This window comes from Podarcis gaigeae, assembly GCF_964106915.1.
Source record: "Podarcis gaigeae genome assembly, chromosome: 7".
NCBI classification, from domain to species: Eukaryota; Metazoa; Chordata; class Lepidosauria; order Squamata; family Lacertidae; genus Podarcis; species Podarcis gaigeae.
Genome location: NC_139683.1, coordinates 39,517,603 through 39,589,691, shown reverse-complemented (window position 1 = coordinate 39,589,691; position 72,089 = coordinate 39,517,603). Strand labels below are relative to the sequence as shown.

At 41.3% G+C, this 72,089-nt stretch overlaps 1 protein-coding gene across 3 annotated transcripts; it reads right to left on the bottom strand.

The window, feature by feature from the left end:
• Positions 1 to 24,827: 24,827 nt before the first annotated feature.
• Positions 24,828 to 58,500, bottom strand: ALKAL1 (ALK and LTK ligand 1). Of its 3 annotated transcripts, none has more exons than XM_083748057.1 (7): positions 58,184 to 58,500; positions 56,834 to 56,944; positions 55,598 to 56,014; positions 28,309 to 28,359; positions 27,254 to 27,334; positions 26,497 to 26,573; positions 24,828 to 25,508 (listed from the first exon to the last, which is right to left on the bottom strand). In XM_083748057.1, the coding sequence occupies exons 1-6, from the start codon at positions 58,293 to 58,295 to the stop codon at positions 26,509 to 26,511; spliced, it is 837 nt and encodes a 278-aa protein (XP_083604183.1). In that variant the 5' UTR covers positions 58,296 to 58,500; the 3' UTR covers positions 24,828 to 25,508; positions 26,497 to 26,508. The 3 variants fall into 3 exon arrangements, with proteins under 3 accessions (XP_083604183.1, XP_083604182.1, XP_083604184.1); XM_083748056.1 differs by having other exon boundaries at positions 28,309 to 28,362; positions 58,184 to 58,484; XM_083748058.1 differs by lacking the exon at positions 56,834 to 56,944 and having other exon boundaries at positions 28,309 to 28,362; positions 58,184 to 58,473.
• Between the last annotated feature and the right edge of the window lie 13,589 nt (positions 58,501 to 72,089).

Here is a 72,089-nt window from a genome sequence, read left to right as displayed (position 1 = left end):
TCCCGATGGAGCGGTACCTATTTATCTACTTGCACTTTGATGTGCTATCAAACTGCTAGGTTGGCAGGAGCAAGGACCGAGCAACGGGAGCTCACCCTGTCGTGGGGATTCGAACCTACCCCTATATTAATCACCTATTGCACAGGAGCAGAGATTTTCATGTGCAGTTTGCAAAAGGCTCTTTTGATTGTGGTGTAATCCAACACTAGAAGAAGACATCTTCCTGAAGTTAGACACAATGACATTTCCATTAGAACAAAAACACCTGGAAGGGCACCAGGTTAGTGAAGGCTGGACTAAGGAATCTAGAGGAACGGTGGCCCATTTTCATCTTTAGGGACATTACAAAATCAATAATATCCATATCTAATTGTAAGAGATGTTGTGCACCTGAGTTCTCTGAGCTCACACACCCAAATGCTCTGGTACAAAATCATCTAGAGGAGAATTTTTATTGTTTCCAGTGAGCTTCCTTTGCGTAAGCATGCATGGGATTGCAACCTTAAGCAGAGGTGGATTTAGGGACGAGTGACCAGTTCCCCTGTACTGGATGCCAAGTGTGCACATGCAGAATGGAAGGCAAGAGGGACACCGAATTTGGGGCTTGCCCAGGGCACCGCTGCAATTGGAAAGACCAAAGTCCCTGCCTTAAGCACCTTTCGGAATTCATTTGCATTCATTTGTATTCTGTCATTACACTGTCCCTCAAAATGCAGTCAGGAACACACAGCATATCAGAAACCTATAGCCAACCTGCATGATAGGCAGAATCACATGGTTTGTGGATCTTGTTGAAAAACTAACAAGAGGGAAAGCTATCTTCTCTAACCATGTCATTGTCCTATAGCAGATGAAGTGGGATTAACATCCCCTTTAAAGGCATCCTTGATTTGAGCACAAATACTTAAACTTCAAAGCATTCTTGCTGAGGAAGGCTCATGTTTTAAAAATGTGTAAAGTAATCAATGCTCGCAAAGCTGTCTCCTTATATTTGGAATCATCACAAAGTATAAGCCCCTGGACTGGAAAGTTTGTTAAAGGGAAAGGAATTTTTGTTTCTCCTAAAATAGTAAGCCACTAGTGTCTGTGTCAGGACCATTCCTAACATGTAAAATGAATGTAGGGAGCAAATGGGTGCTCGTGACATCTTCATTTATGCAATAAGACCATTAGCACTTTATTAGAAACTGACATCCATCACGTAATGGAATCAAGGTTTAGGATGTTATGTATGCCCCCACTGCGGTTATTCTAGTGCTTTCTGGTTCCCTGAAAGTTGAAGGCATATTGTACTGGGAGGAACAGAGGAACGATATGAAATCAAGCAAACTTGGATTAATTTTGATATGAGTAGCCTGCATCTAATGAGTGAGAAGCCTCTCTGTCATTACCCAAAGGCAGGCCAAATATATCCCATGCATTGTTCATGACTAAAAGTCTTCACCTCTCTAGTATGTCTTTGTTTTTTTCAAACCTAATCTCTGACATCCTGTGCCCCATAGCTGCCAAACTGAGCAATCATGCCTTAAAGCTCCTCTTGAAGTAACTCTTAAGTATTACTTCAGTTGGATGTTTTGTTTTGGTTTGTTTTGGTTTTTTTAAAAACCCTCTTTGTTGTACCAGGAAGAGGCCTCCTTGCTGGGGGTTTTAAGGTGTGTTACTCTCAGATTCACACCTCTCTTAAGCCATTTATCCCATCAGTGTCATACCAGCCAGGAAGGCAAGATTTTTAGTATTTGTTAATGAACTTCAGAGCATACAAGGTGATGCTTTTCACAGTAGCTACTGGGACTTCCCTGCACAGTTACCCTCCCATGGACCTCTGTCCAGAGGCGGAGCTAGCTGCTCTGGCACCCGGAGCGGCACACATGCTGTGCACCTGGGGGTAGAGCTAGCCACCTATGGCGAGCGGCCCAGGGGGTGGGGTGGCAATGTCACCCACCCTCAGGGATGACACCCGGGGTGGACCGCACCCACTGCACCCCCTTCCTCCACCAGCACCTCTGTCCACTCTTCTTCTTTCATTATTTATCCCTTTCTGTTACTGAAAAGATGCTGACACCTCCAGTGCAATGAATCCAGCCTCGCAGTTATAAGGTCAGGTACTACTGCTAACCTACCACCACCCCTTCCTCCTGGGTATGGTCATTGGCTGTCCAAACGCCACCATAAGACTTTGTGTCTTCTTTTCTGCTGTGGTATAATGTGCTCCAAATAGCTTTGTTGTCCTCAAGTTTCCACAGTCTTGATTTGCCATGTGAACCATGGACACACTGATATGTTGACACATTGATATGTCTGCAGGGCTGAAAAGCAAATTTGTTCCGGCCAATGGGGAATCTGCAGAAGAACATCTTCTGTTAGATTGGCTTCTAATATGCTAACCAGATATGACTATCATCTCTTAACTGGGTCAAAGGCCTATATTTCTTACACTTAAAGGTTTCAAGCTATTTTAAAAATTAAGCCTTTTAGTTTGTCCACTGAACCTTCTCAAATTCCAGCAGTGTATTTTTAATGCATTTCTTTGGATGATTCCTTACGATTCCATTTTTGAATCTCCAGTGGGGTAATGTGCAGATCAAACATTCTGCATATGACTGCTGGCTGACCTGACCCAAATTATATTTCTCAGCCCTTAAGCCACATCTGTTCCCCTAAAACAGAGAGATAAAATAGATAGTATTCATCCTTTTATAGCAATTAATACTGGTAGATGTACCAAACGGAACTCTAAAGACAAGAAGACATTAGCTTGTGGTACAAAGATGTCTCTCTTAATGTATCTTGTGTCATTTATTCTGCGATAATCCAAAAAACTGTAGGGCAATGCCTTTATTCGGCCAACAAAAGATCACTCAATAGTGTGCAGTCTCTTGAGTTCTCCTCTCTTTTGTCGTCACAAATTGTGTCTGTAATGGTGGCAGGACTGAGAGATGCCCCCCCCCCGAAATTCTCAAAGCCCAGGCAGGCTCATATAGGTAATACGGTACTTCAGGAAGTCTGAACCCAAGCCATATAGGGTTTCTGAGGTTAAAACCAGCACTTTGAATTATACCCAGAAACAGACTGGTAGCCAGTGGAGCTGTTGTAACAAGGAGTTTCTATTCTCCTTATAGATAGCTACCTCTGCTCAGCAATCTGCTGCAACATCTTGTTCCATTGAAGTTCTTGAACACTTGCCAAAGACAGTCCCATTTAGAGTATGTTACAGGAATCCAAACAGGATATAACTAAGGCATGTATCGCTGTGGCCAGATCAGACTTCTCCAGGAATGGGTGCAGCTGGCACATTACTTTTAAATGTGCAAGAACACTCCTGGCCACTGCCAGAATATCTGCATCTAGGCTGAGGGTTAAATTCAGGAATACACCCAACCTGATTTTTCAAGAGGAGTGTTCTTTTTACCTCAGAAGGCTGAGTTCTTCTTACCAGATCCACCTTTAACTGCCCAGGATCACACCTGTCTTTTCTGAATTAGATTTACTCACCTTCACCTTGTCCAAAACTGACACAAGACAGATTTGGCCCCAAACCAGCTTCCTCAAATTTAGACAGAAAAGATAGATCTGAAGAGTTTATTTCAAGCACCTTGGCATGGAATGCTAAACGTACGGTTTATATTTGAGATGCTTTATGACAAAGCAGCTCATGGTAACAGCCATACAACAGACTTGTGTGAACATCTAATACACCTTGTCTACATCTTGATCCAACTCGAAATACCTTTTTGTTTGTTTGTTATTTGGATTTTATAAACAAGAATGATGTTATACAAACAAGTATACCAGGTTTTCTCGTGTCATTTGTATATCACAAAAATAGCATATTAAAAATGAAAAAATATCTGCAACGATGTATGTTTCATTACTAGTGGTCGATGTATAAGATCTTGTAAAAAGCTCACCTGGATCAACAACATTTGCATTGTAATTTGGACTGCACATTAGGCTGATGCACACCTGTAATATTTACTGAGAACTTTCATGGGTACCATAGGAGGCCCTGCATCTCAGGGCTCTGTGTCGGTGATCCACAGCGTAGGGTGAGGAATTTTTTCATGTCATGGTATGCATCATTTCTAATCCATCCTCCAAGACACTGTTGGGGGGTTGAGTAAATCAGTTTTGTCCCTGCACCTCAGCTTGACACTCTTGACATTCTGTCGCTCCTGTAGGCCGCTGAGCATGCTTAGTCTTTATCAAACTATTTGGGGTGGAGTATTTTAATTTATATTCAGATACTTTGGGTAGACCTGAGTACACAGAACCAGAAACAAATGTCTTATCGTTAATAATGGGTCTACTTCTCTGCCAAACTGATAGGCACTAGACCACACAGGTTTGATATAGAAGGGATGGTGATTGTGATAATTAAATTGACCTAAGCACTGGGTATGTTTGCAAGCATGCCATTCACCTTGCTTTAAACAAAAAAGTGTGTCTGTGATAATTTCTGTCATGTTATGACACAGAAAGAAAGAAAAAATAGCTCATGCTCTAAGTATACATTGTTTGCCTCAATTTAACCCTGAATGTATCAAAGAAAAGCAGACCTTGGGTTCTGAATGAATTTCACTCCTGAATAACCCTACCCCCTCCTGAAACCTGCTACCCCAAACATTCCTCTCGCTTTTGGTATTTCTCTTGTATGTGGTACATAATGGTACCCACTGGGGGAGGGGATGATTCCATGTGGATTTCAACATTTATAAAGCTCACGCTTCAGCAATGATGCCCTTTTGAAGCACGGCTAAACAAACTGATTAAAATAGCTTGAAGAAATACGATTTATTTTGAAGGATTCTATTTTTAGGATCACCCAATCCTTTTTCCAGGTTTAGCTGCCAGAGCAGCAAAATGCTCCATTTTGCTGCATTTGCCTGCAAATATGAATGGAAATAAGTAAGAAATCGCAATGCCTCTTCCCACTAGTGAAAAGTTCAAGTACTACCGGAGCAATCCTGAAGGTGCTTACAGAGGCACCTAGAAACAGACGTCACTGTGCTCTGGAAACACCCTCCCTGTCTTATGGTTCTTGCCTTTCCTGACTCACCAAAGCAGTCAGGGAAGGTCTGTTTGGATGTGTAACAAGAGTAGTAAATGCCACCTTAAGGGAAGGTATGGTACCGGTAAGATCACTCTCTTTTTTTTTAATCAAAGTTGGCACACCCAATTTTACACTTCAGTCAGGGCCTTCTCCATTGCAGCAGTCAAGTTGTGAAACACCTTTTCCCGTGAGATTTGGTTGACCCCCTCTTGTACTTTTTTCTACTGGCTAGTGAAGGACTTTCTAATCTAGATGAATTTTGTCTTATCAAGTAGATAGTTTTTATTCAAAGGTTATTTTTTGTTTCTCATGACTGCCTCTATTGTATTTTATTGAAGTTGTAGTTTCATGGTAAGATTGTAATTTTAATTATAGGTGCCTGGAGTGGTGTATAGGGCATCAGAACGATTGGGTACAACAATTCTCTTACGAAATATTAAATGGTCAGATGTCCCTATCCCTTTCCATTGCCCCAAACAGGGAAAACAAGTTCTGTAGTTTGGCAGCAAAAACCAGGTGTGCATAGTGCTGATTGGCTAGTGACCAAAATCCTACCCTTCTCCCTGAAGCAATTCTGCAACATTAAAACAACAATAACAAAAACAGATTGAGTGTACTCCTAATAATATAAATGCACTTAATAGTTTTTTAAAAGACTGATAGAAAAGTAAACCTGACAACAAACTGAGCATTCAAAGTTGAGGCAAGCACAACTGTCAATTTCAATGCAAAGCTGCTGGTAGTGGAGTTCTCCCTACCAGAGGAAAAACAAAGAATCACTTCTTCTTTGTAAGTACATCTGTACAAATCTGGATTCTTCTATAGATAAGTGTAGTAGCTGATAGTAGTGAGATCAGTTTCCCCCAACCTGGACCTTTTTTTTCCTTTTTGCCTTTTGAAAAAGTGTAAGATACAGTAAACATTTGGCGTATTTTATGGGAGCTGCAGCTGACTTAACTGAGCTGTGACTAAACTGAACAAATGAAGCAGCTAGTTTGAACAGCTATTGTGGTTTCCCTTGTGATGAATAGCTTCTGTTTATATCAGAGGTTCAGATCTCCATGTGATACACTTTCTCTATGTTCTGGAACTTGTTTTTTTCCAGCAGCTGCTGGATTTTAGTGCTTTGAGCTGCCTAAAGCGCTCCACAGACTTGAAAGGAAAGATCGGGTGCAAAAAAAGGATCTTCTGATAAAGAGAAAGAACATCAAGTCCATGGAGATTTTCCCTCAAGTTCAAATTTTACTAAGCATACATACTGGGGTTTAAAATAAATCCCCATCACTAAGAGACTGACAAAAAGTGCTCTCCTATCTCTGCCTGAGTTCTCATGTTTGGGACTGGGATGTGTATAACTCTTTTACTAGGAAAAATAGCACTGGCTTAAAACAAACAAAAGTACATAAAAGCAAAAAAAGCAAAAAATTAGGGGATTTGGTCACATAAAGTAGGGTTGAATTTTAGGGATCAGGTAAAATCTGGACAAAAATATGTATTTTACTAAACACTGGAAGCAATTGATGTTTGCAAGTGACTGCGTTGCACCATAATATTAACCCAGATAAAATAAATCATCCTGCAAGTTATGTGCAGAAAATGATTGGGGGTCAAGCAGTGAAAGCATTGGAGGAAGTATAGCAGGTAGAGAGGACAAAGAAGAGTGTTTTAGAATGGAAAGTTAAAAGAAACATCAATGAGGAGGACTGGCTGGCAGCCACCTGGAAGCAGAATTCATATATGACAGGTTGGAATTATTCACTAAAAAGAGCAACTTTCAGTTAAGTAGCTTTCACTAAAATCCACTTCATTTCCAAGTGACTGGAAGGTGGCTAGAATAACAGTAATTACACTCATGGAAGGTGAACAAAAGTAGACTGTGAGCAGGTGGATGGGCTGGCTGGCAACCTGGCCAGTGTCCAAGAAGCAAGTCATTCATACCCTCCAACGTTTCTCCAATGAAAATAGGGGCATCCCATTCCATAATGATAATTTTATCATTTATACACCCCACATCTTATTGGGTTGCCCCTGCACTCGGCCAGCTTCCAACATATATAAAAACATAATAAAACATTAAATGTTTTTTAAAAAACCATTCCCTATATAGGATTACCTTCAGACAGCTCAGGGGTTGGATAACTCCATACCCTCCAACATTTCTCCAATGAAAATAGGGACATCCTTGATGGCAGAAAGTGAGGAGGAATTAAAGAACCTTTTAATGAGGGTGAAAGAGGAGAGCACAAAATATGGTCTGAAGCTCAACATCAAAAAAAACAAAGATTGTGGCCACTGGGCCCATCACCTCCTGGCAAATAGAAGGGAAAGAAATGGAGGCAGTGAGAGATTTTACTTTCTTGGGCTCCATGATCACTGCAGATGGTGACAGCAGTCACGAAATTAAAAGATGCCTGCTCCTTGGGAGAAAGGCGATGGCAAACCTAGACAGCATCTTAAAAAGCAGAGACATCCCTTGCCAACAAAGTTCTGTATAGTTATAGCTATGGTTTTCCCAGTAGTGATGCATGGAAGTGAGAGCTGGACCATAAAGAAGGCTGATCGCCAAAGAATTGATGCTTTTGAATTATGGTGCTGGAGGAAACTCTTGAGAGTCCCATGGACTGCAAGAAGATCAAATGCATCCATTCTTAAGGAAATTAACACTGAGTGCTCACTGGAAGAACAGATCGTGAAGCTGAGGCTCCAATACTTTCGCCACCTCATGAGAAGAGAAGACTCCCTGGAAAAGACCCTGATGTTGGGAAAGATGGAGGGCACAAGGAAAAGGGGACGACAGAGGACGAGATGGTTGGACAGTGTTCTCGAAGCTACAAACATGAGTCTGACCAAACTGCGGGAGACAGTGGAAGACAGAAGTGCCTGGCGTGCTCTGGTCCATGGGGTCATGAAGAGTCGGACACAACTAAACAACAACAACAAAGGGAAAGTGGGACATAGAATCATAGAATCATAGAGTTGGAAGAGACCACAAGGGCCATCGAGTCCAACCCCCTGCCAAGCAGGAAACATTCTGGGATCAAATCAGAAACTGGGATGGCTTTTCTAAATCAGGGACGTCCTTGGAAAATAGGGACACTTAGAAGGTCTGAGTCATTTAGTCTGGCAGCATTTTGGTTTTCTATCTAGAGATAAGTTGTGCAGACAGAGAAACCAGGCCAGGTTGTGAGGATTTAAACCCATTGGCCTGTGTATCACCTGACAACCACTTTGATAACCAGTTAAAGTACCTCCTTCAGGTCAGCTGCCCAGCCATTGCCAAGCGCAAAAACTCCTCCTTTTGGTGAACTGCTGTGGTGACCACAGATTGAGAAAGAAGCTGAATTCAAACCAAACTTTGACAGTATGAAATAAGAAAATTGGGCAAATTAAGACTGAGAAATAAATATGTGTTTCATTTCATTAATTTACTATGCTGTGTTTTCCAGTTTTGAAATGTGGTAAGCTGAACATACAGAATTCCAAGCTTCTGGAGTATAAACATTTTGGATCTAAGGATTAAGGTTTCTTGTAACTTTGCTGCTCAATTACTCTTTCTTCAAACAAAATGCAAATATTTTGGATCCAAGGGTTAAGGTTTCTTGTAACTTTGCTGCTAAATCACTCTTTCTTCAAACAAAATCTCTTTCAAACAAAAACAAAAAAGCTCAAGATGAATCATTTTTTCAGCTCAATGGGTGGTTCTGAACTATTGCCTTCTGTGATTTGAGGTCTCTTGTGATCACTTGTATATTACCCCAGCCTCAGATTACTACAATGCATTAAAGATCATCCAAAGTTCTTCTTCTGTTTTCTCTTGAAAGCATTTGGGTTCAGAAAAGAAAAAGCAATGTCTTGCATTTTTAAAAGAGCTGAAACGAAGTATAGCCTGGATAGGATCACATATCTGGGAAGAATATTTCAAGAATCAACTTGTAGGGTTAAAGCCAAATTAATTTGCCTGTTACACCATAAATATATATTGGGGAGCATTCCATGTTGTCTGTGGTTGATCTCTTTATAAAGCCATAAATTGTGAATAATGCCTCTTTATTTTAAAAGCCTCATGAAATTAATTGTTCACTCTATCACAAAGCTGATTATTGAAAGCATATGATAGGCAAGGCATCAAGAGAATGCATGAAACTTTCTGCTTTCATAGAAATAGCATTTTTCACGTTAGAGTAAATGAGGTTACAGGCCAAAGATTCCTGCAGCGGATATCTGCAAGAAAAATGAGCAGTTACAAATAACCTAACCTTATTCTTTTTCTTCAGAGAAATTGATTGAAGCCACAAGATTGTTTTCGCCAGTGTGTGGATTGTGGACTCCCACTCTTATGTGTTTTTGGTTGATAGTTTATGATTTAAATATTTCAGACACCTTAATGACGACATTGTAGGATTAGCCTGTCAAATTATTTCATAAAGCCCATATGAAATTGAAGACATGAGCTTGGCAAGGTCTCAGACTGATGATAACCTGATGCAGAGTATCTAAACATAATTGAGGTGGGAGACAAAAATACCTACAAGCCAGACATAAGCAGAATTCTTTCATAGAAAGAATTCATAGAAAGAATTACTTGGAGCACTTGTAATAATAATAGGCACATGGACTTTATTGATGTTGTTTTTTTCAAACCAATCAAAACGTTTGTTCCCACTGCACTAATACTCATGCATCATACCCTTTTGTTGAAAAAGAACCCAGTTATTCCATCCAATAGCTAGTAATAATGGTGACAATATCAGTATGTCATCAAGGACAATTAACCTTTCTCCATTGTACTGTTATGACAATCAGACTTGATAGCTTTGAAAATCAACAAAACACATTTTTTTAAAAAAAAACCTATCCAGCTTGATTTATTCAGAAATGTGGTGTTAATGCTGAGGTTCATTTGCACAAAATAGCCCTCATCGAGCAATCCAATCTCCATCCCCAATCCACCATACCAGAGGTGCTTTGAATATGGTGGGGTCTCTGCCACTCTGTTCAGCCCTGCCACTCCCAGACTGGAGTAGGATTGCTCCCGTATTTATTCACCGGTTGTCAAGCCTACCACATATCTGCCTCGTCCTTTGAAGAGGCAATTCAGAATGTAAATGCACCTGCAATTCCCTGTGCCAGCTTTGTTGCATCTGCACTTGACAAGAGATGTAAAGCTGCAGACAGGGAAATGGAAGCAGATTTGTGGTTGTTTATGTAAGCAGTTTGACCCATTCATATTATATTATATGTAATATGAAAAGCCTCAATAAATGTTTTGACAGATATGATATAGTGGCAGAGAGCAATGATTGTAGGGTTTTAAGCCAGCCATTCTCTCAGTTCACACTGGCAGGCAATCAACTCTTGTCCACCCCCTTCCTGTCTGGCATAGCTTATTAAACAAAATGGCTTGGTGGAACAGATCCCAAACAATAAGAATCCTGGGCACAGTTCAGAGAAATCTAGATAGGATGCATCCTTATTGTACAAAATCCAGTGCTTCTGATACCTGGTTACATTCCCAGTAATTTTTGCACAGTGGTTCCCTTTTAAGTGCTGTTCTCTAACTTTTGAGTTGAAATAAATAGCTGTAAAATAGTTGTATTAATCTTCATGTTCCCTTTTCAAGTACTGTTAAAAAGTGGACACATGCTGACGGGCTGTTGGAAGTTGTAGTCCAAAACATCTGGATTTGTGGAAGGCTGCAGCATTTGATACATTGTTGATGTTTGTACTGTGGAATTGCTTCAATGTATTTTATGGGAAGCAATTCATAACTGAAATCAAATAAACGAATACAGATTCTATTTTTTGCCGAATTTCATTTTGCACATCCTCCATGCTTTACTTTATGTTTCCCATTCATTTGAGTTCAGAGAGAGAGAGAGAGAGAGAGAGAGAGAGAGAGAGAGAGAGAGTTAGTTCACTGGAAGCTTTTAGGAACTGGCTTGGACTGACTAATTCTGCATCTGCCTAAATATTCGGCTGTGAAATGTGCAAGACTGATTTCTTTCTAGCCCTTCTGCAACTTGATTTCACAAGCTGTGTGGTGTAGCAAATCACTTTAAGAGCCGGACAAACAATATGAAGCCAGTAAATGTCAGAAAAACCAGTTTGCAACAGAGGGGCTGGATCAAGTTGGAAATTGCCTAGGAGGAAGATTTTACTATTTTGTTAAATTAAAACTGAAGGAGAATTCAAAACACACACACACAACCAAAAGCAAACCAGTTTAAAGCACTGCCCCTCCCCCTCAATTAAGCAGTTCTTTGGAAGGGATACTGTATATGTTTTTGCAGGTTTAGTACAGCTGTAGAATCAACATGATGATAATTGGAGAACCATAGCACTGGAAATGTTCATTCCCCAAATAGATCAACTGAAAACCAAAGCACAAAAACACCAGCTTTTTTTTTTTTAACAGCTGCTTACCTTTTTAATTAATGTCCTTTTGGTTTCAGCTCCTAGCTACCCAGTTACTGAAACCTTTTTTCAATTATGGATCTTCTGTCACACATTGGCTCACCAAAAGGCTGGACAAAAGAACTGGCCAGATTTGTTGCAGAAACATGCATAGGAGAACACAGAAGACAGTGGAAAGGATCTGAAGAAATGGCATGCACAGGTTTGGGTTGGAGAAGACTTCATGCAGACTTCACAACTGGACTTTCTTCTGAGTAGTCATGCATAGAACTGTGCTATTTGAGTTTAGGGGGGAAAGATGTGGCGTAACTAACAATTCACAGCATCAAGTTAGCTGGGAGAGTATCTATGCTGAGTGAGAGTCATTAAGTACCCCATGCAACTCAAATAATATCTTGGAGACCTTGTTAACCCTTCATTTTCAGCAGGTGATAATGAAAGCTGATGTGAACTGGGCACACAAAGGAAGTACTCAGAAACCACACACATGCCAGTCTCATCCCAGATTCACTCAATTCACATGCTCCACATACTGATCTGGCACTGTGAGTTTTTCACCTCAACGAGGGACAATATGCCACTGAGTGTCAGGGACTGGGCAAAGATGGAAGTGTTCCCTTTTTAAAAGTTTTAGCTCAAGAACAAATTGTGCATTAAGTAAAGCCAAAATTCACACAGCTGGAATGACATACTGATAACTAACCAAGACAAGATTCTTGATTTGATGGCCTTTGGCCTGTGACAGCATGGTGGCTCTTTTTATCTTCCACTTTCCCTGTGGTGCAGTAAAAGAAAGAGGACTCGTAGAGAGGACCTCTCTACACAATCAGTCAAAGCATGCCTGGCCACATTTTAACCTTTGCGCAATATGCCCATAAATTCCTTTTCAATGACAATGGCATGAGATCCCAGACATAAATAACCAGCAAGAGGAATAGCCTTACTGGGGAAGATAAAACCTCACAATATAGACAAGCTGCCCTTCCTCCATTCTAAAAGGAAAAACAAGTATCTAGCCAAACTAGTACCTGAGCTTGTTATTTTCTTTCTCCCTCCACTTTTCTTTTTCTTTTCACGCTTTTTAGCTTGCAAGTCTGTGGGCAGAGGCCATCTTGTTGAACACAGGAAGCCTCTGAAGAAGCCTTTTTTTAATGGAAGAATGGAGTAAAGACACTTTAAGAAAAATATAAGTGAATGTGTATTTAGCAGCATCACTTGCCACAGCAGTGCCAGACTCCTGACATCCACTTGCAGAGAGATGCAAGGGGACAAACCACATATTGGCAGCACAGGTAGAACAGCCAAAATCACGTATTATGGGTGCTGATGGGTAAGGTTCTTTTTGTATGACTTGTAAAACTATTCTTACTTGTTTTTATGATAGGTTTGCAAATCAACATGACAAACATGGAAAAGGCGATTCATAAATCCCAAAATCACCACCATCCTTGCCATCATCTCCTGTTCCTCCTTGTCACCACCACTGTTGTCGAGGGCAAAGCAAGAAGCAAGTGAGCCAGCCAAGCAGGAGGTGATGGTGAAGAGGAGGACTGGATCTCCTTGATGACTCCCCTGTGGTGGTGGGGCCCCTCAGAAGAGGACCAACCATGCTGGCCCAGGATGCTAACCCACTGGCAGTCAATTGTTTGAAAAAGGGACAGTACTTCAGAGGGCTGAGCATTCCTTAGCTAGACTTAGCCAGAAACTAGGGTGCAACTGTTGGGAAAACTGTCCCGCTCACATCCATTTTAAACACATGGTTTCCCCCAAAGAATCCTAGGAGCTGCAGTTCACTCCTCACACAACTACAGTTCCCAACACCTTTAACAAACTACCATTTCTAGGATTCTTTTGGGGAAGCCATGTGTGTTAAATGTGCTTTAAAAATGTAGTGCAAATGTGAGCTTCTGGGGATCTGCCACCTGCTCAAGGAGGTTCTGTGTCTTTCAGAATGAATTCTTGTAAACACATCAAATATTGCAAGGATGCTCTATGTCCACAATATTCACTCATCCAAAGGAAACTAATCTTGCTGGTGCTGGCCCTGGATTTTCAAGAGGGTTGTCCCAGCTCTTCCCAGCTCTTCTCTGTACCATCTGTCTGCATTTTGCAAACATTCTAAATGTTATTATTACAGCCCCTCTTCTCCTGGGCTCAGTCTTATCCATGTTATCCCTGATTATATTCCTGATGTTCCATCGCCCGCCCACCGTCTGCTGAACAATCTGATTGCCAGTATTACTGTCTCAGTGAACATTGAGAATTGGCCCTGGAAAGTCTAATTAAAAGATCCTAAGAGCTTCTAGTGACAATCTGTCAAGTGACATAAATCCGGCCAAAAGTTCTCAAGTCACTGATGAAGGTCTGACTTTCTGAACAACTGTGGAGCAACCAGCAATAGCTAAAATGCAAACCAATTAAAGGTTGCATTCTATAATAAACTGTTATCCTTCTATTTTTAGAGGAACTGGAGCCCCATTCATTTTTCGTAATGATTGCACCACTGATCATATCTGTTAGGATAATCCCTCTCTCACCCAGAGACATGCTAACCAAACAGTGAATTAAAACAGGTGTCGCCAACAACTCAACCCCAAGAAGACCTTTTCCAAATGATTTTTGCTGATTTAATATGTGTTCATTCATGCTGATGTGTGTCGATAGTGATATATCGTGCTTCCAGTGTTTATTTTTGTAAGGTGCCTGGGGGGATGGTTGTTATGGCTGAGGACGATGGAAGTTGTAGTCTAAAACACCAGGTTGGTGAAGACTGCTTTAAGATAACAGTTGCAGCTTAATGCATGTACCTTTAGATGGTTTATTGGGTTGGATCCAGATTAAGGGCTCTTCTACACTTCTACTTGTGCTGTGCCTAAGAAAGCATGGGTCTGGGGGGAGTTTCATTTTACCTGTACTTTCTTCAAGCAGTTTTCTCCTGAGACTGCTCCTTCCCAAGGGACAATCTGCTCTTTAGCCAGTGGTGGACTTTGGGCTTTCACATTTCAGTGGCACCCCGAGTGGTGCCAAAATTTGGTGCCTCCTACCTCTCACCCTCCATGTTATATCTTTGTTGTGGTGCCCCCTGCAGCACCCTCTTGGTTTGGCACCCAGTGTGGGTGAACTGGTCACACTCTCCTAAATCCGCCTCTGCTTTAGCAACAGATCAGAACAAATGGCAATCCAGGAAAAACCCAAATTGCCAGTTGCTCCAGTTGAGCGCTAAAGAGTGGCATTTCCTGGGGGAAAGCAGCAGGACAAGAGGCAGTGTGGATAAGCCCTTAGGCATGCATCAATTTGTCTGCAACCACTACGTATTACATCTATATGCCATCCTTCTTCCTTTGCATTTCAACTGAAAAAATGGCTGAATACCATGAAAACTAATGCTGTGAAAGATCTGTGCCTACGATCCTGGATCACTGCTGCCAGTCAGAGTAGACAATATAGAAACAAGTGGGCAGATAGTTTGAGTTGGTCTAAGGCAGCTTCTGATATGTGTGCTCTGGCTCTTCAATGAATGCACAGAGCAGAACATGGGACCTTCATGGGACCGGTCAAGGCAAACTTCACAAAACCACCATAAATGATCCAGTGAGCCAGATGCTGCCTAATAAACAAGTTCACAAATTTTTGGAAACTCACCATGTCTAAGCGTTTGATAGGCTTGTCCACTGCGGTGTCATGGAGGGTTGTCTATTTTTGGAAAATGGAGCAACTCAGATAAAAAGCCATGAAATGAATTGTGGGCCACATAAAAAGGTACATCTATGGCTGTGAAGCATGGAATCTGAGCAATCTAAAGTTAGTTTATTTGGGCCTCCCGAAAAACACAATCGTGGAATTGATAGGGGTGTTTGTCCATTAAAACTAGATTGGCACAATACAGCATCACAGCACAAAGAATCCCAATATAGAGCTGTCCTGAGATGCTTTTGCATTGCTCTAACGAAAATATTATACATGGCAGGCCGGCACAATTATGCATAACTTCAGAGTGACATCAACAAAGGATGTACTATTAAGTTTTTATAAGTGATGATCTATAAAAATGTCCTGCTGACCAAGGATGACATTGAATAAGTGTGCTTATCAAACTTTGTATGACTTCAACATTTAAATAAACACACCAGCAGGACAGTATGCATACTTACCAGATGTGATAAATACTTGAACTAATATAAACGATGCACATCGGTGCATATAATCTTTTTTTCTGAACTCAGTCTGTCCGTATGTGAAAAACAAGGATGTTAAGTGGCAGCAAGGGCAGAGAGCATTGGAAAGGGCAAGATTTCATTTTGACAATTAGAAGAGCCCCTGTGACTTTTGCAAAAAATGAAGGGTGGTCAAACCGAGTCCCATTCATTCACAAATTCATCCTGAAATTATTTGCCTCTGGGAAATTTGTGGACACTTCCTACAGACTGGGATAGATGGGGTGGAGGTCAGCACTTAAGTGATGATTAGGTTGCTTCAAGGAAAGGTTGGGTTTGTTTTAGGAGAACCTTGCAGCTTGCTGTGCAATTCCCCTGAAGTTGCAAACCCTTCACCCCCATTGCTTTGGGTCTTCTGTCTCTGTCCACTCTCGTCTAGCTGTGTGTGCAATCACATTGACATTGTGCATCAATGGAGGGAGGAAGACCTTGAATCACCCTGATTTGCCTCATTGTGATCATCATAGAGCTGATGCACATTCCTAGCATTTACCGCAAGGGCTGCTACAGGAACAGAGGAAGCTGTGTTTATACTAAGCCAGGCTATTTACCCATCTAGCCTAGAGATGCTGACTCTGACTGGCAGCAGCTCTCTATGGTTTCCGGCAGAGGTCTGTCTTTCAAGTGGCGTCGTCCCTTGTGCATCAAGAGAATGAAGGTTTTCTAAATATTTAATCTCATGATGGGGTCTGAATCATCAGGTATCCTTCTGATTTCTATTGGTGAAATAACTGGAAATATAGATGCACTATTCTTGAAAGACTTAATGAATAGAAATGTCCCTATTGCGGGGAGGGGAACAAAATTGCATGAGCCATGATCCTTCCTTCTGAGGGCTTGGTGCCTACCTATAGAGGGATTCCTAAACCCAGAGCTTTCCCTCCACTTAGAATGCACATATGGATGCATACAGCACGATGGGCTATTAGAACACATATTCACACACAATATATATTGAACATTTAAAACTCTTTAATGTGACAAAAAATGATATGCTAACAAAAGTAAAAGTATTTTATGAAATCACATCTCTCAGTTGCTTACATTTGCAGCTCTAAACTGAGTGTGTCCAAGAAGCACAACAACTAGTTGCAAAGCTTATTAAATGCCCCAGAATGAATAAGTGTCTAGATCCTAGGTCTCTTTTTAGCTCAACCAAAGCCAAATGGCCCTTCCTGACCCACCAGGTTTGCTCTGCTCCTAAGTTCCTATCCTGTTCCTCTGGTCAAGTAAGTTATAAGCTTCAAAGCTTGTTGAGCCTGAAGGGAAAGCTTAGATGTGGAAGGGAATTTCACATAAGCATCGCACTTTCTGTGTGAGTGCCCCAAGAGCTGGGGAGGAGACAAACAGGGATTTGCAATGATCTTCAGAGGCCTCTGTATTCGTAGGTGCTGAACCCAAAAGGTGAATCTTGAGATCCCTTGTTATTGAGCTGACATCTCATTTCAGTCTTTTATTCCTCCCTCTCGGTGGTGAAGCCGTCAGGAGTTGCAGGGGGTTGAAGACTGACTACTATTTCTGCAGCAGGGTCCTTGTATCTAGTGTCCTAGAGCTGCCCAATCAGCATTAAATGAGATCTTTTCAGCCAGTGTATGCACCAAAGCTAAGCATTTAGGAACACTGGAAACACAGGGCACTTTGGTTTCAAGAGAATGATAAGCAAGTTCTGTTATACCTACAATGATACTTCAAGGAAAACACAACTTTAGTCACTCCAAAAGAAGCTCTTGGGGCCCTGCAAATCATTTACCGGTGTATGTGCACAGAATATGGTAGATCTAGCTGATCGCTACATTATTACAATGCATTCCTAATCATTATTATTGTATAATAATAAGATTATTGTATAACCATAGAAAGTTGTATCATCTCAAAATGGGTGTTGCTGTGAGGGTGTATCATGAAGGACCCTGCCTTTCTGAATCCTCCACTTTCCCCCTCAGATAAACACTAGGTATCTCCACATGAGACAAATAATTACCAACGAATTCAATACTTGATAACTTAATATAAGATAAATATTTAGTTTGAAAAATCCAATCTGACTGGCTTCAACCATTCAGTTTCTTCCTAGCATTCTTTGACAAGACATTTATTTTATCACAGTCCTCCAGTCTTAAATCCTGAGCTGATTGTACTTTTTTTGGTGGGGGATATATACTCAGTACCAATCAGCTGTAGTTTCCATGGTTTCCCTCTATTGTACAAATTGCTGTATGAGTTCCAGACCCATTGTGTTGACCTTGATCCAAGGGTAAACACAGCTGGCAAAAAAGTAACATTTATTCAATTGATTTAAAACAGAAACAGCTTGAAACAGGTACTTCTTAGGTGAAGAGAAATAGAATATGTTAAACTAATATTTGCACACTTGTAGGAAGTAGGAGGTCAATGCAATAACCACTTGTTCCTGTTACTATTTATAATGTAAATAGTCAATGACTTGTCCTCTCTGACTCCTGGGCTTTTGTTTTTTTTTACAGAGAGAGTATTTTGACTGAAATATTCAAGGATCCTTAAGGCAGGGCGATGATGTCCACATTCCCAAAAAGTAGAAATGCATTACCTAAAAAAAAAAAAGGAAGGACATATGAGGGCACACGTTTGCCTATAAAATTAGTATGCTAATTTATATAGCAAGATGCACATGAGGAATAATTAGTCTACACCGAAATGCAATACATCTCATATTCCCCATAGTAGGGAAGACTGATCAGGTGTGGCGGGTGCCTGCTCATTCTGCTGCTCAGGTGGTAATTGTTGATGGGCAACATCACAGCCTTTGTTCTCCTTTCTTGTGGTTCCTTATTGTTGAACCAGACTTGGACCAAACAGATTTTCAAAGAGAGGACTCCTTGAAATAGTGGATTGTCCTTTGTAAAGTTATACATAGCCAAAGTGTTACTATGTGGCTGGTCACCATTACCTGCAAAGTCTCCTGGTGCCACCTGGTGGTACACAGATTATCTCACTGACTATTTTAGCCTCTTCTAAGTTATCTTACACAGTGCTGACCAGGCCTGTCCCAGTACCCACCCCTCCTCCTGCATTAGACAAATAGGTCTGAGAATCACCGCTTTAGAGAAAAACTGAAATGCTATTTTTTATGTTGCTAGGTAAACCTTTCTGACAGAGTCTGTGTCATTCTCCTCAGGTGTTCTCAAAGACTCATAAGTGTCTCGGGCAATTGTTAACTCTTGGATCCACTTAAGTGTGTGGTGTTCCATATGTCTTGGAGCACTTTGGATCACTTCACATTTGAGAGTGTACAAAGAATCATAGAATCTTAGAGTCAAGAGGGTACCCCAAGGGTCATCTAGTCCAACCCCCCACAATGCAGGAATCTCAGCTAAAGCATCAATGACAGATGGCCATCAAACCTCTGTTTAAAAACCTCCAAGGAAGGAGACTCCACCACCTCTTGTGGGAGTCTGTTTCCACTGCCTTACAGTCAGAAAGTGTTTTCGAATGTTCAGTCAGAATCTCTTTTCTTGTAACTTGAAGCTATTGCCTTGAATCCTACCCTCCAGAGCAGGAGAAAACAAGCATGCTCCCTCTTCCATGTGACAGTCCTTAAGACATTTGAAGATGCCTATCATATCTCCTCTCAGTCTCCTCTTTTTCAGACTAAGCATACCCAGCTCCTTCAAGTGCTCCTCATAAGGCTTCGTTTCCAGGCCCTTGATCATCTTGGTTGTCCTCCTCTGTACACGTTCCAGCATTGGACTCAGTATTCCAAGTGTGGTCTGACTAAGGCATAATAGAGTAGTACTATTACTTCCCTTGAGCTGGACACTATACTTCTGTTGATGGAGCCTGGAATGGCATTAGTTTTTTTTAGTTTTTTTCCTTTTTCTTTTTTACCCTTTTTTCTTTTTTGCTGTTGCATCACACTGCTGACTCATGTTAAGCTTGTGGTCCACCAAGACCCCTAGATCCTTTTCACATGTACTGCTAGCAAGCCAAGTGTCCCCCATCCTATATTTGTGCATCTGGTTCTTCCTGCCAGGTGCAGAACCTTACATGTGTCCCTATTGAAAATCATTTTGTTAGCTTGCATCCAGTTCTCCAATCTGTTAAGGTCATTTTGAATTCTGATTCTGCCTTCTGTGGCATTAGCTAGCCCTCCCAGTTTTGTGTCATCTGCAGATTTGATGAGCATCCCCTCAATTCCTTCATCCAAATTGTTTATAAAGACATTGAACAACAACAGGCCCAGGACAGAAGAACCCTGCGGCACCCCACTTGTCACTTTTTTTCCAGGATGACGACGAACCATCAATGAGTACTCTTTGGGTTCAGTCAGTCAACAAGCTACAAACCCACCTAACAGTTACCTCACTCAACCCACATTTTACCAGCTTTCTCATGAGTATATCATGGGGAACTTTGGCAAAAGCCTTATGGAAATCAAGGTACATTATGTTCGCAGCATTTCCCTGATCCACCAAGTTTTTAATTCCATCAAAAAGGAAATCAGATTGGTCTGGCATGACTTATTTTTGAGAAACCCATGCTGAATCTTAGTAATCACAGCATCCTTTTCTAAATGCTCAGAGACTGACTGTTGAACTATCTGTTCTAGGACCTTCCCTGGTGTTGATGCCAAGTTCAATGGTCGGTAGTTACCTGGGTCTTCCTATTTCCCCTTTTTGAAGATGGGAACAATATTTTCCCACCTCCAGTCTGTAGGGACCCCACCTGTACTCCAAGAATTCTCAAAGACAACAGACAAAGGCTCTGAAATTACATCCACAAGCTCCTTTTGTACCCTTGGATGCAGCTCATCAGGCCCTGGAGATCTGAATTTATTTAAAATAGCTATGTGTTCTTTTACTACCTCTTTTCCTATCTGGGGCTGCAGCTTCCTCCTTACATCATTTATTCTATTATCACCAGGTTGGGCATCACTTTTCTTTTGAGTGAAGACAGAGGCAAAGTAGTTGTTGAGTAGTTCCACCTTTTCTGTGTCACCCAATAGCATTTCTCTGTGTTCCCCATGCAGAAGGCCTACCGCTTGCTTGCTTGTTCTTCCTCTTACTTTGCACATAGCTGAAGAAACCTTTTTTATTATTTTTAACCTCTCTTGCAAGCCTGAGCTCATTCTGAGCTTTAGCTAGCCCAATTTCCCCCCTACAACTGTTGGCTACTTGTGTATACTCCTCCTTTGTGATTTCCCCTTTCTTCCATTTCTTATACATGTCCTTCTTAACTCTCAGCTCATCTGTAAGCTTCTTATGCAGCCACACCAGTTTCCTTAGATGCCTCCCACTTTTCTTTCTTGTTGGTATTGTCTACATTTGGTTCTTCAATATTTCTCCTTTTAGAAACTCCCATGCTTCTTGGACTCCCTTCTCATCGGGTATTTCTGACCATGAGATCACACCCAGTAGCTTTTTCAGCTTTTCAAAATTGGCCTTCTTAAAGTCCAGAGTGCGTGTCCGACTTCACTCAGTTTTCCCTCGCCTTTGTATCCTGAAACCTTGAAGAACATGATCAATTCCTCCCAAGTTTCCAAGCACTTCCACTACATCAATCAGTTCTTCCCTATTGATGAAGACCAGGTCCAAGATAGATGATCCCTTTGTTGGTTCTTCCACCTTCTGGGAAATGAAATCGTCAGCAAGGCAATGGAGGAATTTGTCAGACCTTGTACTCTTGGCAGAGTGTGAGTCCCAACAGACATCGAGGAAGTTGAAGTCCCCCATGATTACTACTGTATTTCTCTCCATTTTAAATGTTTGGTAATCTGCCCATAGCAATTGTCACAACTTTGGCAGTTTTACGTCTTGGGTGGAATCCTTTAGTCTATCAAAAGAAGGGTGAGGTGGTGATGATACCAGTGTTCCCCGTTAAAGGGTTTTTTGAGGGAAGTCTCTGGCCTCATGTGCTCAGCAGGCAGCATTGAACTCCCCTCAACAGCGCAGAGGGGGGCTAGCTGTGTAAACACACGTTTTGCAGTGTCCCCCCATATTCCAATTGACCCTGCTTTGCCTCAGACCCCCAGCAGGGGGCTGAGAGGTATACACGGCCAATGCCTAAGCCAAGGTTTCCTACATCTGAAATTAAATAAAATTGTGGCCATTTTAATTTCAAATTTGTTGCCGTGCATATTAATTGATAGAGGTCAGGCTTCCGGGGGGGGGGGGACTGCGACTGGGCACGCCATAAAGTATTTTGATCACATTCTCAGCTTGGACAATTGCCACATTTGAAAGAAACAGGAAAACTTATCCCCAGACACATGTGCACCCACATCATACGTAAACCCTAGTATTCCATTCCACAATAGTTTTCTTTCTCCAAAATACTACCGGTTCCACATGCAGGGCCAGCTAGACAGACAGAGCTTTGTAGTTTGTCTTGGATGTGTCAATGGCATCAGGAGGAGGAATTTGTATTTGTTAGGCAGTGGGGAACATTCTAGAACAAGCTGGGCCTGTACAAAACAGCCACTTTCATGTTTAACTGAGCCTCTTGGGCTTGCCAATCAGGTCAGTGGTTCAAATCCTTGTGAAGGGGTGAGCTCCTGTTGCTTTGTCCAAGCTCCTGCCAACCTAGCAGTTCGAAAGCACACCACTTTCTGTGGTGGGAAAGTAAAAGGTGTTTCCATGTGCTCTGGTTTCCATTAAAAATTTACATGGTTATTATTGTACTGTATATTGATAATACTTTTCTTGTAAACTTGCTTGATAGTTTTGGGGCTATAGTGGTATATAAATGTTTTTTATATATATAAATAAATAGAAAATATAAACTGTTCAAAGATCTTTATATATTATTATTATTAAATTTGTTATTCACTTTATCTTGCCCAAGGCAACCCAAAGTGACTTCCAGTCAACCATATATACAATATATATTTCAGCTAGATGTATACAAATACTAAGTGTATAACACTGTGGAAATATAATGATGCTGTTTATTCAGAATAAATCACATGGCTTTCAAAGTTAGACCCATATTTATATTTGTGCTCCTACACATCAGGGATCCATTTCATTTGCTTCCATCTCTGAGGGCTCTGCATCTTTCGCACAGGTGGCCTTTGTACCAAATTATGGTACAAAAATAATCTAAAATGTATTTTAGTGCAATGTAATGACTCATTGCTACTTCTGTTTATTTTGCAATCATGTCACAATTAATATATTAGCAGAGGCAGAAACACATGTGTAGTTTAATAGAAATAATATGACATGGAAAGTTTTAAGAATAAAGTCAGTTTAAGTGCAAGATCCACTTAAAGATGCGGTTAATAATCCTTAGTTCTCACTTCAGGTATGACTACGTGTGAATTCTCCTTCTCTCTCTCTCTCTCTCTCTCTCTCTCTCTCACACACACACACACACACACACACACAGAAACACAAACACTCTACTTGAATTTGGCATTACGTGAGACCCTGCAATCCTAGATCTAAAAGCCTATTCAGATATTGCAATTGTGTATGTTAATTGTAAGAATGAGGATGTGAAATGCCACCACAGCTCACCAGAAAACCATGTATTTGAGATCACTATGAGAAGTTTGATACAGAAACCAGGTTCTCAGAGTGATTTTAGGAGAGCAATTTAACTTCACTTCTACAGTTCACAGAATTTCTGGGTCCAGGTATAAAACTTTTTGAGGAAGTATTGCTGGACAGTCATGCCATCAGCGTTTTGTCTACATTGAGATGTAAAGGTACTGGGTTGTTAGCTGACCTTTGTGTAAGCCTTGCTCACTTTTTGGTGTATTTTAAATGAACTGGTAATTGTTGGATTCTTATTGTGTCAGTTTACAGTGATAACCTTTATTATGATTATGTAATATTATAATAGGGCCATTTTATATTATAATATAAATTATAATAGGGCCATCGTTCTGCCCGGACACTGAGGTCCAGCGCCAAGGGCCTTCTGGTGGTTCCCTCGCTGCGAGAAGCTAAGTTACAGGGAACCAGGCAGAGGGCCTTCTCCCGCCCTGTGGAACAGCCTCCCACCAGATGCCAAAGAGAAAAATAACTACCAAACTTTTAGAAGACATCTGAAGGCAGCCCTGTTTAGGGAAGCTTTTAATGTTTAATAGGTTATTGTATTTTAGTGTTTTGTTGGAAGCCGCCCAGAGTGGTTGGGGAAACCCAGCCAGATGGGTGGGGTATAAATTATTATTATTATTATTATTATTATTATTATTATTATTATTATTATGCCATTTTCAGCACAAACACAGTTGTGAATAGTTTGGTATATAAATAAATTGACTATGACTAAAATTAACAAGCATGTCTACAGAATTAGCACTGCCTGTGCAAATATGCACAGTTGACTTCAGTTTCACACAATATACCCTTGTTTTTATACTTAATTTTAGAAGTAAAGCACTTAATCAAGAACAGAGGAGGCTGCTTTGTGGATTTGCTTGAAGAATTGACTTTCTACAGTTTGCATCTGAAACCCTGTCATCTGCACACTACAGATACTTTTCTTGTAGTCTTATCCTCATTTGCCTGTAGACCAAAGACACAGATAGAATAAGACAGAACTTATACATGTGGCTTTAACACAGCAAATCAAATGGGGTGCAGGAAATGCCTTTCCGAACACCCAGCTGAGCTTGCATAGGGGGTAACTTTTCCCTATTCTGAGAGCTTCCTTTTTTAAAAAGGGGGGAGAAAAGCTTACCTCCTATTGATTTCAGTAGGGAGGAGATAAACTGTACCAGCTGCAAGACTGGCATAGTCTATTCGCTGTTCTGTAGGGAGGGGGAATCAGAAGAATAGGAGGGTTTTGGATCCTGCACATCCATGAATAAGCTGGTATGTTCCTTTTTTGTCCTATCTAACATCAGAGGAGTAATGGCAGAGGACTTTTCCACAGCCTCACAGGGAAGGCTTGAAAGGTCGGGTCTCCTCTCCAAGGGTGAACATCTGTTTCTTGCTTTTTTTTTCAGAAAGGAAAAACTAAAATGTCCTATGGCTCCTGGGATGTCCTCCTAGAGATCATAGGACTGCAGCATTAGAAAGTATGTAGAAAGCATATACCTTCAATATGGAATAATTACTTTAATTGTATCCAGCTGCTATAGAGAATATATTTAACAGGTGTTAGAGATAGTAATTAAAAGTCCCCAAATCACCCAAAGGGTCAAGAAAAACATGAAAATATGAGATCTATATTCTTTATTCCACCCAAACTGCATTGCAGTCTTCCAGTCTTTATATTTACATTATTTGCGACTCTTTCTATAAGTGCCAGTACAAACGTAACTGATGATAATCCAAAACAGCTTTACAAATGTTTCCCAAAGCAGTGTGCATTTTTTGAGCAGTTTGTTCTGATGTGCAATAATATATATACTATGTTGGCATATATATATATATTTTACCAAAAGCTTCATAATATGAAATATTTTCCACAGAAAGTAAAACATCCCACTTGCAGCTTATTCAGATTTCAGTTACAGAGACTTCTGCTTTTCAAGTTAGTGCAAATAATGAAAGTAAGAGCCTGAGCAAAATGATGTACAAACAATGAAACAAGAAAACAGCAAACACACCAGCCAACTCCCTGCATATAACATTTAATTAGTATATTATTAGTAGTCTTTATATACAACATATTTAAATAAATTGGCTTATTTGAGCTATAGGCAACATATTTACAAATACAAATAAAATACGTTCCTTTAACACAAATATGGAATGTCCGACATATATGAAAATAAAATGCATCTAGTAACAAAACAATGCTGTAAATAAAAAAAGAGCAAGATGTCTTCTCTTTGTCTTGGGACAGATTTCAAGGCACTTTCTCGGCAAACCAGAGTTCAGGCTTAGCAGAAAAGTCTGAAACAAAAAACGGTTCACTTAGATTCCCAGCTACTGAATAATAAAAGTTTCAGTAGAGACCAATGTATTTATAAGTTTTTGCTTACAAAAAAATGAATAAAAAAACAAATTTTAATAACTACAGACTTTCCCAGTGTAAACATGAAACGGTCAGTGGGCAACATAACTGCTGGTACCACCCCACCATTGGCACATTCAACTGAAGATACATTTTGAGAGCCCTGACAAATCGGGATTCCAGTTGTACAGAAAGTCTTTTGCACACAGAGTGGATATGCACACAGATTCTGATCCAAATAAATGCAGATTAGCAGCAAAGTGGTGATCCTTTTCCATTTTTAAAACAAGAAATGCTGCATTCTTAATGTTGGCTTATTTGCATACCTCAGAAATTAACAAATATTTCCTGCCATCTCCAAAAAAAAAAAGAAGAAAGAAAGTTGTAACTATCTCCACCATGGAGTCATGGTCTGATATTGTTGATAACCTGTAGTGCAGCTTAAAAAGCTAGTTGGAAAACTGAAGCCATATTTTACCTATTATATTAGTAGACTTCTCCATGGTCCTGAAATGGTGTAGAAGTAGCCCACCAGGGTGACGTCAACAAGCATTTGACAAAACTGGAAAACGGCAGGTAAGTCATCTCTTTGAGTTACATAAATCTTTTTATAAATTCAAGTAGCCACAGGGGAGACTGATCAGGCTTAAAATGGTGGGAGTGGAAAGGGAGCTTAACTTTTTCCACTCTTGCCATGGCACTGATGAAAACCACATTTCCAAAGCAGGGAGTTCCATTTCCAGTGCCAACAGAGGCTTCCCCTTGATGAAAAAAGTTGTATGTCTGATTTTCTGTGATTTTGATTGAAACCACAGTGGGGAGAAGGCTAAACTCTTGTTACTGTTTGGCTTTCGAGAAAAGAATATAATAGGAACAAACTGGTTATTAGATTATAAAGGTGTTTTAATTTTTTAAAAAAATACTTACATAACAGGCCTCCTATGGCTGTGTACACAGTGGACTCATTGCTAATCTTGTCAGCAATCTTGCACACCTTTTATAATCTATTTAAAACCACAAAAATGAAGTTAACATTAATCATCATGTGTTTAATTTCCTAGAGTGTAAGTCCAGTTTCATTTGCCATCAGCTGCAAAATGTAGGTGTTTTAGGGAGTTTTTTTATATGTCTCCCTAGATGGATTGTAATAAAACAATTATTTAACAAGTAACATTCCTTGTAGGCCAGCCCAATACAAGTGGAAACAAAGGATTCATATATGTCCCCTAATGAATAGAACATTGATATGAACTATTGGTACTATTGGAAAGTTGAAAAGGAAAGAAGTAGTTTTCAACATACATTACATTCAGCATGGCACTACATTCAGCTCTGGCACCAGGTGAAATATGCCACTGAAAATTGACAGCACTCAAGGTCGATTTAGCATAGCTCTGAACACCAGTTCCTGGGAATCTCAAGTGGAAGAGTCCCACTATACTCACTACCCTACTTGTGGACTTCCCAAAGAAAGGCCTCAAGTTTGCCAATGGAGAACAGAATGCTGGACTAGTCTAACCCAGCAAGGCTCTTCTTATGTTCTTAGTGGCAGTGGACACATGTGTATTCCATTCTCAAGAAAGACTGGGGGAAATGACTTGGTGTTAAGAACCTGCTCAACCCTGGCCTAAGACCAGACAGATAGGACAATGAAACATGGAAGTAGTTTTTAGCTGGAACTTACAGGCTGGTGTTGAACAATCCCGTGTGTTGTGATAGAGCCGGTGGAAATGCTTACTACATTCAGCTGAAAATGTAACTGGACCTGTTTGAGGATTAATCAAACACAACATTTTGATTGCATTTCTAATTCTATTGCGAACTAAGTTGCACAAATAATTAATAAATAAATAGTTAGTTCATATTTTCTTCATCTAATATGTTTCAAACCTTTCACCAGGTACTCTCCTTGTCAAACAAGGCAAGGTAGTGATTAATAGAAAAGGGACCTTTTCAGTGATAGCACTAGGGGTGTGGAGTGCCCTGCTCAGAGAAGCTAACTTGGCACCTACACTGTGGTCCTTTTGGCATCAAGTGAAGGTATTTCTCTTCCCCACTCCTGCCCCAACCTTTCAATCTTTAAAAATGTTTAGTGTTTTTTAGATATTTTGGGCTACAGTTTTTCCTTAGCTTATTTTGTCTTTATTCTCCTACTATATTCAGCTTTTATATGGTTTTAATTTCTATACTATAAACCACCCAGAGAACTTTGTTTCATGGGTGTGGGGGGGTGTGATAAATAGATATATAAATAAATAAATGTTCACACTACAATTTTACAGGAATTTCTGACAAAAATTACATATAACCATATTAATGTAATTAAAGCTACTGGAATAATGAAAAAGAAGGCCAGTGATGGGTGATGGGTTACAACTATAAAGGCTACAAAATTTTATCACCAAGACTTTTCAAACTGGCTCCTCAACTCGATTGAGCCTTTTCCAATCTATTGGGGAAAGGGCATCTGAAGATATTTAGGGAAGTTAAAAGTTGGGAGTCACTTGCCATTGGAACAGCTAGCCTTTTAATGGGCCTTAAGATTCCATGCCCTAACCTGTGGGTCCCACTACAACCTGTTGGGAAGCAAATAGGAAAACAGCAGCCCCAAAGGTTGGACCTGGTAATTTACAATATAGGCTTCCTTCATTGGGAGAGGAGATAAGATATTCCTTTATGTAGGCAACATCTGGCAAGAGATTAAACACAGAATTGCCTTCACACAAAAAGTGTTCTTACCTGTGAAATGTTTGATGAACTTGTCCTTTAAGTTGGAATCTCTTGGAAATACTTCTGGGGAGGAAAAGATATTTCATTATCAATAATGTGTTAAAGAAAAGTCTACATCAAAATATGTGCATGCACACAGAGAGACAGAGAGAGAGAGAGATACAGTAACTGTTTTTCAAAAGCTGTGTTGTTTTCCACCCTGAACTCCTCCTTTAGGAGGTTGGATGAGATTAAAAAACAACAACTAATCATCATCTGAGTATGACTTAGATAAATATATTTAATAAATATAAACTATATTTGTCCATAAGCTGTTTCAAAACTAAAACTGATACAAAATAAAACCGAACAGCAGAATTTACATAGGCATGCCATACAGAGAATATATATATTAGTTACCATTTAAATACCACTCTCAGTACAAAAACCTTTCTGCAGATGCAGGAGCTCTTCTGTATATACAGAGCTCCACATATGTAAGGCATATTCGTTATGCCAGTGGAAGCATATATTCATTTGTGGGCATAAAGCTGACCCCTCCAATGAGTTTTTGCTGTAAATTGTCCATGAATCAGAAGACCTAAAAAGCCTGAAACAATGTGAGAAGTCCCCCTTTACTGTGAAGGTCCATGAATGTTACAATACACTCACAGCAATGGTACCCCCACATGGGGAGAAAACTAGTGAGGAGCAGGCATTACCTATGTGCTATACAGCATCCCAACACTTAGAGTTGCAGGGGGAGCAGTATATAGCAAGAGTGGGGAGGCACCTGGTTGGGGGGTAAGAGCACTCTTCCTTCAAGACTACTTCATTCCCTCACTCCCTTTCAAGAAGCTGCCAGCTGCCTAATACACAATTATTTTAGCATTATATTTCTGATAAATGATAAAAACAAAAGGCACTACTAAAAAAGAGAAGTAGATATGAAATGTGTTCCCATCAGTTCTGGTAAGTTATGTTCAATCAAACAATTAAGATGTAATTTGGTATTTATGGTGAATGTTTTTTTGGGGGGGGCACAATATCCACACAGAGTCCCGTCAAAGTTGTTAACATGGATCTTTGCTGTGGATAAATACCAACAAACTGAAACGACATTTAGGAAGCATTTTGAAGAGTGACTAACCATTATATTTTTATTATCAGCCCTACCCTCTCATGCAGAAGAAAAGCAGCATGTCATTTTTATACAAAACAGAGTAGTTCTAAAACTCGGTGTTCTGCAAATAAAAGCATCTACTCTTATTTGCGCAGGCTTTATGGACTTGCATCCTCACAGTTATAGGCAAAGTTGCATTATATAAGCAAGAGTTTCATCCCTTGCATAATCCCAGTTAATAATAATAAGTAATCTTCTTTATCGGGGATTTCTTTTTTATTTCCAATGGGATCTTTCAACTTGTATGCCTAGTCTTCTTTAGATAATTAAGCATTATAGAATAAATCCTGCCCCTTAGTCCACGGCAGCAGTAGCTATGAAAAGCTGGAGGAGTGGCCATACTGCTGATCTAATTCTCTGACGCTTTAGATATTGTTGTTCTTGTAGGCACCAGATGGGGCCCCAAGATTAGCTAGGTTCAGCGGCACAATGACACAGAAGACCTTCCGAGTGACCTTGCAGAAATGCAATTTGTTTTTCTGCTTTAATCCCAAAGCCACTGCCTTTGGAGTAAAACTTCCTGAGGAGAGATTATTTCATGGGAAATAGCTTGAGGATGGTCCCCTTTATAGTTTAATTTGTATCTTCAAAGGAAAGCTTCTTCTTTCTCTTAGTGCATGGTGAATACTTCTCTGAGAAGCAGTGGATCATCAAAGCAGACACATATCAGGTGATAAAGCCTAACTAGCTCTTTAAAATCTGCCCCCGTGGCCCGTTCACAAAGCGATGCTTACCACATAACTGAAGCTAATAAATCTAAGCATAATTATGACAAGATGCTACCACAATTAAGTAATCATGGATTTAGCGGAAGCAGACTTATGAAATGGTCACACTTGTCACCACAGTTCTCATGATCAACTGAGAACCTTGCCAAGGTGAAACCAATAAATATGTTCATAAGATAAGACCTTTGAGAAACAAAACCCATTTTAAATCACCATCTGTGATATACATGTTAAAGACTGATCTAATAGTGTTGAGTAAAGAAAACATTGCTTTGGCACCTTAGAGAGACTAAGGATGCAATCCTCTACAGTCTTACTTTTGAGTAAACTGGAAACTAATTGACACTGTTGAATTACTTTGCAAAGGTTTTGGGCTATAACTGATTTATTGAGCCATGAGCTCTTATGAGCAAATTCAAATCTCTGTGTGTGTGTGTGTATAACAAAGTGTAACAAGGTTGAGGTGATTTAGCGGATATGGACAATATAAGAAAAAGTATCAAGAAAACAGGATTGCAAACAATAACTCCAGTGCTAACATATTAAACATCAATACAATATATAAACTAAGTATTTGCTGAACATTAAGTAACCATTGGAGCACTGGCAAGCTGGGACAGCCATCCCTTTCCACCCTGCAAAGCCTCATCATTTCCACTGGAGATTTCAGAGGACTGAAGAATGGGGTGAGCTGCTTGTTGCATCTCTGATGTTGCGTGAAGCAGCAGCAATGCTTTTTCCATAACTCTGCTGTTCTGCCTCATCTCAGTGGTAGCCCCCATTCACCCACCCTCACCCATTACTAGGATTCACCCTCACTCTGCAATCAGGGCAAGCCTTAGGTTACCATTTTTGCTTCCCAACCTCCAGGACAACCCCTCCCATTAGGCAGAGTGGGATGACCACCTCAGGTAGCTGATTTCAGGTTGTAAATAACAATAACTATATTACTAAAGCTAGGAAGTAGAAAAGCTTGTGGATTTTTTCTGCCATAGGTGGCAAAATAACTTCGCTGGTCTTGGCTACTTTACACCTTGACCAAGATGGAGAGGGCAGAGTTCCATCTGCTTCTACACCTCAAACAGCACAATGTCTCTGATCAGTCCTGCCAGCCTCACTGAAAGTGCTAAAAAAGAGGAGGCTAGATAACTCAGCCTCTGATTCCTTCTGTAGAAGGAGATAATGATCTACATATGGCTTGAATTCCAGCAGCAGATTTTGACGCACAAATTATGCTAGACTTGAAAGCCATGACTAACGTAACAAAATATTTCCCCCCCATAAAAATCCAGAACGGCTGCAGGATCTGGTTGCTCTAACAGCTGCCTTAGATCCCCACAGTGAGTGTTAGGAGGCTTGCATTAGTGGAAAGACAGGAGATGAGTAAGGAATGGCCAGAAAGTCACCATGAGACCTTGAACCCCACTCCACCCTCCTTTGGCTTGTCCTGTTAATAAATTGAGGGGACAAGCCTATGCACAATAAGCTAGTGTAAAGTCGCACAAGATCCAAACCCCATTTATCAGTAGGGCTGCTGCTGCTGTTCTGGCTAAACCTGACAGAGGAAAAACAAGTCTTTTAAATAATGTTCTATGCTAGGATGCCAGGTCACATGCAGTAAATGAGCTGAATAGGCTTAGGATCTAGCCTAAAAGTCCTCCCTCAGTGGCCCCTTTTTAGAGGCCTACACTGGCCAAGGCGAGTGGGTTTTTGCCCTGCTGATCTTCTCTGAGCCAAAGAAGAATTCAGTAACAGCAGGTACTCATCTCTCATTGAGGCAAGTGTTGTTTTTGAGCCTGAGGATGACGAACTTTACCACCATCTTTGCTAGTGACACTACCCACATATCATTAGTGGCACATAAGCAAGTATCCACTGAGCCTTGTCTATGTTATATCCAGGGTATACATTGTGGCAAGGAGGAGCAAAGAGCTTCTAAGAGACCTGTTGCAAATTAGTATTCTGAAAATCCTAAAAATAAATACTACTTTGCACATATGGTCATTCAAAAGAGTGAAATTCCATAAAACATTTGAATTTACTGGAACTATGGTGAAGGAATTAGGTAAACCTGGTGGACTCATTTTTAGTCAATCTTAACTATTTCTTCCCTCAGGTCTTATGGCACTATAATTTTGTCACTTTAATAAAAAATCAGATTGTGTTGTTCGGTCTTCACTTTTAGTGCACATGCATAGATAATCAGTTTGTTGTGCATACAAAATTCAACCTGAATAAGCTAATGTCATGCAGTGCACATGATGTAAAATCAACCCATATCATTTTAGCCTACACATGTTAGATTTTACATGCGTAGATGACATTCAAATGTTCCATCTTCCGCATTGGTATGTGTGGCTGGTGTACACTAACTCCTTTCCATGCAACAAGCTAAATCAGAAGAGCAATACTGTGTGATCCAGAACCTTAGCAGAAGAAAGAACTTGCTGAATTAAAAGAGAATGGCTATTTTCTTCTGCTTCATTGTTCAAAATATGTGGAAGTATGTTTGCTTGAGATCATCACAGGTCTATCAATAATCTATATGTTCAAGGCATGACATTTCAGAAGAGAATAACTATGTTCCTCTATTTTGCTCATGAGGCTCTTTAGGCTTTTTGAAATTTCAAGGGGGCGAAAATGTAAATGAAAGTTAATTTTTTATTCAAACAAACAAAACATCAAGCTAAAAGTAATAATAAAAACAGCTATAAAAGCAGGAAGAATAAAATTAAGAGATAATAAAATAATAATCATAGAAAGCTTTTAAAAAGAAATGAATTTGTGGCGTAAAATACATTCCATAGTGGAATACAAGGTTCACATTTGTACCAAACATAACCGAATAACCATGAATGTAGCCAAATAAGCTCATGTTTAGTGGGAATGTGCTAACCATGAGATTTGGTTATATAAATCACAAACGTCCCTATGCAAGCAAAGCTAGAGGGGTCCACATTACCCCTGGTGGCACGTATTTTATGAATCAGTTTTTCAGAAATTTCAATGAACATGACTTTTTTAAACCACAGATCCTTAGAATAACAAGATGCATCCTTGAGAGATCACCAGATGAGCAACACCTTTGCAATGGAGAATTGTCAGAAAGCCATAAGGCCACACCTTCGTTGGTCTATACAGCTTGCTTGCTTGCTTGCTTGCTTACTTATTTGCATACTACTTAATCACAGTCATCTCTAACTGATGTACATAAGACTCAAATCAATGAAACTAAAAGTGAACTAAAACAGCAAAATCAGAATTCAATTTTAAAAACCTGCTGGAATAAACGGGTCTTTGGTGCCTATGACCCCTCAGCAGGAGTTCCATAAGACTGGGCCTACAATACTGAATACACAGGTACTAGTAGATACAAGCCATACATCTGAGCTGAGAGGGATCACTAACCGTGATGCACTCAAAGACCTCAGTGATCAAGCAGAGAAATAAGGGATCAAGGATCCCCTTTTCTCTCTTGAAAGATAGGAGAAATATTATGGAAAATTGACATCTACCTATTAGAGTCTTCCAGTTTCCACAAAGGTACGCTAACATCCACAACTAAGGTACTCTGGAAGGCCTGTACCTCCCATGCGGCACTCAGTTTTTATCATCAGTGACACAAATAACAGGGGAACTGAGCTCACAATGGAAGTGCTGGTGTACGTGGGTGTCAGCATGGGACCAGGGAGAAGAAATTACATTTTGTAACTAACAACACACTGCTGATTCTATGGAAATGTAATTTCTCTCCCTCAATGTACCTTGAAAACATAACTGGACCCCTGAAAGCAACAGAGCAACAAGTAGGGTGCCTTTAAGACAGATATTAGACATCAGAAATGGCAGTATCTATAAACCAGTGGGAGAACATTTCTACCTCCCAGGATATTCTGAAACTGATCATAAAGTGGTCATTCTGGAAAGAGAAACTCGAAAAGAACATGAAACAGCTGAGTTATGGTTTATCAAGAAGTTCAATGCCATCTCTTGTGGGTTAAAGAAAAACTAATAAGTTTTGTTACATCATGTGTCAATTAGCTTATCAGTGCCAGAATAGTAATTTTGCTAGCAGGCTGGATTCAAGATGCTTCTGAAGGGTATAGGTATAATCCAAACCATCAATCAAATTTAATACCAGTATGCAGACTCACATAGGCTTAAGGACGCTTGAGGAATATCAAACAGAGGGCAGTCCTCATGTTACAATCTTAATTTCAAAATACAGTGATCCTTATTATTTTCTGATACACCCAATAGTCAATACAAAAAACTTTGGAATTTCTACATATGCCACACACCACCACATTTTCAACGCCTCAAATTTCATACCAATTGAACTAAAAGTTCCAAAGTTCATGCTTATTTTATAAGTAAAACTCCAAAACTCATCTGTTCTCCATGAAAAACAGCCATCCATTATTTAACACACTATGTGGTTAGTGTTCTATGACATGCACCATGGTTAAATTTCACAAACACTGAGGACCGACAACCACACAGTAAGCTGAATTTCTCACCAATACAGACGCACGCCTGCTGTTCTTAAATTTAAGAAACCTGGAATGAACAGCACAAAGCTAATGAGCTGCATGTGCCCCCCTAAGGCACTTGTGTATGTCTTGCACTATCCTTGAGTTTCAGATCTTTCCCCTTAAAGTCATTGTATAACATTTGAAGCTGTATTTAAAAAAGAAAGGCGGGGAGGAAAAAAAGTGATGCCTGACTGTCTGGAAAGCCTGAAACCAGAAGCCTTATAAGTCAGTCTCAATGTTTATTTTCAAAGCTCAAAACTTCTCTAAACTATCGTAACGATTTTGAATACCTCTCAAATGAGTTTGCACATCCTGAAAAAAGTAAAAGAGGAAACCCGTAGATGGGGAAAGGATAGAAAATGGGGAAAAACGAAGCTGGGGTAAAGCATTTCACAGGATTTATAGAGAGGAGTTAAGAAAAGAGGTAATATATGGGAATAGTAAGGATGGTTGAAAGCAGTGAGCTGTGCTTTTTCAGAACACAAAAATTTGACAAACAGGTTTTGAAAGATGGGATGCCAAAATAATGATGGGGACTTGACAGCATTTATATATTGATATAAACTAAGGTGACAGATCTTTGCTAGTCCTAGTAGAAATATTTCCCACTATTCTTAAGCACAGTAAAACAGTAATGGAGTACACATTTTTCAGCCTGCAACAGTAAAAAATGATTAAAATGCAATATCCGTTTTCTTTGACACTTACGTTCAAAAATATTTCAATTAATTAATAAATCTTGTTCTGAAATTTTAGCCTTTTCTTGCTAAGCTTGAACAGCAGATGTGAATAAGACAGGGCTGGACCAAAATATTTGATTTCCTGAGAAAGAGCGGGAAATAGTGCCTCCCATTCTAGTCAAGGTGAGGTGGAAGCCAGAGCCAGCCAAGTTATTTTGGTGCTGGATAAAGAAAGCCCCTCCCCTCCAATCCCTGGCTCAGCAGTAAAAATGTAGTAACTGATTGTTTGCTGCCCTTTCATGACACCCTAAGTCAGCTGCCTGCTCCAGGGTCCCCAAGTGACAATGCCAGAGAGGGTGGCAAAAGAGACACACTGTTTTCCTGGGTAGTGGGAGTGCATTGGTGTCATTGGTGTCAAGTTTCCATTAAACTATGGCTCTTGTATTTATCTTGAACCCATTTAACAGAAACAAATCTGAAAAGCAATACAGTCATACCTCTTCTTGCAAATGCTTCGTGTTGTGTTTTTTCGGGTTAAGAACATGGCAAACCCAGAAGTGTTTACTTCCGGGTTTTACCGCACGCACACACACAGAAGCGTTCTGCGCGCTTCGCCCATGCGCAGAAGCGCCGCTCTGGTTACAGACTTTTTGGGGTGTGCACGGCACCCCGGAATGAATTGTGTCTGCAACCAGAGGTACCACTGTGGTTACTGATCACAAGTTAATATCCAGAAAATTTAATGCTATGTTTACATGCAGAAATCCATTATTACGAAAAGCTCACTATTTCTCAGGAGAAATATGATCCATCAATATAGGCAGCTGCCGGTTTAGTCCTTCAAGTACTTCTCTGTCATGAGTTCTTGTAATATGACATACACTGGCAGGGTGTATTGTGGCCCAGATCCAGCTAAGATTTACAAAGATCCCACAAAAAGAGTCTGACATCATTGCATTTCATAACAGTAAAATGTCATACAAGAGAACACCACCACTAAAGCAATTTATAAGGGGGGGAAAGATAATTTAAAAAATGTGGCAATAAAAGAGTTAGTGGTTTAATTGTGGAACAAAAAAAATAGTTATTTTTTATTCATTGTAAAATTAAAAATGTTATTGTGCTTTAGCAGCAGCGCTGAACACGACACTTTCCACAAGGGCCAACATTGATGCCGAAATCCAGCATCGCCTGAGCTCTGTGAGTGCAGCTTTCTCCCGACTGAAGTGCAGAGTATTTGAGGACCAGGACATTGGCAGGGAAACCAAAATCCTTGTTTACAAAGTTTGTTTACAAAGTTTACCAACCTTACTGCATGCTTATGAAACGTATAAATGCCATCTCCAACTCCTCGAAAGATTCCATCAACGGTGTCTCCGAAAAAAATTACACATCACTTGGGAAGACAGACAAACTGATGCCATTGTAGTGGAAGAAGCAAAGATCACCAGTGTCGAAGCAATCATTCTTCAACACCAACTCTGTTGAACTGGTCATGTTGTGTGGGTACCTGATTATCAGCTTCCAAAGCAACTACTCTATTACAAATTTTAAAATGGAAAGCGTAATGCTGGTGGTCAACAAAAGAGGTTCAAAGACTCTCTCAAGGCAAGTCTTTAAAAATGTAGTATAAACACCGACAACTGGGAAACACTGGCCTGCAAGCGCTCCAGTTGGAGAACAGCCCTTACAAAAAGTATACTGGGCTTTGAAAACGCTTAAACTCAGGACGAAAGGGAGAAACACGCTAAGAGGAAAGTACGCTAGGCAAACCCTCACCATGATCAATTCCCACCCGGAAACCAATGTCCCCACTGTGGAAGGACATGCGGATCCAGAATTGGCCTCCACAGTCACTTGCGGACTCATTGTTAAAACTGTGTTTATGGAAGACAATCTTACTCAGCTACAAGTGATCGCCAAAGAAGAAAGCACACTACACACAAAACACACTCAGTCTGGTATAATCCTGACTGAATGATTTCAAACAAGCATGTGTAGGATTGCTAGAATCATGGAATTGTAGAGTTGGAAGTGACCCTGAGGATCATCTAGCCCAACCCCCTGCAATGCAGGAATATGCAGCTGTCCCATAAAGGGTTCAAACCTGCAACCTTGGTATTATCAGCATCACACTCTAACCAACTGAGCTATCCAGGTTAGGATATGGTACTGTATCTTTCTACTGTATCTTGTAGAAATATTAGACAGTGATGAAGCCATAAAGATCGCAAACACTTTACTATCCGAACTGTACAATGTTCATGCAGAACCACCTACGAACATTTGTAAACTGTTTGAATTCTTTAAGCCAAACATTTCAGAGAATGTCCTTACAATAGGAAGGATCTACTTGAAAGCTCCCTTAAACGAATTTTAATGAAAGGATAGTGAGACATACTGTACTAAAAACATGCCTGTTCCTTGATTGTGTTAATTATTTTGGGGGCCGGACCAGGTGGTGAGGGAAGCAGTTGGTGCCAGAATGTTTCAAGGATAAAAACAAAGATAGAGTCTTGCTGCCTGTTTCTGTCTACAGCAGAATCAGGTCCTCAAACTTTCGTTTCAGTCTTTTGCCATATTTTTAAGGGGCATTTGGGGGTAAATACCAAACTTCAAGGGAGAAGAGGGGCCATGAAGAAAGAAAAGAAAAAAGGGGGAGAGTGAATTCATGCTTTCACTGCTATGGTAAGCCCTTCCTCCAAAAAACTATTTTGGGTGCAAAACCACAGCCTCTGAAACGGCTACCTGGAATTAACTGCCTTCCGAATGGGGTGACAAATTTGGAATAAACACTTCAGTCCATTCCTAGACAGGAGGCAAATATGTAGCAGTGTGGAGGCAGAACAGAATTGGCTTCTGTTTTTAGTGTTATACTGCCTCTAATAAGTTAAAAAGGCAAAACAAGAGAACATATGAACACCCACATCCAGCAGAATAAATTCTACCAGGTCATTTGACCCAGGTTTCAAAAACATTCAACAAAATAACCATTAGAGGTTATAGGATGGGTCAAATCATTCTGGTCCTCCTACAGGTTTCTACAAGTCAGGGCCAGCAGCTTCCATTCAGCAAGCAGCAGAAGCTAGCAGCAGTTCATTGTGTCAAGATCACTTCCACAACATAAGAGACCCTAGGCATTTATCCAATCTTTCCTCATTTTTCTTGGAACTTGTGCAAGTGCAGAACTTGGAAGACTAAGCCTAAAATCTTTGCAGTACTCCTATTACAGACACTTCATCTTACAGACGCTTCATGTTACAGACTCCACTAACCCAGAAATAGTACCTCGGGTTAAGAACTTTGCTTCAGCATGAGGACAGAAATCACATGGTGGCAGGACGGCGGCAGCGGGAGGCCCCATTAGGCAAAGTGGTACCCCAGGTTAAAACAGTTTCAGGTTAAGAATGGACCTCCAGAACGAATTAAGTTCTTAACCTGAGGTACCACTGTAATTTCATTTGGACTTTCTCAGCAGCATTTCTCAGTCAATTGTACACCATGAGTTTTACCATATTCTACAAATGTGCTACTTAATATTAAATATATATTTTGAAGATGTTATATTCTGAAGCACATTGCTTGATTAAAAGAATGGAAAAAGCCATTTGTTTGATGGCTACAAACATTTGTATAATGGCTATTTGGTCTTTTGAACAACATTACTCTGAAATAAATGTTACTGTTAGAGAAATATTTTATTGTTTTGTAAAACATTTGGGAATATAGAGACACCACTTAAGATGAGAACAAGATTGTGTAGGATTGCACAATGCTTTATATAGGTTCTCAGCAACTTAGTAGGATCAGCATAGTAAGGTATATTGGATTTGTAATGATTTAATTTGCTTGATTGTGGGACAAGCAGCTGGAGGCTCAAGCAGATAATTACAGCCCTAAGCCATGAAGTAATCCATATGTGGGGGGTTGTAGAACAGTCACACATGATAGGAAGCTTAAGTTAGAAATCAAGTTAAGCTGACATTCACAACACTTTTTAGTAGTACAAACTTCAGTGAACGATTAGCATTTAGGTATTCAGGGAGTTTGAAAATGCATAATACTATTGTTTCCTGAAAGGCGGAATAAAAGACCTTGCAGTAGGAGGGGAGGCACATGACTGATATTTCTTTGGCAGGAGGGATGAATGGTCACAGGGTCAAGTTTCTAAATGCTTTCCCCAATTGGCACATAAAAATAAAAATTGCCTGCTATTTAAACAACCCCTCCCTCCAAAAAAGATCCCAGGATGCACTTAGGGCAACCTAAGACAATTTCCCCTCACACTGTCTTTATTCTGAATGCCTGTCTCTTTAGGGTTGTTGTCTTGAAACCCTAAACATAAGAAGTGTTTGCAAAAAGTACCACATATGCTTTCAGTTCAAGCCTAATGAACATATTTAGCATCCTACATATAATTATCCTGAAGCCTCTTGACTGAGTCCGTGTTGGATTGTGCCTACGTGATGCCTTTGAAAATATTTGACAGGCAGCAGTGGAAACTGTAGCCCTAAATATTATTAACAACACAGCAGAGATACTTTTCCATTGGCAAGCAATTGTTACTCAAATTAGTAATGAATATTTCTAAGAATAAATGGTCCACATCAGTGTACATTCATTCCTTTGCCTGGCTAAGTATCAAAAGCATGCCTTTCAGCCAGACATTGTGCAGTCCCGTTCAACCAAATTCCTTTTCTGGAATCTTGTTGTTTTGATGATCATGTTCTATGCTGCCATTTATCAAAATTCTGTCTTTACTTCCTCTTTTCCTCACTGCACCAATCCAGGGCGAAAACATCCACACACGTTTCTTCAGGGGCTGTAGCTGACTAGCTGAGTGAAAGTTTTCCATTCAGAAAGTCCAAGCTTCTAGAGTTATCCGTATTTCAGACAGCAAGGCTGAGAAAGAGCTTTCAAAGCTGCCACCAGTCAATATAGATAGCACTTTGGGTACATCAACCAATGATCCAAGTTTCAGCCAATGATCCAAATTTGAGCATATTCACTGTTACCAACCAAGTTTCAGCCAATGATCCAAGTTTGGTATCTGAAGAAGTGTGCATGCACATGAAAGCTCATACCAGGAACTAATTTAGTTGGTCTTTAAGGTGCTACTGGAAGGAATTTTTTTTGTTTTGACTATGGCAGACCAACACGGCTACCTATCTGTAACTGTTTATATATGTTAACCTTAAGCTAATATCTCCAGCTTTCCATTCCCCTTTATATTATCCTACTGCGGTGGTGAAACAGTCCACACCCATCACAATCCTATGCGTGTTTACTGAGAAGTCACCTGAATTCTATGCAAGTATGTATATGATTGCAGCTTTGCTCTATCCAATGTTTAGCTGTTAATTTTAATCGATTATTCAAACTGATTTAAATGTTTCTTTTATCCCTCCATTACTTCATTTCCCCTGGTACAACATACACATTGTCTGCTATTTGTTCTTCTTACTTTCTTTCTTTCTCCCCATTGCATTTTCCATCTTGCTGCTCTCTATGTGTAGAACACCTTCTGTGTTGTTTTCATACAGGTAAACAAGATTCAGAACTGTGTTCTCACTTTAGGCAAACTTGTTAGTTTCTAAAGTTATATTTTGAGGACTCTTCAGAGTAGCCCATGCGAGCTGTGCATGTCTTGAGGATGACCTACAAAGGCTTGCCATTTGGTACCTCCTTTCCCACCCCCCAATCATAGCTATAAGAAACTAAGAAATTCTGATTGACACACAGTTTGCAAGCACAGAAAGGTAGACTGTGTCTTACATTCGGGGATTCATGATTCACTGTACCAGACATACAGAACTGACTCCAGATTCTTGAGCACTATGAAATGGAGGAAACTTATACTTCTCTCTTTTGAAGTGTGTTTCAACCTTTGAATCCAAATTGAGACTCAGTGGGTTTTTGTTAATTGTCCCTAGTAATAAAATTATGGCTCTGCTTCCATGTGACATGCTCTAGTTAGCAGCCTAAAACCTTGAAATATCAACTCCACAGTGATATGTGTGTATATGTGTAATATATGATCCGGAGGTCATGCAGGCTTGGTTGGTAACAGTGAATATGCTCAAACTATGAGCATATATTATAATACCCACTGATATTATTATTAAAGCTGTTTACATATAATAATAACAATAACAACAATAATAATAATAATAATAATAATTGTTCATAGCACTATAGAATAAATTAGGAGGGATTACAGCTGCACTTCTGTGGTTAAAAATATCAAAGAGTTCCTTAAAGCCTATCTCAGGGGTCTGCAACCTTTAAGACAAAAAGAGCCACTTGGACCCGTTTCCGAAGAAAAAAAACCTGGGAGCCGCAACGGGCGGGAAGGTGACGTCGGGACGGTGCGTGACTAACGCACGCACCGCCCCCATGCGACGTCACAGCCAGTACAGCGCCCGCCACAGTGGGGAGTGTCGGGGAGCACAATGCGCCTCCTCCCCTCGCTAGTATCCGCCCCGGAGTCGCGGCAAAGGTATAAAAGAGCCACATGCGGCTCCGGAGTCGTGGGTTGCAGACCCCTGGCCTATCTGCATTAGAAAGCATTGATTTGCACTTATGAACCAGTTTGTGATACAATAGGGATGAAGGCGAGGGACTGAATGTCTGAACTCCCTGTATATACCATCATTTAGAAAGATAGGCTACGATAGAACCCTTCCCCCCAGCATGCTATTTTGCATCTACCAGAAATTCTCCATGTGGAGGTACATTTTAAAAAAAAAATCCTTCACTGTGGTTAGTGGTTTAGGAACAGATGTAAAACCTGAGCTGACTGTGTACTCCATCTCTGAGGATCACTGGGCAGGAATGACCGCTCCCCGCTTAAAACGGGGGGCGCCCTTTGCGTGGACGCCTGCAGCCCCTAGATCTGGAGTAGCTCCAACAGCATAGGCTTGGCTTTGCCTTCCCTCAGGTGGGATACCTGGAGGTCTCCACCTACCTCAGTCAGTTGTCCAATCCCACCTGGGGGAAGAGTTGCCAAGGAGACCAGGCCAGGTAGGGGAGGGATTACCTGCCCACACAATAGAGGGAGGATCTTACCTGGGAATCCTCACTTGGCTCCAGAGCTTCTCCCACCCTACCCACCCTCAGTTAATGTCTTATTTTGCAGGTTAACTTTTCTTCACAGGTTTTGCAGGTTAACTTTTCTTCACAGGTATGCGGGCGCTGCTACGTTAAGGTCACTGTTAAAGGGCCGGAAAGGAATTTCCCTGCATTGGCAGGTTTCGCCTTTCCCGTAGCAAAACGTCACAACTTTGGCGGTATCAGGCCTTGGGCGGAATCCTTTTGTCCATCTTCCTCTTTGCGGCGGCAATACCAGGGTTCCCCGTTAAAGGGGTTTTCTGAAGGGAGGCTTTGACCGTACGCCGAAAGGTCGTCATTGCTCTCCCCTGCGGCGGCGGCGTAACGGGGGCGGTTATCTCTGCTTGAACATATGTTCTCCAGAGCCGGCCCATCCCCCCCCACACACACACTGGATAACCCTGATGCTCCCTAGGTCCCTGGCTGGGGACTGGGGAGGGAGAACGCCCAATGCCTGAGCCAAGGTCTACCCACATTTGAAATTTAATAAAGTTGTGGCCAATTTAATCCCATAGCACGTTGTCTTGAGTCGTTATTCCACATGACGGGGGGACCGCGCGGGATCTGGGGACTCTGCCTGTCCACGCAATACGAAGGGAAGCAGCCAGAAAATGTATGCATCAGGAGTCACCAATCCAGTGACATTCACTGCACTCATGAAAACCATCATTGTCATCCCAGAAAGGACTCTGAACTTTAAAAGAGAAAGCAAGTCTCTAGCCCTCCTTGAAGGAAAGTCATGGAGAACAATTTACAGGTACCCTTCTAAGCAATTTCTGTGAAATGAACTAGACTTGCTGCTTCTGCTTGTTAGTGTTCTTAGCCAGTACGTGAAGTCAGAGCCGTAAATGAAAAGTTAGTTGTTTGGACACCAGGCAACAGTAATCCCCAGGGCCCTATGCTTTCCCCTCCCTTTTAGTGCACTTTTCCTGAATCTGTCTTATTTTCTAGTGCTTAGAATCTCCACTTTGCCCTTCCTTTTCCCCTAGCAACTAGGATGCATCTTTCCTGTGATGGTTTTGTCTACGATTAGGTAGTCCCTTATAGGTGATTTTCTGCAAATACTACTACACAATAGGTGTAGGTGGGTGTTAAAGTCCTGCCCTCCCAATCCCCAAGAAGGCGATTGTAAAAACATTGTTAAGAGGTTCACGTATGTCTTCTGCTGTGCCAGAGCTAAAGACCAAGCATTCACTGGTCCAAAAAGGTTGGTGACCCCTGGTCTACAAATAAATGTTTCCAATTCAGAAATCTGATTTAGTAAAGTGATACAAACCTTTTTCAAAGTTCCCAGGATGACATCCACAGTTTACATATCCGTATTATAGTTGTTGCTATTTTATTATTATTTTTCCTTTTACTTTTTTGCTATGACATGAGAAAAATATGCATTTTGTCACATTTCAAAACCACTAACTTTTACTCAGAATAGACCCATTGAAATTAATGGGCTTAGACATTTTCCTTCATTCTAATGGTTCAAACTTAGTTGACTACTGCCCAAAATTATTAATTCAATTTACATCCCACCTTTCCTTCCAAAGGAGGGGGGGGACAGCTTTTTCATAAAAGTCCTTTGTTCTAGGAGCATATTGATTAATAACCATCTAGTATGAACACTAAACAGTTTTTATTTGTTTTGCTTTTGCTCTAAATGCTTAGGACTCACCCACTATTTAAAAATTGCAAGACATGACTAAAACAAAAAACTAACCCTAAAAATGAAATATTTTTATTGTTCTATGTCTATTTCTGTGGTCTCAACTTTGAACCTACACTTCCATAAAACTACATAGGTCTTTGTTTTTGCTATCCACTTTTTGCATTTTTCCTATGCATTTACACTGCACTAGTCACTGTGGGTTAAACCACAGAGCCTAGGACTTGCCGATCAGAAGGTTGATGGTTCGAATCCCCACGACGGGGTGAGCTCCCGTTGCTCGGTCCCTGCTCCTGCCAACCTAGCAGTTTGAAAGCACGTCAAAGTGCAAGTAGATAAATAGGTACCGCTCCGGCGGGAAGGTAAACGGCGTTTCCGTGCGCTGCTCTGGTTCACCAGAAGCGGCTTAGTCATGCTGGCCACATGACCCGTAAGCTGTACGCCGGCTCCCTCGGCCAATAAAGTGAGATGAGGGCTGCAACCCTAGAGTCGGCCATGACTGGACCTAATGGTCAGGGGTCCCTTTACCTTTACCTTTACTAGTCATGGAAATACCCAGATACAATGACACCAAAAAAGTACGGTGGCCCAATTTAGACATAATGCTAATGTTCAGATATAACACTAAGTCATGGTTTGGCATTACATGAGTGCTTCCCTGTCCTCTTCTCACCCAGCAAATAATAAAAGTTCAAATGCTTTTGACTTTCCCTTGTTGTTTCATCATATATAAGATAATGGATTATCTCAAACTACGGTTATTCTAAACAAGCCAACTTCATAACCCATGGTGATTGCTGGTGTGAGTAACCATAGTTTCTTTTGACATCTAAACTGGGAACCATGGTTGCCAGGTTCAGATCAAACCAGTCTTTGAAAACATGAGCTGGTGTCAGTTTCTAATTGGCCCAGTTTGGTCATAACAGAAGGGCATTACTTATTATCTGAACAAGTCTTAAATCATGGCATGGAGAGAAGGGTATAGGCAGTGTGGGAATGGATTACACAGGCACATGTCTCATGTGTAGCTCTGCTTAATAACATGTTGCTGTACATTTAAACCAGGTATTTATCATCCTCTCAAAATAATTTAGTCCCTTAAGTCCATCCCTATATTATTCCTTTTCTAGAAAGCTTTCTAACACAATCATCTACATTGTTGCTTATTTCATTCCAAACTTAATTGAACGTGTTGCAAGAATGCCATCACTGATAAAGATACATCACTAGATACAGTCACCAAAAACATAAGGGTGGCCTCGTGCTGATACAACCCTTATTCTATTTGATCATTTTCTATTCTTTGTTTACTTCCATTCTCTTAATCAGATTAAAATGCCTTAAGGCAGAGAGGCCTGTCACTCTTACATGTTTGTTCATATCTAAAGCACTGAGTAAAATCAATGTTTTGATTTTGCTCATTCAACAGTTTGTTCATAGGCCTTCTTCTAAGATAGATTTATTCAAACTGATGACCTGAAAGCAAATGTTCAATAGCAAAGGCCTCTGTTCAACCACAAATCTGGTATGAAATTGTTCATCGGCCCATCACTTATTTCCCTACATATTGATTGGGTCTAATTAATTTCCATGTATTGTAAAAAGCATACCTTGCCCTTCAAAATTATTTGTCCATGGGCTACACACTGATCACAAAATTCAGATCTCACATTGGTGTGTTGGGAAACAGTCCACCTTGACCTGTGGTGTTTTGTTAGCCGCTTGATTTTGACTCAAGTTCAGTCTATGTCTACTTCATTTTTCTCTACACCCACCTCCATTCACTATTGGCAAATCCAAGAATATCTGTAACTTTGTCCAGAATTCAATAGCAATGTCAAGCTCTTATATTTTCACCCACCCAGATAAAGCTTACCAAATTATGGACAAATGAGTGTAGGGATATCTGTGCTCGGCACATTTAATTTTTTAATTTTTAAAAAAAGAAAATTCCCATAGGATATTTTTATTTTAGGATAGAATTGGATAAAATATTTTAGGATAGAATTGAATAAATAGAAATATCACAAAGTTCCATAGTATTTTGTGGGCTGAAAATTGAAGAGATAGGGAGAGATACCCTAGAGTAAGACACTTACCAAACTGCAGACAGATAAGACCCAGGGCTTTTGTGCTAGGCAGGCTGTATAGGTGATTCTGGAGTGGGCAAAATCATTCCCTCTGATTACAAGCTAATTCCACCTTCTTGATCCTGTAATTTTTCTTAAGCTAGAGCAAGTCTTTTAATTTTGCAAAGCTGCTTCCTTTCCCTCCTCCCGCAATAGCTTGGTCTTTCCCTTATATGGTAAGCTTGGAGACATTTACTAATTGCTTTTTATGTATGGCTTGCTGAGGCACAACAGGGCATTTCAAGGGTCCCTGCTTTGACTTATGCAGCTTTGCACACATCCTACTTCATCTCAGACAAACTCAAAATCTCTCAGAAGCACCCTGCCTTGGCTTGGAATTCATCCATATCCAAAGCACATCTCTATTTCCCACCAGGTTTTATTGTACTTCCCCCCAGGTTACTTACTCGCTGTATTAGGTAAAGGTAAAAGGTAAAGGGACCCCGACCAGGTCCAGTCGTGGCCAACTCTGGGGTTGCAGCCCTCATCTCGCTTTATTGGCCGAGGGAGCTGGCGTACAGCTTCCGGGTCATGTGGCCAGCATGACCAAGCCGCTTCTGGGGAACCAGAGCAGCGCATGGAAACACTGTTTACCTTCCCGCCAGAGCGGTATCTATTTATCTACTTGCACTCTGAGGTGCTTTTGAACTGCTAGGTTGACAGGAGCTGGGACCGAGCAATGGGAGCTCACCCCGTCGCGGGGATTCGAACAGTCAACCTTCTGATTGGCAAGTCCTAGGCTCTGTGGTTTAACCCACAATGCCACCTGTTTCCCTTACTCCCTGTATTAGGAAGTTTGTAATGTCTGATGTCTCACTGTGCTTATCTTATGTTGGAAGCTGCCCAGAGCAGCTGGGGCATCCCAATTGGGTGGGAGGGGTATAAGCAATTAATAGTAGCAGTAACAGTGGTGATGGTGGTGGTAGTAATAATCAATTTTTTCATCCTTTCCATGAGAGTAGACTTTTTAGCTTCAATTTTGTCCCCCATGCCTTTTAACATGTACATTGAGGTTGAGAACCTCTAGCCCATGGGCCAGTCTTGGCTCACCAGTGGATCCAATTGGGCTTGTGAGACCTTTTTCCTGAACCCATGCCACCCTGCCCATCAGATGATGGGCAGAAGGATAGGATTTAATCCTGCACAGGCTGTCATCCACTGAGCGAGGATAAAAGCCCTGTGCAAATGCACCCTTTGAAGCACCGTGCATGTGACAGATGCTTTAAAGAGGCTTCCACAAAGTAATGAAGCCCCTATACTCCTGTTTGAGCCTCTGGAGGATCAAATGAGAGCATAGGGGCTATTTTAAAGTATTCTACAAGTTTCTCCACTCCCTATGAGTTCCTGATTCTGGAGGCCTGAAATGGAAGCATGGGAAGACTTTGGTTCCTTCCACTTCCTTTTTAAGCCTTTGCAACTGAAAGCTTTAAATGGCAGTGCAGGGAGGCTTGCAAACCACCGTGTATGACCACTGGGAAGAGTGCAGAGTCAAGAAATACCATGGGGCATCTGTAGCAGCACAACCAGATGCCTTCATCTGCCCCACCAGCAACAAAACATGTCTTTTCCGTATCAGTCTCTACAGCCACAGCAGGCACTTCAACCTTCCAACAGTTTGACTTCACCCCCAAAGGTACACTCCTCCCTTGTCCCCCCGATACAGATGCCAGAAAGACACTATACACATATCAAATTTGACCTAGGAGGCAGATCTTGATAAGGATCTTGCTCATGTAGCCAAATGATTACCCACCTCTCATCTACATGAAACCAATGGGGCAGAGGGAGAGTGAAGTATGGGATCATCAGAATCTATGACTCCAATACCTGTTTTTCCTTTGCATCAAATCCAAGTGAGGGAGTGCAATCCATGAATGCATATCTGGCTGCTGCTCTGATTATATCTCCCGTTTCAAAGGCAAATATTACTACCTGAATCTATTTCCACCCCCCTGTTATCACTGTATCTTTTGATGTAGTCACTGGCACCCAGTGTCCAAAATTGTATGTGACATTTAATAACACTTTGTTCTGCATCTGTTTCATTTTCTCTGCCTTGAGACTCTAGTATCCAGTGCAAGTGCATTTGCACTCAGTGGTTATTGCTTATTCCAATGTTAATCAAATCATCAACCACCCACCCCATAAATAGTGAACGGTAACTAAGGAAGTCTCCACAAAAGTAAGTGACCCAAGCTCCTTCTGGTTCCCTTGTAATTTGAGCAACGGACCTTATGGTCCAAATGTTTCATATTATTATTAAGACTACTATTATTGGGTTGTATCCAGTGGTGGCTTTGAGTAAGCACTAAGCATTTCTGCTTGTGCAAGGTGGGGCTCCCATTTTTTTTGCTGTTTCCCCAACTCACTGCAGCTTCCCATGCCCCCCAAGCTACCCCTGAGGATATGAGACACAGAGGAGGCAAAAATAACAACAAACGAAGTTAGAGCAGAGTCAGAAAGGCAAGAGAAATAAAGGATGACTGAGGCATTTATTTATGCAAACCACTGTCCAGCATAGCAAATGATGAAAAATGTTATGTTTTCTCTCAATTTAAAACCTTCTATCAGCAAGAAACCTACACATATTGGGTCAGTTGCTTATTTAGGAACTGAACTGTGAGAGATTTAGTTTGAAGCCATTACTCCAATTAGTATCTGCTATGCTTGCTTGTAGTATATTTTGCTGGACTGGGATGTTTGCCAGTGAAATGAGGGATAGCATGTCAGCCCCACAGTTCGAAACTGACATTATAAAAGTAGGGCAAATAAATTAGGTCTCAGTCATAGTAAGGGGAAATCAAAGCAAGAAGCAACTCAATCACTATTTAATAAGACTCATACTATGGGAATTCAAGAAAAACAACAGGTGCTGTGATTCAAGCATCAAAAGAATATACATTTGTGCTCCTTTTTCTAAAACATGTGATTACCTTCTCACATTTTTTATCAAGTAGAAACCACCTCTGTGGTTTTAGGGCTATTAATTTAAGAGAGTCATCAGGGAAAATAAAGAGTAACTAAGGAATCTAAGAAGTATAACTATACACTCACAGAATAGCAAACTTCAGAATACACCATGCTTTGCAATTCTTATACGTAATTGTACTTAATACATAAAACTTAATACTTCATTGGTGGGGCATCCACATGCAATTAATCATTTCAATCAATTCAGAATTGGTTTGGGTTTTCCCCAAGCCTTGAGAATGCTTAGAAAAGTATTCAGCTTATGATAAAAATTCTCCAGTGCATGACAAGACCCACCAGCTCTTTCATCTGCCAATTTCTATCACCATCTCCTTTACTATATTTTCCCCAAACTTATGAGGGGTGATGGGATGGGAAGGATATGGCAGCCAAGCATTTCTGCAAATGCAGAGGGCTTTCCCCAAGTTTTCAGCTCTGTGCAGTCGAGACCTCTGATCATGCATGGGCCCACTATTTTTACAGGAAATGTGGCAAATGAGATAGCTTATCAGAGTGAACTGAAGGCAGTTCCATCCAGAGACAGAAATATCAACCAAGCACACCAAGAAGGCTTTGTTGCTTTGGAATGGAAATGTCTTCAACTTACTGTGAAAAGAACTTTTTGTTTTTGTTTTTAAAAAACCTTCTGGTCAATGAATAAAGAGGATGAAAAATACTACGCTTGCTAGAATCCATGTTGGCAGGAATGGGCAATGAACTATGGCATAGTAAGTCCACCAACTATATACAGTTACAGACTAACAGATTTGTTGTAGCATTAGATTTCATAAACGAGAGTCTACTTCATCAGATCTGTGATGAAGTGTTGCATATGATGAATTGCACTCCCATCCATACCAGGTTATCTCATACCAGATGTGCTAGTCTTTAAAGTACCACAAAATTCTTCATTGTTTTCGAAAACAAAGGATTTTGTTGCATATTGTCGATAAGGTATGTCATACAAGCGGGTGGGGCAGAGGAGCAAGGAATCATGCAAGCAAGATAAACTGCAGGAGAGGAAACCCCCGATGAGAAAATGCCTCAAACCCACTGAGAAAAAGTATCAAAGAAAAACAAACAAGCAAACTGGACACCTGTGTGAGTTTAGCAACAGGGTGAGGAGACCGGTACAGACAGTCCACTCTTTCCCATTTTAATATTACAATTAAAAATGTAATATTACAAATTCCCAAGTGAACAACAAAAAGCCATTGTATCACGTGTGTTGCACAAAATGGCACATGTACCTGCTGGACAGAAGCCTTGAGAGTGTAATTAGTGCAATGAATTCTTGCCTCTCAGGGAACAAGTTTGATCCCTTAAGACCAAAGTCGTCAACCTGGAGAAACAGAGAGGCAGAGAAGTTTGTGGATGGGGTCTTTAAAGACATGCCAAAAGCATTTCACTACCATGGACTCTATTGTCACAGAGAATGAGAATCAGAGAGGAACTATTCATGAGGGAACAAACAACTATCCTCTTGTGCCAGGAATCCACCACCAGGGACCCAGGTTCTACTAACTTAGAACTAACTTAGTCGGTCTTTAAAGTGCTACCGGAAGGAATTTTTTTGTTTTGACTATGGCAGACCAACACGGCTACCTATCTGTAACCAGGTTCTACTGATAGTGAGTGATCTGATTATAATGGAAACAGACAGTTGGATTTGTCATGGCTATGGAGATGGCACAATGATGTTCCTGCATGCCAGGCATGAAGGTAACAGATATCATACTTCAACTAGATAGGTTGGCAGATAAAGCTAGGGAGGCATCAGCAGTCATTCCACATGTCAACATCACTGACAGGAACAAATAAAATGTGGTTCTAGAACCAAAATTTAGGTTGATATGTAGAAAACTGAAATCCAGGACCTCTGCTGTAGCTTCCTCGGGTATGCTACCTGTTTCATGCATAGGACCAATTAGAAAGGTGGAGCTGAGAGGTCAATGAGCAAACAAAATTGTGGCATTTTATTTTATTTTTATTGCTTCTTTGAATTCTGTGGAACTCAAACTGCAATAAAAGAAAAGAAATAAAAGCAATAAAAATACAATTAAAGATCAATACTGTACAGATGGATGCAATGGATGCACCACTTGTGGCCTTCAGCCACAAATCCAAAGACATGCCATGGACCACCTGAAGGGGAGCCCCTGATGTACATGAAAAGGTCACATTACAGGAGTTCATTTAGCTGCTCCAATATAAACTTTGATTAAAGAATAAAATAGTGGTTTCAGATTTATGCCACTCACAATCTTTTACTGAAGGCTTTTCTAGTACACACTATATATCCAAGTAGTCCTTTATTTAAAAAACAAAAACAAAAAAGGTTGAACGTGTGCTATTTGAAGATAAAAGCATGAGATCAGTAAACATTCCAGAACAATTCTAAAGTTAAATGGAATGAAATTAGAAACCCAGTGTAATACTGTACATATAGGTGGTGTCCAATGTTGTCTGTCTGCAAATGGAATTTATTTGTCAGCAGAAAAAGCCAGAGTGGCAATTCTCAGCAGTTTCCCCTCCACTCTGCAGCCTCCTATGCCCCCTCTAAATTTGCTCCGGAGGATCCTCAGAAATTCTAGTTTGCACCAGGGTGCAGCGGGCTGCAAGACTGGATACTACTCTGTGAAAATGTGATCACTTTAAGATATGTTAACCAGTGGCAGACCTTGGGACCTCAAATTTGAGCAATGCCCTGTGAAAAGCCAAAATCCCCCCCACCTCCCCCTTTCCATTCTACATAATAGTTGTGGTGCCCCTAAGCTCTGCACCCAGTGCGAGGAAATCAGTCATGTGCCCCTAAATCCACCTCTGTGTTATTTTATGGAATTTGACATCTTGGGGGGGGCATTGTGCCCTTCCACCAACCATGTTAGGATAAAATATTAATACCTGAATTTGCTTTCTTGAAATATGGTACCAATGGACTGAAAACTACTTTTATGCTATTCAGACTGCCATGATAATTGTCCATAAGGTTCTCTCTTTGGTTATCAGATCCTAACTCCACTTAGAACATAGACTGCACTGACTGTATTCCTGGCATTTTGGCAGACATGAGGATAAAGGAAAATGGTAGTTGAACTGACTGCTCCAGCAAGAATTCAGAAGGGCTCCAAACTCAATCAGCAGCAGAAGCCGAGTCCACAGCAAATAAATATTTTTAAAGTCTTTTTGTTGTTTCATAAAAGGACAGATTACCATAATGTATTGTGTTTTCCATGGAGAAAATTTCTAGAAAGCCCAACGATCTAATGAATTGTTCTTAATCAATGGCCAAATGTTGTAATTTCTCATTGTAGCCTGAAATCTTCACATAGAAAATAATGGAAGTTGTTTAAAAACAATGGCTTTTAATTTCAATTGTAATAACTCACAAATAATTGTCAAAATCCATAGTTTCTTCATGCCATGTTTATGCTAATTTAGCTCAATGAGCTGATTATGTCTGTTACTATCTTCCTGATATTATATCAGAAAAAGGACAAACTAAAAGGAACACAGTGTAGATAATATGTAATCAACTAAAAATGTGGAATAAGTAAAACGAAAAAGCAATTTATTGGCAATTGAAACTGAGCATTCCTTCAATGATAGGTTGTTATATAAAATTTCATATTTGGACGTAACCATTTCTGTGATATTGATTGTGTGTATGTTTGCAGAAAATATTCTACCAGATGATAGTGGTAATTTATGACTAAACTTACTTAACATTTGTCAAATTGTACTTGAATGCTGTGGCTCTTGAGTAGCAGCTTCATAACAAGCATAATGGTAAAAGCGATGTCAGAGGGCCTTGGACTTACTGGGAAAGGAAATGTGCTTTTCTGAGCATGGTATCTTAGAATATCATGAGATTTTTAAATATTTCCCTGTATTAGCAAAATATACAAATTCAGCCATCTTTGTGTAAACTGCATAAGGCCATGAAAGTGTAAGTTGCGTTAGCTTTCTCTATAGTTTATCTCCAGAAAAGAAAAACTTTAATGAGTTTTATATCACTTAAAAATAAACTCTTCTGTAGCTGTTGAACATAAATGGAAATTTAACAATAATTAAATTAGCCTTTAGCAATGAAAAAAAAGGTGGAATAAGTATATGTAATTAAAATGTGCATCCATTTTTTTAATTTACATCCGTGGCTGCACCTCTACCTTGGGTTAAGAGCTTGATTCGTTCTGGAGGTCCATTCTTAACTTGAAACTCTTCTTAACCTGAAGCACCACTTTAGCTAATGGGGCCTCCCGCTGCTGCTGTGCCGCCGCAGCACGATTTCTGTTCTCATCCTGAAGCAAAGTTCTTAACCTGAAGCACTATTTCTGGGTTAGCGGAGTCTGTAACCTGAAGCGTCTGTAACCCAAGGTACCACTGTACTGCCAAAGCACCTTGCCTACAGTGCAGATTGAGTGGCTTACTTGCTTGCATCTGACAGAAAACTTCCCAAAGGCATTGTACAGACCAGATATATCAGTTATGCATTGACGACTATACAATGTACAACTGAACTCACACAGATTTGTCCTCGTGTAGATGCAGCTCTTGGGAAAGAAAATAACTATTGTCTTCGGGTACAATCCAAAGACAGGCTCATGTAAGTTCCGATGAGTCAGAACTGAAGCAAAAAAATCGCATAAATCATTCTATGCTGGGTCCTATGAACTCCAGATGGAGTTTGTTGCCTCCATCTCATTGCAGCCTCCTGATCCTGACATCCAAAGACCCTTAGGAATGGTGTGATATGAGACATGGGGTGGTCACAGCTGGAGGAGGACCAGCAAAAATAAGGACAGCCTTGTCTGGTGAGCAGGAGCTCCTTCAGTTTACACAAGCCGTCTGTTGGATCAAATCCACTGCCTTCATTTGATGTATTTTAGTGGGACTTGGGTAGACCTAGCATTCTGTGCATTGTGCCTCTTATTTGCAAACCATCACTCTCCACTTCCAGCCACTTAGGCACTAAAAGAGAAAAGAAATTATCAAGATGGAAAAGTTTGACAAAAGTCACTACTAAAACTAAGTACTTACTTAATCACTTCCTCTGTCTAAAAATCCAGGAATGTGGTGGGTTGTGTAAACTGTGTTTTGCCCTTAAAAATGTTAACTATAGTTGTTTAGGAAGGCTTTGCCTCTTTCTCGGTGTTAAAAAGAGTAACACACTTTCTAAACAACAGATGCATTTTTTTATCTTGATCAATGTGGAGCCAGAAGCAAAATGGGAGTAATAAATGCCAGGGGCCAGGTTGTGATCTGAGAACACATGAAAGAAATCTCCACCTTAAAAAAACTAATTCAGTGCAGGAGAGGAGATGGGTGCCTCCTGCCAGGGAACACAGAGAACAGAAATGCCAAGAGCCAGTGTTGTTTCTCCCTTTAAGATTGCAAAAAGGATTTCTTTGGGGTCTATTTGCCTCCACAACGAAAGACAACAGCAGACTCTCCTGGAACTCCGGCTGCTATGTACATAAAGCTGGAAGGCTGGTGCCTTGAGGTTTTAGCCTCAGAAGACCTGTACCAATTAACAGTTCAATAAGCACTTGGAGAGCCTGAAAGTGAATGAACCTTGCATACCCTGGAACTTTTCAGGACAAGGCAGAGAAAGTTAGGGAGATCTGCCGAGGATCAAGCACCACGCTCTGTACTAGACACAACAAAACCAGAGCTGTGGAGAGCCAGCCAGAGAAATAAGGCTTGTCAGAACAGCTGGAGCAGCAACACTGAAACCATGAGTGACAGTAAGCAAATCAACAGGTTGATTTGCATTTTAAAATGGCCTAAAACCCAGCTACCACTTGCAATATGTTTGGGAAGCACCAAGTCAGCCTGGCTGTTTACCAACCGCATCCTATTTCTAACAGTCATCTGGAAGTAAAGTTAAAAGTAGCACTGTTTTCAATAAAGTCATTTCGAAGTCATTAGGTCAAAGTAAACCAGAGGGTAAACCTTCTGTCCTGAGTTCAAACGATGCCCGCTGCATCAATGTAAGAGCGGTGAGCAGGGATGGTCCTGTTTTAAAGCCTTCTCCTTTACTATGCGAAACTACTAGGGATGGGGAAAGCAGAAGGTAGCACCATCGCGTTGAGGAGGCGCGCATCAGCAAGGGAAGGCGGAGGCTCATTCAAGCTTACCTGGAATCCAAGCCTTGAGATCTCAGTCCCAGGTAGGAACTGGGTTGAGGGAGGGGGTGGCGCTTTGCACATGGACAGCGGCAGCCGTGTTCTTTCCCCTGCCCCCTGCAAAGGAGCTCTGACCCAAGCTGCGATGGGGCAGGAAGGGCGAGACCCGTTAGGGGTTAGGCTGTTCTCCGCTTACCTGAATGCCGGGAAGAGGTGAAGAACCTGGGTGCCTGCGCGCCCGCTCGCTCCCTGGAGGACGACGACGACGAGATCACTCTGGCTTCTCGATCCACCGAGGCGGAGGAGTAAAGGGCGCCGCCGGTCGTGTAGCGCCGAGCGATGACCCGTTCCGCCCCCAAGGGGTGAAAAGGCGCCTGGTGCTGAGGGCGGCTGTGGCCGCTGCCCCTCTCGCGGAGGGCTCTGAGCAAGAGTTCCAGCAGCGCCTTCCTGTCCGCCGCCGCCGGGCTCTGGAGGTCCCGGGTCTTGTTCTTGGCGGCGGCGGCGCCCTCGGCTCTGGGCGCCCGTCCTGAGGTGAAGAGCAGGAAGAAGAGGAGGGCAGGCAGCGCGTGGTAGCGGCGGCGGCATGGCTTGGCCCCTTGCATCTCTCGGCCTCCTGAGGGGAAAGAGAGCGAGGCGGCGGAGGCAGCGCTCGGCGGTTAGCTCCTGCTGCTGCTGCTGCCCCTTCCCGCCCTCAGCTCCCGCCTCATCGTGGGGCTGGCACTGGCCGCGCAGCCTGGGGCTCGAGCGGAGGGACGACACGCCGAGCCCCGCGAGCGCGAGGCCGCTCTGGGCGGCGGGTTGGTCGCAGCTGCTTGCGGGCGCGCCAAAGGCACGTGTCGCGGTTGCCGCGCCGGGGAGAGAAAGTAGGGCGTCCGCGCGGCGGCTGCTTCCCAGAGGCTGGAGCCCTCTCTCCTCTCGGCTTGGCCGCTGCGAGGGGTGTCAGGCCAGCTCCCCGGGCGCGCGCTCCGCTAATAGTCCCAGCGGGGGCCTCGCCAGTTGCCAGCCCGGACGCTCGCTTCGCGCTCGGGTCTGTGCCCGGCGTGTGAAGGGAGGAGGAGAAGGAACACCAGGCGGAGCGGGAGGAGGAGGGAGGGGCTCTTGGGGCTGGTCCCGCCGCCGCCGCGACCCCGCCCACCATCAGGCCGCCGCCGCGGCTTCCCTTCTAGACCCCGGAGCCCTTTAGGGCACATTTATAGACACGGATTATGAGGAGGGCATTAAGCAGGCCACGCATTTCGCGATCCGCGGGGCTTTAGGCGGGATTTGCCTGGCTTTCTTTCCCAAGCGCTCCTGGGGCTTTAAAGCGCTCGACGAACGAGTTTTCACTCGGAGCCGGGGGGCGCCAAGTAGGGTGCGGGGGGCTCCTCCCGACTCCCCTCTCCCGAAGGAGAATTTGTGAATGAATTTGTAGGAGTATCTGCTTATTTCTTACCCGGATCTTTAGGTCTGTGATCAAATATGGGACTCCACACACACATTGCTCGGGTTATCTCGCTCCGGGGCGCGCCGTTGCACCAACGTTGCGCGCACCTCGAAAGTGATTCTATGGGGCGGGCTAGTTATTTGTTTGATTGTTTTCAACACTGCACAACGCCTGGGTTTTTTACCCCAGTTTATTGATTTCCCCCACCATGGAATATGGCAATTTGAAAGGATTTGTAATTTGACATCTTTTCTAGAATGGGCACCCAGGACATGGAGGATTCGTCCGAGGTACTGTTCAAAATCTAACTCCAGGACTTGGAAGCAGCAACCTGACTTCGATTTTTAAGCATCTCTGTTCAAACCTATTAAGAAATTACACCCTTAACCCAAAATTATATTCAGAATCCAAAGTCTCTCTTTCTTTCTCCCTCAAACACAGCTAAAATATTTTGCATCGCGAAATACTATATTCTCAAAAAAAATTTAGCCCTTCCGGAAAATTCCTTGGTCGTTCCTTCCCCCCACCCCACCCCCCAGTGTAATCCTATGCTTGTCTACTCGAAAATAAACCCTAGGGAATAAAATGGGGCTTGGTCGAAGTGTTCGCAAAATTGCAGGTTTAATATCCCTCCGCCTCTATAATCGACGGCAACTACAATACTGTATTTGGATTCGTAATCTGTCTTTATAGGGTGGGGTTTTTCTTCAAGCTCTGATTTGGGTGGTCTTACGCCTACACCCACCCATACCTCTACCGCTTTAAATCCAGCCCTGCCCATTCTGCTGAGTGGGGCCCTGGGCTACCTTCCCGAGGACACCCATGTTTTAGACCCCCTCGGAAAAAGAGAGAAGAGATTGGAAACCCGACCACGAAGGGACTCGGGCTCCCAAGCTCGGTACTTTATCCCCCTAAGTAAGCTCTCCAAATATAGCGAACAATTAGGATTAAGGGAGGGAGAATATTAATTCAGTTATTCACAAACCCACTTCTTTGGGTTCTGTCTCTTCCAACTCCCTTTCACCCAGTGTTGTCTTTGGGGGGGGGAATCTAACGGGGGGGGGGGACACAGAAACACCCACCCACCCGGTGGTCGTAGCGTCTGCACAAATGCAAACTTCTTCCATTCACCTTCCTCCTTGGCAGGTGCATCGCCTGGGAAGCGATTTCACTGCTCCTTCATACCTCCCACCCCCGAGGGCACCCTGATTCATTTCAAGCAGAAATATACTAGTAGACCCTAGTAAACCCAGTAAACCCTCAGTAATACTCAAGGGGCCCCCGTCCATTCACAACAAAGTTGAGAGACCTGCCTAAAGCCTGTCGTGAGTCTTTTCAGGGGCGAGGAAAGGACTTTACCGTGCCAAAGTTGCCTCTTCGGTCCCGCGACTTCCCCGCTTGGAGGCTGGTCTGCGATCCGTAAAAACTGCGTCCTGGGCGTCGCGTCGCAGCCGTCGGAATTGGCTGCCATACACCTGGCTTATATAGTTCCGCCTCAGCCAGTCCGCTGGAGTGCTATCGACTTTAGGTGGGTGGAAGGCAACGAAGTCTTCTCTTAATCATTCTTATTCGGCTCAACGAGGGTCTCCCCCCTCCCTCCTTTTCCTGACAAACTTCCTCCTCCCCACTTTTTTTCCTCCCCTGAGGACGCAGGTTCAAACTCATGGAGATGACTCCCCTCCGCTACTTGTGAAATGAGATTGTCGCCCAGATTAGAGGATGCTCAGAGCTCATATATCCGAGCGCTTTGCTTTCTTAGGTTAGTGGGATTCCCTAGCATTGACGTATTGGGGGGGGGGGGTGACCGGAGTGGGTGGGTGAGACACGCAGCAGGAAAAGTATTTTTCCTCCTAGAAACTGAATTGAGAGTGAAAGACCTTCTTCATTTCAAAGGACAGGTTGTGTATAAACTGCTCAAAACTAACCGTGAGTTGATCTGGGAGAAGGGGGGGGGACGACACAGTAAAGTTAGCATCAAAAGGGAGAACAAAAAAATTGTTCACTATTCAAAGTTTTATCTATGGCTGCAGAATGCAGACACACCATTTATTCAAAGTACACTCCCCACCACCACCCCGCACCCCCCACAAAAAAAAGAATAGTGGGAGATGTAGTTTATCCTTCACAGGACTACAACTTCCAGCACCCAAAACTACAGTTCCCATGATTCTTTGTAGGACAGGGATTTATTTAGAATGCACTTTAAATGTATAGTGTGAAGTGACAATAAAATATCTTATGACACCCTCACAATAATTCATTCAATCAACCATGCTGGTGTAAGGGAAGCAGAATGGCCTCAGTCCAAGGAAAGCATTTTAAACCCACCAAAGTCAATGGGCTTTGAATATAATTTAAAATGTCTGCAAAATAAAAACAAGAAAATGTTTTTTTATGCACAGAATCAATTGTTTTGACACGGCCCTGCTTTGAAAATAAGAGAAAGAGTCACTTTCCCACCATAGTGTTTACTGCTGCAAGAGAGCACTGGGACAAAGTTTTTAATGAAATCAAAAAACGAATGGGGTTGTGGTCCAAAAAGATCCAAGCCTACTCCGAAATAATTCTCATTAAATGCAATGGGACTTATTCTTAGGGAGTGAGCTTTAAGATGTGCTCCTTTGTCCTCCCCTTCCCCCACTTTCCCCATCCCTCTTCCTCCTCTTTTTGGCTCTTGCAGGTTCTACCACATTTTCCCAGCAGCTTATTGGATGTGTGGGAGAATGTTTTTTTGAAAATGGGGCTACGGAAACATTGATCTGTATCCCTCTGAAACATGACATCTATCTGAGCAAAATCATTCGCTACTAGGGGTATCAACAATGTCAGGATACTTTTGGTAGAAGTGTTAGAAAGCTGATATTTAGTATATACATAGTCCCAACGCACCTCCATCTCATTTTTCTCCAAGAGGAATTTACGGTAATGTGAATGATCCCACATTTTAGAGGAAGGCCTCATCCAGACTGGAGTTTGATGTGACGTTGAAGCTGCTTAGGTCACTATTCTCTTTAAATGTGTATTATTTACACATGGTGTCTTCTTCCTCAGTGGTACCTCCCACTTACCTCCCACCCCCCTCACAGATAATCCAGTAAGGGGAGAAAGTCTGATATAAAATTGCACATTACATGACAGTGGATGTACTGAAGCACATTGTGTGGTCGCTCCCCCCCCCCCCCAAAAAAAGCGTAGTGCTGCTTTACTGACTGCACCACCTGCTAGATACGGCATTTTTGTGCACTGCATCCTTTCCCACCAGTTGCTTTATCTTTATAATTAAAACCACTTTTTGTGCAGAATGGCAGTTCCACAAAGCAACTGTATTAAAAGCAAAAAATAAAATGTGCCCATGCAAGTACAGGAGGCAAGAAAAGGAAAGCAGAAAGGAAATGAAGAAGCAGCCTCTCGTGCCAATAATTTCAAATGATTGCCTGGATTTTTAACATCATTGCTCATTGGTGCAAATTTGCTATATTGAAAAACTTGTAGAGGAATGATTGTTACAATTATTGGACTTAGCTGAGATGGCAAAGGTGACTTGCTTAATCAGTGATAAATCATTGTTAATATTTAGTAAAGATTGGAAACTCCTTATAGACTTTTTGCAAAGAAAAAGAAAATGAACCTATGATATCTGGGTTTGAGGATTGAATAAAATATTGGTTTATAGTAAGCGAAATTGTTGGGTGTTATCTTGGAGTGGATCTTTTGAATAATTTTCTATATGTAGGTGACAGATGAAGAATCAGAAGTTCACATTTTCTTCTTTTCTTCCTTTCCTTTTCCCCCTCTTCCTTTTTCTCACCTTTTCTTTTCTTTTCCTCCTTTTGGTTTGTGCTTTTATTTAGATCAGCTTCTTTTATCTTTGATAAAAAGATATTGGATAGTAACCTTTATATATTTTCTTTCAAACTTTAATAAAAAAATTATTGGGGGAAAACCTTGCATTTCACATATGAAAGGTGCATACACACAAGTAAACAAATACCTGCATGCACACCCACAATTGACTTATAGGTGTCCTTGCTTGGGGTAGCACCCACACATTTTTTTTACTGCTCTTTTGTGCAAATCTGGTACATAGAAAAATGTATCAGCTTGTACTACCAGCAGCTCCCAAAGATTGCTTACAAGGGAACACAGCTGTGAAAGGTTCCCAACCCCTGCCTTAAAAACCTGAAGGATAAAAAGACAAGCCATGTGGTGAGGCTGAGTGACGCCACCTTTTAGGATCAGCCTCACTCAGTTTCACAACATACAGGGAGAGCTGTAGCTCTGTGGTAGAGCATCTACTTTGCATGCAGTATGTCTGCAGTTCAATCCCCAGCACCTCCAGGTAGGAGTGGGAGAGAGGGCTATCTGAAGTCCTGGGGAGCTGTTTCCACTCAGTGTAGACAATACTGATCCAGCTACTATACTGAACCACCACTTGTCTTATGCGGTATAAGGCAGCATCCTGTGTTCCTGGGACAACCATCCCTGCTGCAGATCAATTTACATCAACCAGTGAAAGCTTCAGAAAGAAAGAAAAGTGTACGTGTGTATCCTGTGTATTAGAATCATAGAATTGTAGACTTGGAAGGGAACATGAGGGTCCAAACCCCTGTAATGCAGGAATCTTTTCCCCAATGTGGGGCTCAATGTGGGACCCTAAGATTAAGAGCCTCATGCTTTTAGCAACTGAGCTATCCTACTGTCCTAAAGTATATTATGTATTTCTGCTGGCTACACCGTTGCATATAATTATAAGAAAGAAAGAAAGAAAGAAAGAAAGAAAGAAAGAAAGAAAGAAAGAAAGAAAGAAAGAAAGAAAGAAAGAAGGAAGGAAGGAAGGAAGGAAGGAAAGATTAAAAGTATCAAGAAATAAAGCTAGCCCACTTTCCCGTTGAATTGAATTCTATAAATTCCATAAAAGTGAGTGCATCAATGTGATCTTTTAAATGCTGTCAGTCATGCAGTGTTATGCTCGCACCAAAGAAAATTGTGACACACAGGCAAGAATGTTTCTATCCACATGTACAGGATGTCGCTGAAGGGTTGGCTAACTCAGCTTACTTCTAGCTCCAATGAAACAACAGGAACACAGACTGTCTTGACTAAGCATATCGAGCAACTGAAAACCCACCTATCAGTCTTGGAAATGGAAGACTCAGTTTCAAATCCTGAGTCATCACGGTGATTTGCTGGATAACTATTGGCAAATGACCACCTCCAACCTCAATTTCTTGTGTATAAAAAAGGAACAATGGTGCCTGCCTCAGTTGGCTACAGTGAAGATAAAATATAAAGCTGTTTCTGTGTTAATAGAAAATGTGATTTTGCAAATGAGAAATTAAATTGAGAAGACTGGTAATGTGGGATGCTCTTCCAGTGGCAAAGTTCTGATATCTAATTAATTTTCACAACGGCAGTGTGATAATCTAGATAGAGCTCATCTTTAATGTTACCAGGATCACATAAAAGGTGTTTTACTTGCAAATTCCTCTTTGTGTGTGTGAGAGAGAGGGGGGGTGGAGGGAGGGAGGGAGGGAGGGAAGGAGGAGAGAGAGAGAGAGAGAGAGAGAGAGAGAGAGAGAGAGAGAGAGAGAGAGATTCAAGATCTAGAAGCTGTAGCTCACACTACAATAAGTGGAATATCATAGGACTGTTGATCAAATCTGGATTATTGCTTTTAAATGCATAATTTGGTATCTCACCTTACCATATTGATTTAAAAGGTGGGGTATATATTTTAAAATCATTGAAGTATGGGACTTCAGCAAGTGACAAAAACTGCAAACAATAAACTAAGATGCAGAAAGAAAGAAAGAGGGTGGTGGAGGACAAACCTAATAGAACCATCAAAAGTCATAGATGTAGTTGAACAGATAAAGCCTAATAAAGCTGCCAGAAAGGATTTAATAATTACGGGAATACTAAAGGCACTGAGCGATGCCTGGAAGGTATGGAAAGTGAAGGTATGAACTCATTCCTAATCAAAAGCAAATGCAACCTGGGTTGGGGAAATATGTCCCCATTGAAAAAATATCAAAGATAAATGCCCCAGACAATAATAATTTAGAGCTGAGTTTCCTGACCCACTTTTCAATGTGCAAAACTATTTGCTGTGGCATATGGCCTGTGCAATCTAGAGGGATAAAAAAGCTAATTTGAAACTTGTCAAAGCACTGTGCAGCTTAATCCAATACATGTTTCTTCAAAAGTCTCTACATCCCAATAGGAGCTTCTTCCATATAAGTACATTGGTTTCACAGTCTTTGAAGATTGCAAATTGAAGGCATATGCATCCATTTTATTATTAGGGATGTTAAAAAGGCATTGCAACATTCTGCAGATTCAACATTTGCATACTCTAGACACCACTTCCTCCTCAGTGTTGCTGTGTCATGATCTGTCAAGATTTTCCAAAACGTCTTCTTACACAGTCCATCCATGTCCTGTATCTGGACCGACTTCACACAGGCTAAAGAATGATGCAAAGGGATGTTGAGGATAATCTCTGTAATTACAATAAATATTGTAATTATTATTATTCACCCAAAGATTCCAGGGCAAGTTACAACAATTAAAATATTAATATTAGAACACAATATTACACTACACTATACTAAAAAAAGTTTGAAACAACCTAAAATTACAAGGGCAAGGTAGGTACTAAAAATAGATATCTCAAGTGTCAAAAGCCAGGGTGAAAGATCCACATTGAAAGCCTTTTGTATCTGTGGAGGTCACCCAAACATTTAAGAACCCTGGAACAGAAGGGGGTCTAAAACAAGCAGGGAACCTCATGGATACACAAAACAAGGCCAGCCTACCATTAGGAAAAATATGAGGCAGCAGACAATTGCCTTCCACAAATTCAATGGCAATGGGGTAAAGGAGAGCGCTTTCACTTGCCCCCACTGCCCCTTCTCTCGTGATTTAACTTAAATCTGATGCCTGCATGAGGATTTTATTTTGTCATAATAAGAGGGCCAGACTCTACCATGCTAGAGGGAGCTTCTTATCTCACCCTTCCCAGTAGAGGTAAAGTGGAGAGGGTGCATTTCTACTGCAGCTGGGGAATAGGCTGTGGGTCTTCAGTCAGGGAACACACCTGGTTTCCATCAAAAGTGCTGGATGCTGGAGAAGAGGCTTTGAAACTTCGGTTAGAAAGATAAACACTACTGTTTAAGAACACTGTTACCTATCATAGTTATGCACTGTTTCTAGAAGGTTGTCTTTCACTGCTGTGAGAAGTTTTAACTGTATCATTTTAGTATTGACAAGTTTGCTGCCCTTTGGTGAAAGATCACAATATAAATTTAATCATTAACAACAGCAGGCATTAGAAAGGCAGAATATAAATTGCTTGTCCATCTAAATAAGTAAAGTAAATAATTGGAAGTGGTAGATTCTTCCATGTTACCTGTCTCTCTAAACCTGCTTTCATACAGTATATTCAGGCAATGTACACATGAGCAGTCTCTGAAACTCACTTCTCCCTGCTGAGTTTCAAGTGGTATTCTTATGTTGCCGTGCAAACATCAGGAATGTCTTCACCTGATTTGTTTCTCCACACCAAACCCCAGTTCAATGTGCAATGGCTGTCTGAAATGTACACACCTCAGCTTAACCATGGCTTATGAGTTCAAGTTGGATGGAGCTGTTTGAGGGAAAGCACATCAGAGAGGGATATTTCTCAAGACACCACAGAATTGTGGCTAATGTCATGCATACTTGGCTTCAAACACCAGCTGTGGAAATGTACTGGTGCTGGAGTAAACAGTCTATCCAGAGGGAGTAGATAGTTCCCTGACTGTCCTCCGGAAATTTTATATCGGCATGGTCAGCTATTATTCATGACACTGCTCAACTGAGAAAATGACACAATGTAAATATAATCACTCCCAGATTTTTTGCCACCACAAACTAGGGACTGTTTTCTTCCTAGAGAGTTTAGGGGCTGCAAAGCTCTAGGTTTGCCATACAAGATGTTATTGAAGGAAGACTCAGTCTGAAGACTCGGTCTGACTCCAACTGCAGGTTAGATCACACTTGAAGGAATACTGTCACAGCCGCTCCATACCTTTTAAGCGCATGGCTTCCCTCAAAGAATCCTCAAAGAACTACAATTCCCTGCACCCTTAATAAACCATGGTTCCCAGGATTCTTTGGAGAAAGCCATGGGCTTGAAATGTGGTTGATATGTATGGTGTGCATGGTGACAAAGACATCTATAGCACTGTTCATGTGATCAAAGAGCAAGTGTGAGCATACCGTGTGGAGGAGGCATGAGAATGTGCTCACCAGCTGTGCCCCCAACATCACCATTCCCACTGCTCCAACCCAACTGCCTCATGTTGGATGGGAAGGTCAAACGTGTGGTTCTTCATGTATGAACTTACCTTCCTGCAGTGGAGAACCTTCCCAGTTGCATGGAGGATTCTAAGCACGTTATGCTGAAAGCACTTAGACTCCCCTTTAAGAACTTCCCACTCAACACAAGAAATTGAGGGGCTCACAGGGACAGTGGAGGTGGTGCGTGCCCCCCACCCCATATGCACTTTCTGCCCACATGTCTTATTTGAGCACAAAGCTATTGTGTCTGCTTAGTCTTTGCCTGCAGAGATTTCCTGGGTGATAAAGAGCTTATTATATGCTAAGCCCTGGGATGGTTTGCTGGAACCTTCAGAGGCTTGCTGTGACTTATTTGCAAGGCACTTTGTGGATAAAATCACTCACATCTGTTTCAATGGATTCCACTTTAGATGGAGTGGTTCATGCACATACACAGAAAGAGAGACAGACAGGGACACATCACTGTTCCTTGGATTAGGCTTTAAAGTTCAGCACCAGTACTTTGAATTGAGGCTGAATGCAAATATGTGTCTGTGAATATGGCTTCACACATGGATAATATTATCTAATCTGCAGGTGCCAAGCAGCAGCGAAATTATGAACCAGATGAAGTTTCTGAATTGTCTTCAAGGGCAGTTCCAAGAAGAGTTCATTACAAAGATCAAATTTCAGTGCGGCTAGGGCATGAATGACGGGTGTCATTTATGGATCACATGCATTCAGGTGCACCGGGGATGTTACTATATACATAATCCAAAAAGGAGCTGTTTTCTGTATGGACCTTCTCTGTTCCTTTCCATTTGAAAGCATCCCCAACCCCATTTTGGGTTGTGGGGAGGACTCTTTTACCAAATAGTAAAATCAATGGAGTAAATGGCTTTCACCCCAGGCCCACTACAAACTAAATCAACAGCTTATAAATTATGCTTCCTAATTTTTACTACCATGCACTTTGTTTAATGGATTTTTAGTTTTTTTGTGATAAGCACATAATTATGTGTTCCAAAAAAATCGCCCCCTTCCCATGTCAAATTTGATACAATGACCTTTTTCTTATCATTTAGACAGGAATTACATCTCTTATCTTGTTCCCATAATACTTCCATGCCAAGCCAATGCGATGAGGACAGTACACTAAGTGCTGGGTGCAAAAACTATTCTAGATGAGTCCAAAAACAACAAGCAAGGTTGCAGTCGCAGCCCGTCATATAATGCTAAGAACTGGCTAAGAACAGTATAAAATGTAAGCCTCCACTTTAAATACCTTTTCCTATTTTCTTTTTTTAAAAAAGCAGGACCAAGGGTCTAAGAGGTTTTAGAGATTTATTTTCTGTTATTGTGCAAAGCCTTATCTCTGCTTAGAGTGTTTGGGCATGTGTTTTCGGCCTGTATTTCAAAAAATGACACACAGACAGCACCTGGGAGAAGGAGGCTGTTTTCCTAATCCCAGACAGTTTTGATGAGTTGAAATCCTATTCTCAGCCCCAGTCTGCAGGCCCTATCTGGCAGTAGCCACAAAGGGCTACTCCATTAATCTGCTCAAAAAGAATCCCAGGGTGAGCTTCACAGCAAAAGCCTCTGAAAGAGCAGAGAAGACACAGATGCCTAATCCCACCAATTGACACTGCAATTTAGTTAGGAAATAAGTAAAGCACATAGCCACAGTCATCGTAAATCACTTGCTGTAAATCAGACACGGTGGCAGAACTGGAGGGGGAAGACCAGAGAGAGAAGGAGAGCTCTCTTTTCTATTTGCCCATTAAAATTACAAGAGCAGTCAATACAAATTCCTTCCAAGTTATTACTCTCCCCCTTCCAAAGTACAGAATTGCATAATTTTAGAGATGGGAGGAACCCAAAGGGTCATCTTGACTAACATCTTGCAATGCAGAGATGCAATCCTGGGAACCGCTAAGAACCTTTAAAGAAAAGCATTTCCAATTTGAGCAGGGACCCTGGCATCCAAGGCCCTGGGGCCATTTTGGGCAGGGACAGACCTTGCCCCCATCTCAGGGATGCCTTATTGCAGCTCCCTTGACTTCCATGGGAGAATACCATAAAACCCGACATTCACCTTAATGGGGGGAAATGAGGGTGCTGAGTTTAGGAACCCCAGAGACTCTATTGTCAAGAGCAAAGTGAATTTTATACCCATTCCACCAGTTTGCATGCATTCAGGAAGTAACTGCACAAGGCATTTTGCTGCCTGAAGTGGAGCAAATGCCCACTATTAACTATTAACGTTCCCCTCCCCAACGGTAGCACCCTTAAACAGGTTGCTTCATTCTACTACTTAAAGACTGCCCTGACATTATGTGAAATATAAATAGATGGTGATTGTTTTAAAAATCCTGCTGCATGGTAGGGCCAATCCTTTTCTTCAGATAAATCATTTTCAATGCCATCCTTTCAGTCAAATCGCATTCAATGCAGCTCCCATTGCATAGTAGTTGTATGTCTGCAGCTTTCTGTTTGCAGTTCTGACCACACTCCCCGATAATTCTCTTCTCCCACTGTCTTTTGAGCAAAGCAAATACTCTCAAATCATTATTTATCTGTATTTAGTGTTTTATCAGGTGCAACACCATGATAAAATACAGGCTTTTCTAGATTAGAATATGGATAATTGCTTTGGATTTGGTCAGAATTTACCCTTAAAGCTTATCTCATAACAGTATCCTTCAGGTGAGCCAGTGATGGCTTCAGAACAAGAAATAAATGAAGGGTTGAAATTGGGAGAATAGAGTATTACCCCTCAGGGAAGTTAAGTACCAAGAGTGGGGCACTTGCTGAAATCTTTGCTTTCAGTAAACAGAATGCTGTTTGGATAAGTTCAGGGTGGTAAGCCTTTCTAAATTGCTGGAGATTTGCAATAATTGCAAATAGGTTTTACAGGCAATTACAGAAAATTGGATGCATTGAGTTAAGTAAGAGGACAATTTCTCTTGAAGCTGCAATATGATCTGGGTTGGGGGGGGGGGCGGGTTAAGGGAAAAAAAGGGGGGATTCATTCATCCAATTCACCACAAGCTCTCCGGCTTACAAAATTATGATGGTCACCTCTTCATCCATATGACTGACAGAGCAAACAGAAGCACCACTGAGAACTGTTCAGCCTATACAACTAGCGCTGCAACCTGTAGAAATCCGTTTGGCAGCAGCCAGGGGAAGAGCCTTTGGGGTAATGACCCTTTTCCCTTGGAATCACCTCCCCTCTAAACTAAGACAGGCACTGATATGGTTGCCATTTTGACACCTGCTTAAAACATATTTATTCTCCCAAGCCTTTGCTGGACATCAATCCCAGTTGATTGTAAGAACTTGTTATGCCTATTTCAGCCTGCTACACTGTCTTCTGTTTTATTTATTCTGCAATAAAATGTAAATGCATCACACTGCCTTGTGGTGCTTAAGTGGAAAGTGGTATAGAAATCATGCTAATTGATAAAGAATAGTAAATATATTTGGTTCACTAAAAAGTAAAAACTGTGTTTAGTAAGTAAAATATTTATTGTTTAACTAGACTTTTTAAAGTTGGGTGCAATTAAGCTTAACAGTTCAATTACATCCCATATGTTTTTTGTTTTGTACATAGTACATCCTGTACTGTTTTGGACAATGTTACAGTTCTGTTTCATATGAAATGTTTTTGTTCCTATGGAAGAAAAGAAAACCTCAGCTATATCTAGTTGGCATTTTCAAAATTATTTACATATTTTGTTTTTACTGGATAGGAAGCAAAGTTTCTGGTTCACAAGTCTCCTGGTTTCATGATGCCCTGTGTTCCTTAACCTTCCACTGCCAACTGAAATAAGTTTATAAGGCACTTTGGAAACAACTACTAGAGTTTAACACTCGGATCTACTGCTGCTGCTATGTCATATATACCCAAATCACATTTAATTTCTAATTTCTACTCCTGCTTACCAAAGCCCTATAGAGAAGGAATGTGGAGGGGAGATGGCCTTAGTATTATTATTTTAGTGTTTTATTTATTTATCACAGTTGTATATCACTGTTTCCCACCCAAAGTGGGAATACAAGTTTCTTCCCTTCCTCATTTCATCCCTGCAAGAACCCTGTGAGGCAGGTCAGGCTCAGAGCAAGTGACTGGTCCAAGACCACCCAGTGAGCTTCATGGCCAAGTGGGGATTCGAACCAGGTATCCCAGGTCCTAGTCTGACACTCTAACCACTACACCAGAGTGGCTCTCTAATGTTCTACCTCACTGTCTGGGGTAGTGTATGCTTCTGAATGCTGGGAGTTGTTAGTGGGGAGAGTTGCTGCTGCACTCAGGTACTGCTTGTGGCTTCCCAGAGGCAACTAGTTGGCCACTATGTGTCCAAGGGACTAGATGGGTCTTTGGTGTGCTCTAGGAGGGCTCTCCTTATGTTTTGTTGTGTCCTTCTGGCTGTTTGTCTCCTCCTGCTAGTGTAGGCAGGAAACAACCAACCAATGATTCCTTGCTTAGCATTCCATCTGAATCAGAGATGAACCATGATCAGTAAACCAAGAACAACCATGGCAAAAGATTGTAGCTTGTTAGGGAGTGAAACAAACATAATCTCTGATTGAGATGTGATGCTAAGCAAGGGCAGACTTTGGTCTTTCAAATTTCAGTGTGTAAAGCCAAAATTCCCCCTGCCCATCTGTCACCTTCCATTCGGCTCAGTTCAATATGCCCTGCTGCGCAGCCCCTCGGTTTGGTGCCCAGTGTGGGGAAGCCAGTCGTGCTGCCCTAAATCTGCCTCTGAGCTAATCCAGAGACTGTGGTTTGTTTGCTCCTAATGCAAAGGAGGAACAGGCAAGTGGTCAATATTGGCATGTTCAAAATGAACCATTAACTATAGTTACCTGTGATGTGTGAACAAGGCCATTGTCTATCACATCTGTGTGATATACAATTGCCATCATTTGTTACATGCCATGATGCTTTGCCCTCTTACAAGTAAGATGCTACAGCCCAGATCCACTAATTACTTGTGGGTGCTTCCTCTAACAGTTTAGCGGAAGAGAGTGGATCTATATAGTCAAGGACACTTTCAACCTGATCAGAACCAGGTTCATTTAGAAACATTTCAGTGGGACTTCCAAGTAACAAGGCTTGGGAACATGATGCAAGTGTGGTAGGAATACCCTGTTATGCAGACACATTATGCCTCTCAGATAAATGCCACAGTTTCTACAACTCTGCATTGATGAGAAGGTAATGCAATATTCCATTCATTATCTACCAACAGATGGCAGTGATCCCCTAGTTTGCTGCAAGCTTAATAAAACTCAGGTGTGTTCAAGTGGTCCACTGCATATGGGTCAACATTCTACCCAAATGATGTTTTCTTATCTGTGATTTAATGTATTTGTGTAATTGTGCAAACATTGATGTATCTTTCTCATTTTCAGGTATGAGAGACCAACTTAATGCTATGTCCTAAGTAGGTTGCCATCACTAGTTTCAAGTTTAGGATCTTTCCTGCTTCAACTTTATATAGCCTGGGCTAGATCCAGTTTTGGTCATATTAATTTAAGTTAGTCTTGACTAGCTTAATTCCCCTTAGTTCCAGTGACTGTACCCTAAGCATGATTTAGCTTATGTTTGGGACTACAACTCCCCTCACCCATAAGTACTGGTCATGCTAGACTGAATGGAATTGTAGTCCTCATCATCTGGAAAGCACTGCATTGCTCTGTGGTTTATATCCAACTTCCTATGAATTTTTCCATTGTTTTAGTTGGTCTTTAGAATTACGTTTCTTTAATGTACTCAGTAAACCGAACCTGTCAGGAAAACCTCTATTTTCCCCCTCATGTTTATTTTCCTCATCTTTCTATGGAATATGGCTGCAAAGAACAATTGACCACTAATGACCAGACAATTTGGTTGGGGGGGATCCCACAGTAGAATGTCTGCATGTTCTTTGTTTTCCAGTGAAATGTTGCTGAGCCATGACTGATTTAATACTTGTTTTACTCTGTCTGCTTCCTTTTTGTGGAGATGCTTAAACAGTCGAAAAGAAGCAAACAAATGCCAGTTCTGCTATGGAGTGAACATCAAAAAGGGAATTTTGAGAGAGAGATCCTATTTAAATAATATCCATCAATTTGTCTGATACTGAGAAAAGACTCAACTTCGTACTTGAAGCACTGATGAACTCATCACCCTGATTAAATAAACATTTCCCCCCATAACATTAGTGAAAGAATGCAGCATAGATTTCTGCTCTCAATTCAATAAGAAACCTGTGGCACTGTGTACAAGAAAAAGTTCAGAAAATGATGGACAATTTGGGAAACTGGACACAGGTAAAAATTTGGGGTTTTCATTAATGCAGCTTACTGCTAAATTTGGGGAGGGATCACTGTGTACATGCACACAGAGATGACACACCTATGCTATGACTCCCTTCCTTGACTGAATCTCATGAGCTGAATTCTTGTTACTCACCGCTTTTTTCAGAAATTGTTCATTCACAATCAACGCATTTGCATAAAACATTGGTAGAATATCAAGACATTCCTAGATAGGAACAAGGAAAGTGGAGAAACATTCTTGTAAATTAGTCAGTGTCTGGATATAATTTCCGATAACCAAAGGTTATTTTAGCACGTTTCGGGTATGAAAACAGGAACCTGTAGACATGCGGGAGTAAGTATCTGTCTGTGCAAATGTCAGTTTGGCCCAAAGGATTCTAACCTCTGACTGGTGACTAGACTACAGAAAATTCATGACCTTGACATGGCCCATAAAAGTGTACAAGAAGCGCACTTCTCATCTTAGTGTGATTTACAGTTGCTACGAATTATCTGGAATTCCTAAGCTAGTGCAATGTGTCAGTGAAAGGATTTGCCTTATCTGCCAGAACACTGGAAGATAAATGGAGATAATTATGAGGTTACTTTGCAGCAGCTTCAGCTAAAAGAA

Coding starts and splice junctions, on each gene's coding strand:
- ALKAL1 (XM_083748056.1), bottom strand. CDS start 58,295: ATGGCAGCCAATTCCGACGGCTGCGACGCGACGCCCAGGACGCAGTTT. Junction 56,015..56,833: donor TCACAGACCTAAAGATCCGG/GTAAGAAATAAG, acceptor CTTTCCCCTCAG/GAGGCCGAGAGATGCAAGGG. Junction 28,363..55,597: donor CACCTCTTCCCGGCATTCAG/GTAAGCGGAGAA, acceptor TTTCCTCCCCAG/AAGTATTTCCAAGAGATTCC.